General features: G+C 41.2%; 2 protein-coding genes across 5 annotated transcripts; both read left to right on the forward strand.

Annotated features, from left to right (window-relative positions):
• The first annotated feature begins 7,986 nt into the window (after window positions 1-7,986).
• LOC122771365 (FERM and PDZ domain-containing protein 1) lies at window positions 7,987-43,343 on the forward strand. 4 transcript variants are annotated; one of them, XM_044028901.1, is made up of 16 exons: window positions 7,987-8,018; window positions 16,261-16,374; window positions 23,555-23,677; window positions 24,915-25,075; window positions 28,814-28,916; window positions 29,014-29,059; window positions 30,780-30,884; window positions 32,878-32,973; window positions 33,334-33,459; window positions 34,045-34,164; window positions 34,456-34,592; window positions 35,223-35,442; window positions 35,514-35,696; window positions 35,827-35,971; window positions 36,141-37,448; window positions 38,279-43,343. In XM_044028901.1, the coding sequence occupies exons 3-16, from the start codon at window positions 23,559-23,561 to the stop codon at window positions 41,587-41,589; spliced, it is 6,180 nt and encodes a 2,059-aa protein (XP_043884836.1). In that variant the 5' UTR covers window positions 7,987-8,018; window positions 16,261-16,374; window positions 23,555-23,558; the 3' UTR covers window positions 41,590-43,343. The 4 variants fall into 4 exon arrangements, with proteins under 4 accessions (XP_043884836.1, XP_043884838.1, XP_043884837.1 ...); XM_044028903.1 differs by having other exon boundaries at window positions 7,988-8,013; XM_044028902.1 differs by lacking the exon at window positions 7,987-8,018 and having other exon boundaries at window positions 15,946-16,374.
• Window positions 43,344-45,419: 2,076 nt separating this feature from the next.
• On the forward strand, window positions 45,420-56,012 carry LOC122771712 (multidrug and toxin extrusion protein 1-like). The gene is made up of 16 exons (XM_044029425.1): window positions 45,420-45,659; window positions 46,896-46,997; window positions 47,075-47,143; window positions 47,303-47,451; window positions 48,237-48,279; window positions 49,652-49,696; window positions 49,772-49,869; window positions 50,004-50,101; window positions 51,684-51,865; window positions 51,944-52,052; window positions 52,877-52,952; window positions 53,909-53,978; window positions 54,072-54,204; window positions 54,455-54,549; window positions 54,627-54,687; window positions 54,776-56,012. The coding sequence occupies exons 1-16, from the start codon at window positions 45,480-45,482 to the stop codon at window positions 55,009-55,011; spliced, it is 1,746 nt and encodes a 581-aa protein (XP_043885360.1). The 5' UTR covers window positions 45,420-45,479; the 3' UTR covers window positions 55,012-56,012.
• The last annotated feature ends 16,077 nt before the right edge of the window (window positions 56,013-72,089 follow it).

Raw genomic sequence — 72,089 nt, forward strand, 5'->3', positions numbered from 1 at the left:
CAGCAGTGGGAGGTCCAAAGTAAACCTTGGATGCAGGAATATGTTTCCATCCTTTGTTAAGAAGTTTGGTTTGATGTGTGTTATTGTGACTGAATCACGCTCGGTCCCATGAGACTAATCAGTCTCATACACTGAAGTGTTTTTGAACAGAAAGGAGGTGTTCACAAAACACTGACCACAAAGTGACCCGTCGTGTCCATCGCAGCACTTTGTGACTCGAGACCGTCCCTTTCATGTGGGTGACGTGTCCCGCAGTGTCTGCTGGAGACGTCAGTGCGGCACCATGGTCCGATTAGGAAGCTGCTGGCAAACAATACCAGGGCCCAGTGCCATCTCCAGCTGCTTCCTCTCAACAAAGGCCCTCACTGAAGTGGGTTGTACTTATTTATTCCTCTTTTATAAGACTGACATGAGAGACATGGCTGTTTATGTGTGTTTATTTTGACTTGGGTTTGCAGTAGGAACCTTAAGGAAGAGAATCAAAGTGCTGGTGCATGTCTGAAGCCAGATCGAAGTGGTCTGAAATGCTGGGATCAGCTGGTTACTGTGGGTTCATTATTTCTGCTGACATTTAGGCATGATGCAGCATGACCAGAGAAGAGAGAGTGGCAGAGAACGCTCCGAGACGGAAAGGTTGCATGTACGGTTATCCAAACTTTAAAGTGACAATTAGTGTTTTTGGACCAAACTGTTATAGGAACAGGGGTCAGAGGGACTCGCAACTGGGAAGCTCCACATAAGAACTACCAACCCTCTATTGCACTTTTTTACTTACTTTGCCACGTGAATTTGTCAAATGTTTATATATCATTTGTATATTTTTAGACCTCAGATTTGTTTTACAAAACATTTCAGTGCTAGTAATTCATTCATTCATTCATTCATTCATTCATTCATCGTCAACCGCTTTATCCTCCACATGAGGGTCGTGGGGGCTGCTGGTTCTAATCCCAGCTGATATAGGGCGAGAGGCTGGACAGGTCACAGCCAAAGCTGCAAAATGTTGTCCTATAAAAATGTTCATAGGACAAAGGTTCTCGTGCGGTACAGACGCACCAAAGACCGCAAGAGTTCTACTGATCCACGTGGAAGTACATTTTGGAAGGAAATCACCTAGTTCTTCTGCCATCGTTGCACTTTAATACCTCTGCTCACACTCACAGAAAACTTGGCCACATCCCATGTGCAGCCCTGTGGGGAATGGCAGAGTCTCACGTCTGCATCCGATTAGGGAGGGAGATTAAGGCCTGCCAGGAGAAACCGGGCCATGGTGGAGGTGTGGGTACAGGGAGGGATGTACTGAATAAAAGACGAGTTCAAACCAAAATCAGGCCTGCTGGGCTTATCCACCATCAACTGCAGAGTGGGTGGAGCCACCTGATAAAGATGCAAGAAAGCATGTTGAGAAGAAGTAGGCGGGTGGGGGGATGTTGAACCATTTATAAAAGTTTGTAGAAGTTTCAGTGCCCACTCCCCAGTGTTCACGTGCTGCCTGCTCGCCTTTTTATTCCTGTGCATTTAACTCATCTCACTGCTGATGTGATGGAACATGAGCTTCATGTGTTTAATACTCAGCCTCCGAGAATGTGTCAAGGCCATGGACGTCGTTTTAAATAATCCTACGCATCTAAAATCTTAGAATAAATAGATCTGTGATGTGAGCATTGGCAAGTTTAACCTCTAATACAGAGTCTATAAAAATGTAGGAATGAATGTGCAAACAGGAAATCTGATGGTGAATGGATACTGTATTACTTTCTTTGTAAAAGAAAACAAATGCAAGATCCAATCTACTTTAACAACATGCTTTTTAAAAAACGTCAGAATTAAAATCTGTACAAAACGTTTTCCTTCACTTTCAAAAATGTAAAAAATCTCACTTTTGTATGGCGTTAACAAGCCAGTGGAGATCTTACGACTGATCCTGTCGTTTTGTGTCGTACAACACAAAACTGTTTCATTCATTTCATCACACATCATACTCACACACTGCAGTACAACCAGCATAGACCAGAGATCAAACCTCCACCCTTCCAGTTAGAAGACAACTCGCTCTACCACTGATATAAGTCAAACAACAATAATGTATATTTCTGCAGCTGCTCCGTAATCAGGGGTCACGAGGTACCAAAGGTGAGTCACAAGAATACAATTTGGGAAAAACAACTGGAAAGCCATATTTTAACTATCAATGTTACATAAGATAAAAAAAAAGAAGAGTAAATTTAAAACACAAGGATGGAAATATAAAAAACATGTCTTCAGCGCTCGTCCACACACGAACCCTGGAGCGATTACAACAAAGCAGAGACAGCAGGTCAATTTAAAGCACCAATGGAAACATTATGGTGATTTTTTTTTTTAGAAATTCAAACCAATCATCCTCTAACTGAGACACATGAAAAGTGACGTTTATATTGTGTTTAGGGCTGAAACAATTAACTGATTAATCGATTGTTAACTATTTTGATAATCGATTAATCGCTTGTTTGTTTTTTTTCTATTATAATAAGAAGTTTCTTAAATAAAGGTAATATTTGCTGGTTCCTATGCTCCACGTCACAAATTAACCAATAAAACTGAATCCTTTTGCTTTGTGGACAAAACAAGACATTTGAGAGCGTCATCATTTCCAGGTCTGAGAAACGCTGATCAACATTTCGTGGACCAAACAAGTACGAGAGAAAGAATCAAGAAACAATTCAGATTAACAGATTAATCAAATATGAAAATAATCACTCTAATTGTGTTTGTTCAAGTCATTCCAGGCCTTTGACAAATAACTACAACAGCAGATCTGCCCGACATTCACTATGATGCTGAGCAATGTTTGTTTGTTTGAATGAACTGTAAGCATTAGTAAATACAGGTTAATACAATGCATTTACAATGTGTTCAGCTTGGAAATGTCAATACTGCAGCAAAAAGGTTTTTTTTCTTTCTTTTAATATTTTCCAATAGTTCTGAAGCTCTTCCTCTCTGCGCCTCAATCACTTCAAATCAGGAGTAGCGCCGCCATCTAGTGGCTGCATCTGGAAGATACAGGCTTAAATCACATTGATTGTACATGCCTTGTTGGACCATCACTGGTCTCCAACACAGAACATAATAATAGTTCTTATGTTGTTTGCATGGTAACACAAATAACTTCAAGCCAGTCATTTGAAGTTCATCCATGCTGTGCTAATGATGCTAATAAGGCTAATGACAGAGGGGACTGTGGTCTCTTTCATTCCGGCATCAAAAACACAACATCTCCCTTCCTCAGGACAGTATGGAATGGATCCTGGCTTCAGAAGGTTACTGGGGTATATAATAGATATAATATATCTATATTATATATAATATATCTATTTTTTTTAATCATGACAGACAAAGCAACTGAAGCAAGTGAAAGAAAGTGGGAAAATGATTGTTTGGAGTTGGAAACACATTTCAAAGGCTTCTACCCAAAATTTCACAGCTCGCTCAATCTGAGATGAAACCAGCTAATAAAACACCACATGGCAATAAATAATGCAGCAAGAGGAAACAACATGAAAGATCTTTTCATCTCCATATAGAGAGGAACGGGGGAAGGAAGCAATAACAGTGTGTGTGTGTGTGTGTGTGCTCACTCAGCTCTGTAGTATATAAAACATACAATAGTTTTTTGGACTTTCCTTTGAAACTTTAAAGCACTTGATCAATTAAGAAATACCTTTGTGGTTGTTGGTGGTTTAAAGCTGCAGTGTGTAGGTTATTATTCTGCCTTTGGTTGGTCTTTGTGAACAGAAAGAGTTTCTTTGTGTGCTGTGCTCGTGTTTTGCAGTATGTACTATATACAGTATGTGGTGTTTGGGTTATCACAGTCTCTATTGTAAATTGATACAAACAAAGTCACAACCTCGACCTTTGACAGCAAAGATGGAATCGTGGATTTAACCACGCCCCCCAGTGTGACGTCCTGCAGGCGTGCCAGAGACGAAAAACACAGTGTTGTGTTTGTAGTCATTGTAGTATGACTACACGCTAGCTACTCCCGCTAACTAATAGTAACCATGGCGACTGCTGATTTGGGCGACACATGGACCGAAATCAAACCCCCTCCTGCTTCTCTGAATTCACTGGTGTGGAAATATTTTGCGTTCCCCGTGAACTGAATGTTTAAGAACTCTGTTACGAGCGAGTAGCACAGGACGTCTCCACATGCATCATAACGACGTAGACGTAACTATGACGACAACTCTTCTGTTCTCATTTGGAGCAAAACTTGAACTTGTGCTAAAGTAATAACTAGAGCTATAGACGAGTGCGTAGCATCAGACATGCGACCTTGTGGAAAACTACATTGCTTTTTCAGCTGAGTCATGTTGTGGGCTGTTAATTTCTGCTTGAAGAGAGAAGAATATTTGTTACACAGTTTGAAATGGCACAAATGTGTCGTTGACAGCTTCATAGTTTGAAAGAGCTAAACTGTCAGGCCTGATTGAGGGAGTGTTAATGTGTATACAGCAGCAGTGCAGGGCATCACACTACTGAACAACCATTTTCAGTAACTGGCCAAATAATAACAATAACAATAATAACAACAACAATAATCCCCTCACACCCACGCAAAATAATTCTGTGCACCAGCTGACGTCCAATGATGGAGATAAAACAATAACAAATGTTTCCACTCTTAATCTCTGTTAAATTAGAGCAGACGTGTGTTCCATTGTTATTTCCCTGCAGAAGATGATGAGGCTCAGTTAGTGACTGAAACACAACTGTGTGGTTATGTTATTGTTAATAAAGGCAACACCAGGGTAGACGTGTGTATGTGCGTGCGCGTGCGCGTGCGTGTGCGTGGCGAACCTGAGCAGAAAATAAATGATCGCGGAAAAAAAGCAACAGTATGATGAATTACAACTGCAATTCTATAATTAACGACAACAAGGATGTAAACAAATAGACCATAACATCAATAACATTCTCAACATTAACTTCATAAAACTGGAGACCATTATGGCTACATAGTTGAATTAAATAAACATACTAAGTGCCAACATATATAAAATGATGTCACCCCGTGACACCGAGGCTCATTTCATCACCATGGACAGCGCTATGAAATCACGGCGCACAACAAACCAGACATAAACAAATAAATTCATGATCATCCTCAAACTACAAGACAATTTCAAATGCACAATAACATACAATGAAGTGCGGTGCGCCCCGCCCCGCCCCTCCGGGATCCCACCTCGGCCGGCGCGTGTCGGCCCTCACGTTCGCCGCGAGGCACAGTCCACCGGCGGCCGGGGAGGGGACCCGCGAGGGGATCCTTCCACACATTGTCAGTTTTTAGTATGAGTATGTGTGTTTTTTGGACCTTTTCCCTAATAGGAGTGTCAGAGCCACTCAATACACTGTGATGCAGAGCATATTGTAATGAAAAGCCAGCACTTTTCAAAGCACACTTAAGAAACACAGTGACGCCCTTGATGCGGATTACAACATAGACCTACCTTACATGAAAACCAAATCCATTCTCGGTCTTTCCAGCGTCGTCAAGTGTGTCCTTTGACTTGAGCTCCAAAAGAAGTCCTTTCTCTATGGACATCAGTACCAAAGCTCCCAGGCGATCCTGTCCAGTACTGGTTCTGGCGTTCAGAGCCGAGTACGAGGTGGACACGGGGCTGGTCAGCAGCAGGTGCGGCATGCTCTCAGTCACAAAGTGCAGCAGGTCTGATGGCTCCTGGACTCAAAGTTTGCCAAAGTTTGTCCATGACTGTCACTTCAATGTTCAGCCGGCGGAAGTCAAAGTGCAGCCCGTAGTTTTCACTGTGCAGCTTCCGGTCAACAACTAATAAGAATGTTTTTCCACTTTCAGAAGCTTTTCTTTTAATTCCACTTCTGGAGTTGGACTTCCATTTTTTATGACTTGAAGTTTGTCTGTGAAAGGCCGCCTTGACAAAGCTATCAATGCTATCAAGCTAGCCACAACACCGCGCTCTCGACCTCGCGCAGCACTCATGGGGGGCGTGGTCTGCAGTTAGACGTGCGCTGTTAAAACTTCACGAAGGCCGAGGAGCTTTGTTTTTGTCCCGCCCACTCCAAATCAAACCGTGATTGGTCAATTTGCCCATCACTCTCCAAACTAAAACACGAGAAGTCCTAACCAATGAATGAGTCAGCTCACCGGGCCTAACAGAGACGGACGATTCTGATTGGATAACATGTTTCTAGACAGTAACCCTTTCATTGCTGATGGGAACTTGACAGTAAACTTAACTTTAGAACATAGATGACAGAAAATTTATTAAATGTATTGTGTTAAATTAAATGACATAGAATTTTTTAAATATATATACTGTATGTATATCTATATCTATATATATATAGATATATATATAGATATAGATATATATACATATTTAATAGACGTAGAAGGCCCTGAAGGTTCCCCACTGGTGTGTCTGATTCTCTTTCTGTTATAGTGACAGTGATTCAGTTGTGAAACACTGACATCTTGTGGAAAACGTGGAAACTCATCTACTCATTGAAAGCAACAGAAAAGCAGTAAACTGTCGTTCATTTCCCAGATGAGTCGTTTGTGATGAGAGCAGAGCTGCAACAGTTCATCAATAAAACACAATCTTTATCTTATTTTATTGTTTTGGTTTTTTTTACAGCCCGGGCTCCAGTTTCTAATGTGAATATGTCTAATGTGCTTTCTTTATGACAGAAAACTGAATATCTTTGGTTTGTGGTTGATTTTTTTTTAAAGATCAACATAATTCACCATATTTTGCATTTTTAATCAAGTTACTTTCATATACACAAAAAACACCACGATGGATCAATTTACATCATGTAATAATAATAATCCAACAGTTAGAAGATACAAAAGATACATGTATAACGTGAATTACATTAATAAGGGATAAGTCATCTGTGTTGCAACATTATAAATGTATGTAGTGGTGGCAATAAAACAATGATGCCAGTAGGAGGCAGCAGAGGTCTATCTATCTATCTATCTATCTATCTATCTATCTATCTATCTATCTATCTATCTATCTATCTATCTATCTATCTATCTATCTTTATGTCTGTAACACAATGTTGTTGTTGTATCTTTGGGACAATGCACTGAGATAAACACTGACAAGACAAGTCGTTCTCATGGGGATTAAAACCTGGTTCTAATGAGGCACAACTCATTTATGAAGCTCAGGCCAAAGCTTAGCTTTGTTAACCATAACCTGACCTGGTTATGGTTAAGGTTGGAGAGTCAGTCAAGTGTCTCCATGTTGTCTTTGTGTGTGTTCTTGTATGTATTCCCTCTTTAGGGTCATTTCAATTATAAAGAGTCCTCGTGGAGACCAAAACCTGGTCCTAATGAGGTAGAAAGAACTGGTTAAGGTTTGGGCTAAGACTGTGGTTTGGTTTCGGTTAAGGATAAAGCTTTGGTTTAGAGCTTTAAATGAATGGGAGAGTCTGCGTGTGTGTGTGTGTGTGGTGTAGGTAGAGAGAGAGAGAGAGAGAGAGAGAGAGAGAGAGAGGAGAGAGAGAGAGAGAGCGAGAGAGAGAGAGCGAGAGAGCGAGAGAGAGAGAGAGAGAGAGAGAGAGAGGGAGAGGAGAGAGAGAGAGAGAGAGAGAGCGAGAGAGAGAGAGAGAGAGAGAGAGAGAGAGACGATTACTGTCTTTGACTAAGCCGCGTGCGTCTCGCTCGTTCGCATCCTCGCGCGCGCTCACCTGCTCTGGGACTTTATAAAAAACAAAAAGCCACGCGCACATGTGATTTCTAACAAGGATTTCTTCTGTAAACAACAGCTGATGTGGATTTACTGACTTCCTCTCAGTCTGAGGAGAGTTCGGTTTCGGGGTTTTCGGCGCTTTTCGGAACTGTTCCTCATCCAAGAGGATCGGGACAGACTGACGGACTGACGACCCGCCCTGCGCTCAGGAGGAGATTACAGAGAGAGAGAGAGAGAGAGAGAGAGAGGGGAGAGAGAGAGAGAGAGGGGGGAGAGCCAACACTGAGTAAGGTCTTTACACCTGATTAATATATGTATACACACACACACACACACACACACAGAGTCAGAGTCGTGACTTGTCTTTAAAGTCTAGTTTTATGTTGTATTTGTGTGCATCAGTGTTTGTGTTATTCTTTTATTTCTGTTTCCATTTATGTTATGTTTTTGTTGTAGTTTTGAGAAGTGCAATATTGATTATGACGATGATGATGATTGTTATTGTTTAATCATCAACTATTTTGATAATTAATAATCAATGTTTTTTTTTTCAATACTTAAAACAAGCTTTCTGATATTTCAGCTCTGGTGTCTTTGCTCTGTATAACAACAAAGAAATCACTGTTGACCTCACAGATGTTAACATGTGTTTCAAATCATGTGTCAAACAAGAACATTTGCATCATTTATAAATCAACAGACTATGATTATTTAATTATATTCATTATGTAATTAATGAATAGCTCTTATTGTACGTTTCCACACTTTCGTTTTAAAAACTTTATAAATGCTGCACCACCAGAGTTTCAGCCCCATTTCATGCAGCTAATATTTAGTTTTCCCACTATTTTTATGTCAAATGACCTGCAGCGAAGGCAGGAAATGCAGATTGGAGAAACAGAACAGAAATGTGCTTCAGTAAATCGGCTGGTTTCTATAGATGGACGTGAAACTAAAAGGTGTTTCCACGTCACATTTTTTAATGAATTATTTAAGCTGTTGCTTTGATGTAGCTCATGTTTCTAATGTATAGTATTTGTCATTTATTTTGCTCTTACTGAATCAGAAACAGACGGTCTTTGTTGTCACTGTACAACGACAAACATTTGAATCTTAAATAGAATTCAGTTTCCTGCAGCATGAGTTTGTACAGCAGTATCAGTACAAACTGCATAAAAGCTGACAGTTTTCTCATCTAATCCAGTGGACCTTCCACTGTGAATGAGGCTTTTTGTTTTATTTAGATTAATAATGCAAATAACCATTAATCTGTCAATCATTTAATCACTTGATTAATAGAGTATTTGTTTGGTCCTTAAAATGTCAGAAAGTGTTGAAAAATGTTGACCCAAAAAAAATTAAAATAAAAATATAATACAAATCATAATAATAATAACAATATAATACAAATCATAATAATGATAATAATAATATGAATAACATATAAACCTCATGATTTCTTTGTTGTATGGAGCAACAAAGAGAAATTCTTTAGTTGTTCACAAGAATATCATAACAAACACAAGTCTGTGTGCATCGTAAATCGTAAATAACTACCAGATATTGAAAGAAGCACTTACTCACAAGACATTTGGCCCTTTTATAGTTAAAATAAGCAAAAAAGTCAAGATGAACATTTTGAGGCTTGTTCGATCCACACTTTAATCACATATTGATTGTTTCATTTCAAATTCATTGTGGGTGTGTACAGAGACAAAAGAACAAAATGTGTGTATTTGTCTATTTAGACAAATACACACATTTCGTTTAATGTATGCACTGTACCTAACTGCACATTTATGACTTGATTTCTAACATCAGTTAACACGGAGGAGTTAATGGTCTGGATCTCTAGTTTCAGCTCCTCTCAATCTTGTAAATCATGTTCCCATTTAGAGGGAAATAGAGGAGGAAGCACAGCAGATATGAGTGGACACCACTGTCCTCGTGTTTCATAAACTGACCTGACGCCGGTCCAATCACAAATCTCAAGCTTTCCAAACAACTGGAAGCTTATGTGCATTTGTATATACTGTAGTCACACAGACTAACACATGATTTACTAATGTGTGTGTGTGTGTGTGTGTGTGTGTGCAGACACACACTGCTACATGCATATTACAGTAAGGTGCTCCAGACATTCTGCTGAGTCATGCTTCAGTCTCCTGAAACACAGCAGTAACACTGTTGGGGATGTGGCTGCTGTGTCGTGCTCTACTATGAACTCTATCTATCTGCATGTGAACTGTGTGTGTGTGTGTGTGTGTGTGTGTGTGTGTGTGTGTGTGTGTAGTGCTGGTGTAATTGTGTTTAATGATTGTGAGACTTGACACACAGAGCTGAACAGAAACAGAGGCTGAAGAATATGAAGTCTTCTGACTGCTCTCTATTTACTCATTTATGATGTTATATTTAGGCCTGGCTACATTTTTGATGCTTCATATTTGTCAAGTTTAATACAGAGAGGAAACTGTGTGTGTGTGTGTGTGCACAGACACACACACAAAACAGCACATACTATAAATACTGTGTGTTTCAGGTCCAGCATGTAAAAAAAAACAATAGCAGAAATGAAATATAGAATAATTATACTGATGTTTTTGTAAGAGTGTAGATTTTCATGAGCCTGTCATATTGTTGGTCCAACATGTGTTTAATGGACTAAGTTTTACTGATAACTGAAGCCTATCATAGAGTTTCCTATATGGTTTTAAAGGAAGGGAGACGTGAGGTGAGTGATATTCAGCTGCAACATGACACTTTTCCATCGTACAGTTCTAGCATGGCTCGGCTCGGCTCGGCTCAGCTCAGTACCTGGTACCTGGTGTTTTTGGGTACCTGCTCTGGCGAGGTTAGAAGTGAGCTGAGCCGATACTAAAATGTGACGTCAACAGTGCGACACCAGAATCAAACCAAAGCTGTTTTAGTGTTACAGTGAGCGTACACACACCGCGGTCCATCGACAAGCTGCAGCCGTTCCTGTGTCTGTGATCGTATGAAACCATGTCTGTGCTATGATGACCCCGCCCACATTGATGAGGTACTATGAGGTCATGAAAAACAACGTGACTGATACCAAATAGTGGCGTAATGCTAGAACTGATGGAAAAGAAAGATGTTGCTAAAAGCCAACCTTTATAAAAATGCTTTTGGCACTGGTTATTATTTATCTTGATACAATTGTTTAGCTTCTTAAAATAACATCATTAAAGAATCATAAGTGCAATGGTCTGCTTTAGTCTCTGATGTAACCAAATCTCCCTCAGCTCCTTCTTCACAGTCAGAGCTTCAAATAAGAAGCCGAGTCATATCCGACCCTTGACCTCAAAGTTCAACATCAAACAATGGAAACCTAAATATTATCATAGGTAAATCCCAGGTTTTCTGCTTTTCCATCAGTGATAGTACAATGTGTGACTTCATCAGACGGAGTCATGAGCAAGACGTCAAATCTGAACAATGCCGAACTGTAGATAAGATTTCAGGATGTTTAAGTCTGTAAAAAGACTTATAGTGAACTAATCGATTTCATTAAGTGATTCTAATGATTCAGGACATCGAAAACAACTGCTTTACAAGTCAATAGTCACTCGTGTGTGTGTGTCGCGTATGAAACAAAGTCACAGCGGTTTCATGCAGCCATGCTGTGATGGCCCCGCCCACATTGAGGAGGTACTATAGTAATGGAAAACGAGGCGAGGCGAGGCGTGCCGGGTCCATGTAGTGGAAAAGTGGCATATGGTGGCCTTTATATTGCAGACTGCATGTTGTTCTTCATGTGCTCATTGAGCCTCTGCTTCATACAACACACACAACACATGCTCTGGCTGCTTTGTCCAGTCAAGCGACTGTAGACACGTGGCATCACAGACAGACAGACAGACAGACAGACAGACAGACAGATATGTACAGTGTGCAGTTTGTGCAAAGTGATGAAGGTGCAAGAGCACAAGATTAAGAGTATGGAACTGCTCTAACAAGGCGTAAAAGGTTTTTGGTCAAATCTAATCTCTGCTGCCGTAGACGCAGCACTTTTCATCCAAGTTTGACTTCCAGCTCAGAGTCTTGATTAAAGGCGTTTCAGGCAAGAGCATGAATGTTTCTTAAAGCGCGTTCATCCACAGTAAACACATGCCTGCTGATTCAGTTGGACCTACAGTGAGATAATGACACACGTCATGACTCCTGCTTTATTGAGGCCGTGTCTCTGGTAAACAGTTGCAGCCGTTGACCGTCTTCCATCTCAGTGATGCGTTGCCACGTGTGGAGCACTGAGCTTCTCAACTTTAACTTTAACAACTTTAACTGTCGGACACGTTTCTTATGTGTCTTATGTGACAACATGAACTACAACTGTTGAAATTTCAATGATTACAAAAAAAAATGACTGTAATATTAATTACAGGAAAAAGAAAAAGTAAATGTAAGCAAAGCAACTCACTGTCACATGTTACAGATAACACTTTTACTACAATGGATGAATATTAAATCATCAATACTATTTACTTTTGCAGAAATGAACTGACACTAAATCATTCGTCTTCTGTTTGATACAGAACTGTGTTTTAGACCAGTAGTCCTCATGGAGACCAAAATCTGGTCCTAATGAAGCAGAACTGGTGATGTTTATGTTAGGGATAATGTTTCAAAGATGAATGGAAATGTCTTTTAAAGGATAGCTGCTGTTTAGTTGTTGATACGATACCGGTATCAGAACCTCGAGTATCTACTGTTACTGATATTGATCCAATTCTCTTTTTCCTCCTTTTAAACAACAACAACTTGTGAATGATGAATCAAAAACACAACGCTCCAAACGGTGTGACAAATGTGCTTCATTAGGATACACTGTAAATAAATCACCACAACGTGACAACACAGCAAGTTTTTCTTCAACAAATTTACACTCACTCCTTCTTTGCTTTTCTTTTCTTTTAGCTCTCACTCATGTTCTCGTCACATCAGTGAAGATGTGACCAGATATTTCTGATCACTGTCATTTATTTTTCCAGTAAATCCAGTGAATTTGACCAGTTTCAGTCCAATACGGACACTGAATATCGTGCAGCTCATCCCTCGTGTGCACACACCTTTGTACTGAGCATGCTAATCAACCAAAAGGCAGAGGAAACATCAAGTAAACAGCATCAACCTCACTTAATGGCCTTAAGTCACCAGACTCACATGTCACTGGATTGATCAGTCTCTGAAAGTAGAGGCTGCATGTCAGTGCAACACTGAGCAAACGTGTAGACGAGAATGGCAGCTGAAGCCTCACCCCTCAGTAGTAACAGACAGATGAATGAATGAATGAATAAATAAATAGGAAGAGACTTTGCCTCATTAAACGGACAAAAATACACAAGGAGGAATACGATAGCGCCACAAATCCTATTTTCATATTTACCGTAAACAACAATCTACTTTATTGATGGAGTAGAGTCAAAGTAAAGTGTTTTCTGAATGGAAGCCAAACCCTCTGCTCCCTGACACTCATTGATATATGAACCAGCTCATGTTTGAACATCAGCTTAACTTTCATTCTGTTTGTGCACAAAACACTCAAACATGGTCATATACGTCACATGTGCAACATCAGTGTGTTTGCATTACAGAAAATAATAATGATCCAGTTAGTCACTCAGTATCACTATCGGTCCGATACTGGTCAAAATCACTGGATCAGATATCAGACGGAAACAGATGTAAAATTGGATGCAATCCAATAAAATGATGTGCAGATTGTAATGTTTATTATGGATCCTTTTTTTTGTTAAAATGGAAATATATGGAAAAGTCATGGAGAATTCAGAGCTTTCATTTTGAACTCAAGTCAAAGAGCAACGTCTATTTACTTTTTTGTTTTTTAAAAAAAACACATTTTTGCTTAAATTTGCCATTTTTGTAAAATAGAAGAAGAATATTATATAAATAACACGGACAAAAACATGGCAACATTCAGAATGTTTTCTACTCTCTCAGCTTAAAAGACGTCGGTGTAACAACAATCTAAAGGTTATTTGTCCCAAAGTCAGAGTGAGGGAGTTTTTTTCAAATCAAATCAAATCACTTGACTTTGGCTGGAAGATTTCAATGTTTCATGTCGCACAGTTGTGAGAGTGTGTTGTGGTCTAATGACGTCGCCCACGCTGGACCTTCACTTGGTTTTTTTTTGTTTTTTTTGAATTGCTGATGCATTTTATGAGCACTTTGTTGCAATGGGACTGTATTCACTGTAAACAACAGCTGTTAGTGTCTTTGCATGGAGGCATGAGATGTGTGTAAGAATCAGCTTAAGTGTTCTGATCCTCTGACTATGTGGCAAATGAAATGATGCCACCGATCTGTATGAATCCATGAAAATGATAGAAGTCAAAGTGTCGTAATGGTTACAGCAAAGTCAATCAAGCACTTTTAATGTCTGCGGTGTTGTTAAGCGACGGTTGCATGGAGGACTCTCGTCCGTGTCCCGATACACAAGCACAAGTGGGGAACTGACTCATGTGGTTTCTGGTTTAGCATGGAGCTAGGTGTTAGCATGTTGGGCATCTTCCTCCCGTCCATGAACTTTAAAATGAATTCCTTAAGTTAATATTCACAATGAATATTTGTGGCAGGTGGATTTTGAAATCCTCTTCTTTTAAGTTTTTTTGTTTTGATTACAGATGGATTTGACTTTGCTTTTTCTGAGCCGTACAACAGTACTTTTCTTCTGTGTTATTGTCATAAACCAGAAGTCAGTTGACCTGACTTTGTGTTAAAATGTCTGCTTTTACTTTTCTTTAATTCATCCTCGTCGTCCTTTGCTGGTCTGTTGTTACGACCATGTGGCCAGAATGTGGCTCCATTTTAAAGGGAAATGAATAGACTTTCCAATGGTATAAGATTTATAAGAAATAATCAACCAAACACAAACTTCCTGACTTTTTGTGCAAACTTTAGATGGATGTGAGTTGCCTTTAATGGAAACTCAGAGACAATAAGAATAAGAACACAGTTTATTGCTCACAGTCCAGTTTCTCGTCGTTGATCTCTTCGTCACCTCGTGTCCCTCCCTCTCTCTCTCTCCCTCTCTCTCTCTCTCTCTCCCTCCTCTTTCTACGTCGTCCTTTGTGTGTCGGTACGCCTGTTAGTTGTTGGTAGAGTGAAGCGGCTGCATTATCTACATCCATTATTGATGCACGCAGCACTCTGACTAACACACAGATACAAACACACACCAGTGACATCCACTCGCTCACATAACAGAAGCATATACACACACACACACTCACAAAATCCAACACATGCAGACTCACTTGCAAAGAGCATGTGTCTCAGAAGAAGACAAGAAGACGACAAGAAGAAGACAAGAAGAAGACAAGAAGAAGACAAGTAGAAGACAAGAAGAAGACAAGAAGAAGACAAGAAGAAGACAAGGAGAAGACAAGAAGAAGACAAGAAGAAGACAAGGAGAAGACAAGTAGAAGACAAGTAGAAGACAAATGGCAGCACATGTTCCTGGTGTTTCTTTGTGGCTGAGAGAATACGACTCTGTTTTTAACCCTAGACTGACACAGTCATGCTGTTTGAAATGCACAGGCTGAAATTAAGCACCACGCTGAGCGAACAGTTTAGTGCTGTGTGCTTGTTTCACTGTGGGAGGAGCAAAACAATCAGTCTTTAAAAATAACTGAAGAATGATGAAAAGAGGCTCATTCACTGAAGCAGAGAAGCAGGGATGACAGGAAACAGAGGGAGTATTATGAAAGAGGAAAGTATGGAGGGGTGAGAGAGAGAGAGAGAGAGAGAGAGGATGTGAGTGGTCTGAAGTCAGATGTGGGAGGAAGAGAGACAGGAAAGTTCCCAGCATCTCTTTTCCCAGGTCTTTTGTAAGGACCTCATTAAATATAGATGGTGTTTGGAGCAGTGCAGGGGCAAGTGGGACTCCACAAACAGCACAAGCAGCCAGGCAAGGCCCATCCTGCCTCCGCACGAGCCCTGCTGTCTTTTTCACCTCACCCGTCTCCCCCCGTCTTCCTCCTCTCAGATCACCCACTCCTCTTTTTGCCCCTCCCTCCCTGTACATCTTCCCCTGCCCTTTATTTCTTGTCATCCATGTCAAACTCTCTGATGGGAAAGTGGTTATTTTTGTTGCTCCTTTGCTCGTCTGTGCTCGTCTTTGCCCTTCACACATCTTCTCTCTCCTCCTCTTCCATCCCTGCTCCTTGCCCTCCCTCTCAGCTCTGTGTCTCTCTGTATGTTACTTATGGTGTTCAGTTCACATCAGTAAGGTTGCATTACTGCCGTCTGAAGAGGAAGAGGAGGAAGAGGAGTTTTTACCCTCGGGCCATCACATGTCAAATATAAATCCTTGAATTTTCCTGGATTCCATCATCTAATAATCACTCTCTCCATCTTCATTTCTCTCTCAGTCTGATACTTCAAAATAAAAGCTCTCCCATCGACAGCAGTTTGTGCGACAGCTTTGTTTTCCAGGCTTTGTGAGACGATGTCCTAACACTCGATGACGATGTTGTGTCCCCGTTCTTAGGAGATGAAGACAAGTCACCGAGGTCTTCGTCACCACAGCGATGGGCAGACAGTGGGCGGAGCTGGACTGTAAGCGGCACCTTCATGGAGCCCTGACACACGGGGCAGAGAGCAGGTGTGTGTGTGTGTGTTTGTGTGTGTCTTCCTGTGCATCAGTAAATACACACATGTGAAAAGGCTTTTGTTGGACTGTGTACACAAAAATAAAGATGACAAGCTTAGAGGATAATGGAGCGTCTGAGTTACAGACCTGTAAGGTTGAGGTGAAGCTCAGTTTAATCTGGCTCAGCAGGAGTGACGCACTAACTCCCCGTCACAGCCTGCAGACACACACTCCAATCTAATCCAATTTGCTTGTACTGTGTTTGTGTGCGTCTGAGTGTGTCTGAGTGTGTGTGTGTGTGTGTGTGCATTCTGAGCATGATGTTGTGCATCAGCCTGTGAGTAATTCATGTTTAAATCACAATATGTACAACACACAGTGTGTCCACCTGTGACACAGGCTTTTCAAACATTTGAAATGATGTGATTGACAGTTGGCAAACTCATACATGTGTATTTGATGCTCAAGCATGTCTGAGATAAACCTGGTTTAAAGGACCTTTTTCACAGCAGATCTTTGTCGACATGAAATAGGAGGACACACACACACACACACACACACACACACGGTTTACCAATATCATTAACTAGGGTTCCACTCCAGGGTTGTGCTAGTGTAGCTCACACTAACACTTTAACACTTTAACCTGGAGAAGTGAAATATTTGTCATTTTAAAACTGCATACATGTTTCCATATGGATTTGTTTCCATAAGGTGAAATAATTGCAATCAAATTCAAGGATTTTTCAAGGATTTTCAGCACCAATTCCCTCAACTTCAAGGACCAAATGTGTGCCCATGGCGTCCACTGTTATCTCTGCATCTGGACTTTGTCTTTGGGATCTTGGTCAAAGTCCGTCTTTGTCGTCTTCTCTGGTGAGACAGAGAAGTTAGAAGTTTCCTTTCCCGACATCACGTCGTCATCGGCTCTCTCGCTGAATGTTACTCGCTCATTGTTCTGCATGGAGACGGAGACAGTGGACGGTGTCCACAACACTGTTAGTAATGATGTCTCCACGTGTGTCGTACATCCAGCGACACAGGCCATGAAACGGTAGCAAGGGAGACATTTACCTAAATATCAACTAAACTTCACAAAGTTTCCTGGCGCCTTGAACAACGCCTTGTTTTTTTATCATATTTACAAACTTTCAAGGATTTCAAGGATCCATGCTTGAGCATGCTAACCATGCTAACATGTCCTGCAGCTTTGACCTCAGACTTGATTGTCGGCGTGAATGTGAGAGTGACTCACTGTGACTGTGTATTGGCAGAGTTAAATGCTGGTGACCGGTCCAGGACGTGTCAGGACGTGTCAGGACGTGGGATTACGACCCTCGAAGGATAAGTTATTGGTAAACGGTTGGTTAGAATAAGAGATGGGACATCACCAACTCTGCTTTTCTGACCCATCACGGCGTGTTATGGTGGCCTGGTCATCCCTGACCTTCCTGCTCATGAAATATAGATGGTTTACACTCTTACGAGGCAGTCATAATTCAAGTCTCACACCCGGATTCAGTTAAAAGAGAAAGAGCCAAATGAAGCCTAGAATAAAGGAAAAAGACACTTTGCTTCAACTAAGTGATAAATGAAAAACAAATGTGTTGTTTTCTGATGTTATTTCTTGTTAGTTATTCAGCTGCATTTCACCTGTAAGAGAAACTTTAATCTCAATGTGACTAAAATAAAGGTTTGAATAGATAAATAGAAATAGGGTAAGTCTTGTCCTAATCTAAACTGTCTCAGTGTGTTTGACACCTAATATTATTTTCAATAGATAAACCAGTTGTATTTTACTCTGCTTTTTAAAACATATACAAATCACAAGTAAACAAATTCATTTATCTGCATAAAAACTGATGCTTGCTTATGTCAAAGTGAGGGTTGTGTAATCAGATAAATAGAGTGTGTATTGATCACCTGGAGGCTGATCTCAGTAGCAAAGTAAAATTATACATCCCAATTAAAATTCCATTAAACTGTGATGATATGCATCCAATCGATGGCTAATGTGACCGCTAATGGAAGCATAAAGTGCATGAATAGTCGTTTTATTTAGCCTTTTCGTCTCAGTCTCTTACAACTAAAACATACAAAAACAGGAAGTGAGAGGACATACTCGACCGAACTGGTGCAGTCAGCAAAAGAAGGATATGGACACAAGGAGAACAGATGACTGAGTGAATGAATGAAGACATAAGCACAAGTGTGGGAGGTTTGTGTCTCTGGCCAGCATCAGTGCACTCAGACACTTCTGGCAAATGACATCAAAGTTTCCTGCAGCAATTTAATAAACGTTGTGTGCCAACAGATTTGAAGCCCAACCACACAGCTCACCACAGCATTATTATTTATTTAGGTGCGATTTGGAGCTATAAGCTAAACAGTGTTGGAAGTTATAAACTATACCGGGAGAAGCAGCTCAGTCAGTGACAGTCAGGAGAGAGTGTGGCAGGTGACTCACTATCAGCACCACTGTGTGCAAAGATGAGATATTCCATTTATTTTGTGGAGGGAATCTGTCAATCCAAAGGTTTACAGGTTAGCTGTGGCTGCTCTCGCGACTCGGTGCTTTGCATTGACGTGGTAAGATAAACTTGAGCTGCAAACGTCACCTTTATTAATGGTGCCATCGGGGCTGAATATCACTGTGATTAATTTATCGCAATCAGCGCCATCATTTGACACCCCTAGTCCTATTCCCTGCAACCAGACTTGTATCATCAACCAATGGTGAGGTCAGATACTGCAGGACCCTGATGTGATGTGTGTCTGCGATGTGTGTCAGCGATGTGTGTCTGCGATGTGTGTCAGTGATGTGCCGCGCGTTATGCAACGTGACATGCGACGCACATAACCCCTTAAATTTAAGTGTAAACGACTCTCATGGTTAGTTATTGATAGAGAAACTGCCACGCCCAGACATTCCATTTAAACTCTGTTGGTGCAGTTTGCTCAGTTCTTTCTCCAGAGACTTGCCGTATATATTTACATATCTATATATATATATATATATATATATATATATATATATAGATATGTATATATACATATATATGTATATATATATATATATATATACATATATATGTATATCACTAAAACAATCACATATTGAGCGGTTAATGCATTAGTCATAATGATTTGGATCAAGCTGAAATAAAAATAATGATTTGAAGAAGTTGAAGATGTCACTTGTGTGTCTGTTAGAGTTGCATTTATTATTTATCAGAGATTTGAACAATAATCAATTAAAGCAGAGCACAAAACCTTTCAGTGACTGGATGGAAACGCCTCTATTAAAGGTCCAATCTGTGCGCTTCAGTGGCATCTAGTGGTGAGGTTGCAGAATGCATCCAGCTGAATACAACTCACCTCCCTCTCCTTTTCTCAGCATTCAGGAGAACCCTTTATTCTTTAGTCAAATCCTTGTTGTTTTGTCCGACGACATTAGAAGAGGAAACACGTGCAGGACTCATTCCATTTCACTGCAGCATACTTTGATTTTTATTATTCAATGTTGTACTATGGGATGGACATTTCAAACAAAAGTGCTTGACGAATATTCAGCAGGATTATTCAGCAGTTCTTCACTGACGAGTCAGCAGGAAAACACAAAGCAGCGTTCCACTGTAACGAAATGAGCCTTTTTGAATTCAATAGAAAGTCTGTTTTAAATAAATAACACTGACAACAAGAAAAAACATGTAACGTTATAAGGAAACAAGTGTTCATGTGAGGAGGAAGTGCAGTGTGATGTTCCCTCCTTCATCTAATGTTACACACTTTTGTTGCTAAACAAGAAGAATGGCTGCAGTAGATCTCATCAGAGCTCATCACGTTTGTCAATTAGAGCTACTTAGCAGGAAGAACACTGAAATGGTTTAGAGAGGATTCTGTCCCTGATGTTCCACTTTCATATTTAAGTGATGTCAGTGTGCAGTTGTATGTATCCATTTCACTTGTGACATCATTGTGCTGCTACAAGCTATAGGTGGATTCTTAAAAAAAACCTGAGTAACCTGAGAGCAACGCAAACAGGAAGAGTGAGATCTAAAAACGCAAGGAGTGAGAGGCAGAGAGGATGAAGGAAAAGAGAGAGAGACACAGGGAGGGAGAGAGAGAGAGAGAGACAGGAGAGGTGTGCTCACAGACAGATGGATGGATAATGTGCTTATGACTCAAGATCCCTGAGGAAACATTGGTGTCTGGCTGTGTGACACACCACTTTCATCACTAAGCCCTTTTCCACACTTGTTTCCTTTCTGTCATTTTCTCATTCAGATTCTTGTGCTCGTCACATTGTACTCGATGGTCTCTGTTCCCTCCTCTCCTCTCCTCTCCTCTCCTCTCCTCTCCTCTCCTCTCTTGCTCTAATGGATGATATAATGCTCATCATCACTAACATCCTTCTGGGGGAGATTCCTTCCTGCAGCTGCTCACTGAGGGACACAGCAGGCCCCAATGACATCATTCATTCACTCATTCACTTCACTCATCGATCCATAAATGTGTTCTCAAATGATTTCATTGTTCAAATAAAGACGCCATTACAGTGTCCAGGAATGGTTTGATACCGTGATTCAGGCTCGAGTCGTCTGTTAAAACTGTTCACACAGTGCAGACAGTAAAGCAGTGTAACAATAATAATAATAACAATAATAACAATAACAATAATAATAATAATAACAATAATAATAATAATAACAATAATAATAATAATAATAACAATAATAATAGTAATAGTTATAATATATTGTAGATGGTGTGTAACAGTGATTGTTCATGTACTGTATGTTCAGAGGTTTGTGTATGAATAAGAACGACGCTGTTGCTCTATTTGATTGACATGAGAAAATGCTCCAGCTGTTCAATATTCAGGCGAGGCAGCGTGTGCTCGTGCCACTCACCGTGTTTTACACACACAATCTGAAACACACACAAGTATAATGAAAATAAAACACAGCACAGAAAAATAGAAATAAAGAAAACAAAGACTAAACTATGATCAAATCCATCATGGGCGTATGAGAATAGAAATGTTTTTAACTGGATTTAAAACAAAGATTCAGCTCTTTCTGTCAATAGGTGTCCAAGAACAGATTTAATGATACTAAACCAGTACTGGACCAATACTGAGACGGAATATTGTTCCGGCTTGTTTTGACATAAAGAGGAGGAAACAGAGCATCGTCTTCCTCACCTCCCAAACCCCAACAAACAAGGGAATCGTTTTAAAAGAGAGAGAGAGAGAAAGAAAAACAGTTGCAACAATATGAAAGCAAACAGTGTAATATTAAAGTACAATATTCAGTATTCACTCTCTTAGTTAGTTGACTGTCAGTGATGTGCTCGTCCTCCAATCCCTCATTATTTCCTGATCTTATCCTTCCAACAGTTCACTGTATAATTAATTATTCTCTAAAATAAATGAATAATTCATCCTCCATTGGTTCACTCACTCATTCACCCTCGCTCGACACATCTATCATTCATTGTGAAGGGATTGTACATGAATGCTCAGCATCAGTATCTGTTTCCCAGTTACAGTGAAGTAGATTCAGCCTTTGACGACGTGAAGAGGGTGTTCGGTGTCAGCTAATGACCCGGTCTTTGTCTGACGGCCTCAGTCACATGGGAGTGTGTGTGTGTGTGTGTGTGTGTGTGTGTGTGTGTGTGTGTGTGTGTGTGTGTGTGTGTGTGTGTGCGTGTGTGTGTGTGTGTGTGCGTGTGCGTGTGTGTGCTAGTCTGTCATGTTTTATGTTAGCATGTACATCAGGTTAAAAGCTTCCATTTCCATTATCAAGTTAGAGAAACCATGACATTTTCTCCTGTTTCCAGTGATGAAAAACAAAACCATGGTGCAAGTAGAGACTGTTGTTAACGTTCAGCTTTATCTGTGTGTCATATATATATATATATATATATATATATATATATAAAAACATGGTCATGAAGAACGTGAACTCAGAAGAAGACCAGAAGTCTCTATGAACCAGGCTCCCATTAGACAATACCAGCTGTCAATCACACTAATATTGTGTAGGGAAGACATACCACCACTTTGTCGTGTCCCAGTATCCCAGTATCTGCCAATACTGATATTAGTCCAGTACATTATTGGAGCTTCAGAACCATGAAGCTGTTGTTTCAAATACATGATTTTCACGATCCTCACGATACGATACGTGATACCAATAATATCACATCACAACAAGTCTGTGATAATCAATATAGTGCAAGACAATCGTGTTGTGATATTTGTCTAATTGAAGAAAACAAAACGTCTGTGAGAAGTTTTATTACTTATTCACAACACAGAGAACAAAGTGCATTAAGTCGATTTATCACCAAATGACTAACTTTGCGATCTATACGATTTTTGGATTGTATCAGATTTGACATGTTTATACTGATATGGAGGATCATCCCTAATATTGTCCACTATATTTTCCTCTAAATGGGAAAATCATTTGTAAAACTGACATCACAGGCTATTAAATAACAACGGAAACTAGCAAGTGAGACCACTAACTAGTGAGGATAATGTTCTGTACTCATGTTATCACAGACTCACACTCAAACCCTGATGGTTGTTCAGTATAATCTGACTTTTTCTAACCAGTGCTCTATAGTTCTCTCTCGTCTGAAGTCTGTAATCCTTGTTCAGTCACATTTGTTTGTAACCTGACACAACCTCAAATATTCTAAGTTTGTTTTGCAAGAACCCATTAACTCATTGTCGGCCCCGTGCATTAGTTCCCGAGTTGAAAACCCACAGAAACCAGAGGCAACCCTCGTCCATTAGGTCCCTCTCAGCAGCCTCCGCGGACGGTCGACAATCATTTACGACTCCCAGCGGTCGCATCGCGGAGCCACCATTTGTTTTGGAAATTAGGGACTGACGATATTGATGTTTCTTGAAATTTGAACACAAAATGGGAGCAGTTAGCTCATGACACGCGGCTGAGAGCCTGTTGAGAGGCTGCATGAGACGTCCAGTGATGTCACTGTTGATGTAATCCCATATCTAATACCCAGAAGTCTCATGTGTGAATGTGTGTGTGTGTGTGTGTGTGTGTGCGCGCGGCATTGCTGTTTTTAATACCTTAAAATTTGAAGTTGTGTTCACACGGTAAATATGTGATTACCCTTTCATGTACTGTATGAGTTCCTCTTTTCATGCCAGGTAAATGGAGGTGCAGGACAGGAGCCGCTCACCATCCCGGAGGACCAGTCGGGTGGAGCAGGTGGTGGGACGATGGCTGAGACGCTCCCGGGATTTAGGCAGCAGGTCTCACTCTCTCGGCAGGTAAAACCCTCTCCTGCTCTGTGATTGTCTTTGTTGTCTTTGGTGAGACAGAGATCTTGGAGTTTGTATTTCCCAGGCATCACGTCGTCATTGACTCTCTCTTGTCCTGCACAGTGTTGTTGTGTGTCTAGTCTAGTCTGTGGACATCGAGCAACGTGGGGCATGAAACACTAGGTGGCGTCATTACAAACCTAAATATCAACATAACTTGTCTCTTGCACTTTCAATGACCCATGTCTATTCAGGGGGCCATTCTCAAGCACTTTCAAGGGCCTTGATTTTTTTTTTCAAATTCACTTACTTTCAAGGATTTCAAGAACCTGTGGTAACTGTGTCTCTTTCAGAGGCGTCGTTGTTAACAGATGAAACACTTAATGGCTAAGATAGATAATGACCACAGTGCTTTATAGCGACAGTGTGTCGTGTGTTGTCTGTTGTTGTGTGTTGTCGTGGGTTGTCTGTTGTCGTGTGTCGTGTGTTGTCGCGTTGTCTGCTGTTCGTTAAGTCGTTGTGTTGTGTTTGTCGTCGGTCGTCGTCGTTGTTGTTGCCGTGTGGTGTTGCGTTGCGTTTGCGTTAACGTAATTGTGTTTTGCGTGTGTTGTGTGTTGTCTACATCATTGTTCATATATTTCGTGTTGGTGTTGAGTCGTTGTCGTCGTTGTCTGTCGCGCGTTTGTCTGTGGTTGTTGTGTCGTGGTGTGTTTTGTCATCGTATATGTTTCGTCATGTTTCGTTGTGTAGTGTGTGTTTGTGTTGTCGCAGGTTGTGCGGCGTTGTTGTGTGTTGTCGTGTGTTGTCGTGTGTTGTCGTGTGTTGTCTGTTGTCGTGTGTTGTCGTGCTTTGTCTGTTGTCGCGCGTTGTCGCGCGTTGTCGAGGTTCAGTATCAGCGGATTTGTGGCCGATGAAGAAACTTTGAACAAGAATGAAAGACAAGGATGAAAAACAGGTTCATGTGAATCTTCACTGTCATTTCCACACGAGTCTTTTCCATCCTTGCTGTTCTGCTGTATCTGTTCTCATTATGATTCTTATGCAGCACTATAGAGACAAATATGCTGATTAAGGAGGTGGATACACATCTTTTATTTTTGCTTTACTCATCATTTAATAACATGCTGGGCTCCAGAGAACTGATGTGTCGCCAGAACAGAATTGTTGAAAGATGTTATTCCGACGTTATTGCATCATTTGTGTGATTGTGTGTGTTATTATTTCTGCTGCACTTGTTCCTCTCCAGAGACCGGGCTGCAGTGGACGGGAAGACAGAGTCCAGTGGCTCCGATCAGAGGAATTACCCCTTCCGCTTTAATGTGCAGATTCAACGGGACGCAGCCTTTAACTCTCATGGCCTCACGCTCTCCTCCCAAACGCCGATCATCGTCCAGGAAGTCACCCCAGGTACGACGAGCTGTAGTAACGCCGTGCACCTCACTGTCTGTGTTCTGGTGCTGATGCTGCCAGTTAGACTGAGTCGTCAGTGGTTTCATGCCCAGCTCTGAAGTCGAAATACTGAAACATGTGTATGGTACCTGCTCACCAGCTTTGACTCCTCCTCCCCTCGACATCAGGGTCAGTTTCTATTGGTCTGCTTTGTCAGTATCTATTCACACAAGTGAAAGGAGAGAAGCCCAGAAAGAGAGAGGCGTTTTCATGGCTGCAGCACAAATGACTGTAACACGAGGCTCGCTTCATATCTGTGCTGAGACAACTCTGTGATCAGATCTCACTTCCTCGCTTTCCTTTCATGGAGAGCAAATGAAGACATTTCTTATTATCTCTGGCTGTGAGTGTGGATGTATTCTTGTACCACACAGAGACCATCACAAGACAGTGAGAGAGAACAGACGCACACAAACATGAGCAACTGGAAAAATACTTTAGGTTGGCCTATAATGAATATGAATATGTCAGGATATAAAGGTGCACACTAGCTGTATCCATACATATGGTCACATTTAATCAACTCTTTGATTCCATGTATTATATATATTATAATATTTATAATAATTAATTTAAAATGTTTTCCATATAATTAACAGGATGATTTTCAATGCAACATTCTGTAAAACCTGATGTCACAGTGACCGTATCCAAAATACCATAAAGACCATAAAATAAAATATGGATATCAGCTTTGATGATTCAATTAGAACCATTATTTACTGGACTAAAACAAAGTTTCCTTTTTATTTAATTAACTCAAATGAATGAAACATTTATTGTTCTACTACAATGTAAATAAAGAGCTCAGTGTGACAGGAGAACTGTCCTCTTACGCATTCAAACATTAGTTTTCTCTTATTCTCCCTTTGTCTGTGTTTGTGCAAAGAACACGACGCCTCAGCAAATGAAGTCGTGAAAGTGTGCCAGGCCAATGCAGGTGTTTGACCCGTGCACAGAGCAAACGTTAGGAGTCTGATACTCTCTCTGTGTGTGTGTGTGTGTGTGTGTGTGTGTGTGTGTGTGTGTGTGTGTGTGTGTGTGCTTGTGTGTGACACACACACACACACACACACACACACACACACACACACAAGTCATCAGTGGCTCCTAACCCACTCTATATAATGAATGAATGTAAATCACTGGTTCAGTTGTCACTCAACATAACATTCATTACATCTGAAGACTGATGTCAGTGTGTGTGCACTGAATTATTTATTTAAGTCCTAGAGCAAGGGTGTTCAAGCAGGGCCGGGTTTGATAATGTTAAGGTTCCCGGGGGCCAGTGGTCCCCTTAGACCCCTTTTTTTTGTTGCAGTATAAAGTTACATACAAATGTCCTGTTAATAATAATAACAATAATAATAATAATAGTTTTATTTTTCATTTTTAAATAGCAATGTAACAAATCTAAGCCACGCAGGAGTGAACAAATGAACAAAATCCACCTTTCTTTAACATCTGGAGTTGGATATGATAATAGTAGGTGAGTGCATGTGTCTGTGTGTCACAGCTGGGCTGCAAACCCTGCACTGCACTTTCAAAGAGCAACTCCTTCCCCGTTCGTCACAGGCCATGAACCGAAGCTGTGGGCCGCTCAAAATCTTACAGAGGGCCGTGATTGGCCCGCGGGCCGGACTTTGGACATGTCTGCTGTCGACCAGTATTCACCAAGTCAAACATCAAACTCTGCCCAAAACAACTGAATCACAGCTGCTGATCATTGCACCTTGCAGCTCCAAGTTTCCTGGATGTCTCACTTTTAGACAGCACATACATAAATGACCAAAGGACATCAGAAACAACACATCTCACATCTTACATAACAAAAGCCAAAGAGCCCTCTGTATGTATGTGTGTGTATGAGGAGGGGGAGAGAGGGAGGGAGGGAGGGAGAGAGGGAGAGAGAGAGCAAGGCTGTCGCTGGCAGTGCTTTGATATTAACTCCTCAGGGGGTGATAGAAGTTCCGCACTGCAGCTTTAAGAATCAACTTGTGTTGAACCAAATACATCTGCCGCTTTACATGATCAGCTGCTTTGTCCTAATATGTCAAATGTTTATTTAAGGTCACCTTTCTTTTGAGTAAAGATAGTCACTGTAGAAAACAAAGAAATACAAAGATGAGTTAAATATAACACGTTTCTAAATCCTAGTGTATCTCAGTTCTGTAACAAGTCAATAACATTGATTTGCTTGCTCTGGTCCTCACTACATATCAATACTTAAATCACTAAGTACATTTGAATTGATGGAGCTCTTATTTTGGAACACATACACACGTATACACGTGTGTGTGTGTATGTGTGCATATATATATATATATATATATATATATATATATATATATATATATATCTCTGTGTACTTATTTATTACGCTGCTAATGGTTGTTGCCGCCGCCTCAGATTGTCTAGTGTGTTACTGAGCTGCAGAGCCACGAGCACCTGAATCTCCCTGAGGTCTGGAGGATACATGACCTCACTTTACCCTGTATATGTGGCCAAAGTCTGCTCTGTCACCATCTGCTTGTGTCTGTCTCTCTCTCTGTCTCTCTCTCTGTCTCTCACACACACACACACTGAGTCTTGGCTCAGTTGTGTGTGTGTGTGCTGCGGGCAGTAACTTGACAGTGAAATATGGACGCTGTGTTTCTAAAAGCATTTGCAGAAGTGTCAGCACTCGCCTCTCATAGATTATCTTTCCATGTTCACGCAGAAATATCTAGCAAAGAACCTTGTTTCAGAGCCGGGAAGGAGGTGTGAGGAGGTAAATGTTCTAAACCAGCCAACGCCACAGCTGCCCCAAATTAACAGTATTGCTAATGATCCACATCATTTTGAATGTTTCTGTAATGGTTCATACATCAGTGTGTAGAAGCTCGTTAACCCCAAATAATAATAATAATTATTGTTATCCATGAATTTTCAAATTCAAACACTGAAAAAAATAGTAAAGCACATTATTATTTCCTGATTTAGACGTCAAAGTACAGTTCTTTACTGTTAAGCTTTTAGACACGAGACTGGAGGACTCAAAGTCAATGTCGAACAAAAAACAAAAACACTCACAGGGAGGATGAAACAAATCTCTACACGAGTAAACTAAACCAGGGAGACATGAATAAGTTGCTACAGGACCAAACAATACCAACTGGCGACATGACGGGGAAGACCAGGGCTATTTATACAGGAAGTCAGTGGTCACAGGTGAAGGCAATCAGGGGCGGGGCAGACAATCACACAAGGGGAGGAAGTCAGGGTCTGAAATGAGAGGTGAATACAAAATAAAACAGGAAGTGCATATGAAAACAGGACATGAGCGACTAAAGTTAACAAACTTGACGTTTTACTTTACAATTCCTGAACAGAGAAATGTGGGTATGAAAGGGTGAATTCACTTTGTTATTTACCAAATAACAAAAATATATAAAATGTTTTAATTCTGTATAGTATATGTGTTTACATTACAGTTAATCCAATCACACACTTTATATAAATAACAGCTTCTGTGCTGACGGGAAATGGAAAGAGTAAATGAAGGCATGGAGATTTCTACAGTAGTTGCAGGAGGACAAAACAACACACGCCTCAGTGTGACATGAAAGCAGATGACAAGCTACTGTCTCTCATCAACCCCGGTCGCCAATTTAAAACCCTCGGGCTTGACAACACAAGGACATTCTGTGTGCGCAGGTGGTCCCGCAGATGGTCGGCTGGTCCCCGGCGACCAGCTCGTGAAGATCAATAACGTCGCTGTCGATGACCTGACCCCGGAGCAAGCTGCTGAAATAATCAGGTTGGTGCTGACGGCTGCGTTCAAAACAACGTGATTGTAAATGAAAGAAATGTTTTCTCCTGTGTGACGTTCCCATCCTGCCTGCCTTGTGTTTCAGGGAGTGTCAAGATATGGTGACAATGACAGTCCTCAGAACAATGCTGGTGAGTGTGATGTATCCATTACACACACACACACACACACACACACACACAATGTTACAATGGTCATGGTTAAAGTGTACACTTCAGCTTATTTAGTGTAATTAGTATAGAAAGGAAGACAACTTTAGTTTTATGATATCATATATGATAAACTATGATATCATATATGATAAACTATGATATCATGAGTATAGAAAGGAAGACAACTTTACTTTTATGATATCATAAAAGTAAAGTGATCCCGGCAGCAGATGAACAATATATGACAGAACATTTCCTACATTTGTTAAAATAACTTTATTATTAACAAATGATATAAAAAATGTCTATTTAGGGTGATTTTCAAAAACCTTCAAGGGCCTTCATATTTTTTCCCCAAATTGACAAACTTTCAAGGATTTCAAGGACCCGGGGGAGCCCTACTTGCATGAATACTTGATAATCAGCAGATTTACTAACTAACCAATGCCTTTTTTTTTTTTTATGGTCAAAACCAGCCTGAATATTTGAGCGACCATATAAAATGTACCGTAAATGTAGCGGTACTACATAACCCAGAATGCACCGCTCCGCGGGGCATGTTGTTATCTTCCTGTTATGTGAATAAACGCGTACTACGTGAGTCCACCTTGTCCCGCAAGATCATTATACAGTAAAGTATATTATAAATACACTTTATTGACAATTGCATTACACAAGCATAAGCCAGTGCATTGTATCTACACATGGACACACACATGCACAGTACATACAGTAGAGTGTGTGTATAGCGTGTGCTTGAGAATAAACTGGAGAATAAAATGCTGTTGTCAGTTGTCACTTACTCAGCATTTCAATGAGGCCTGGGGTCAAATGTCACGGCTGACAACGATCCTGTCACCAAGGTCCTGCCACTACATCACTGTCACCATAACAACGTACACACACACACACACACGCAGATTTCAGATCCCTCAACCTTCCTCGTGCATGTGTGTGTGTGTGTGTGTGTGTGTCTGTATCGGTGATGTTGATGTACTGTATGTGTTTGTAGATTGGTAATTAAATGTCTGCTCCTCTGAGATTCTCATCAGCAGCTCTGCTGATGGAGGCATCTTCACCATGTGATTCATAGCTCACGCCTCCTCCTCCTCCTCCTCCTCGTCCTATTCCAAAAAAATAATAATAAATAAGAAAATCACTACTGAGCTGCAAGGATTTATTTACATTTCCCAGATGGTGACAAAACATTTACAGGAGTTGATGATTTTATTAAAGTCATGTGACGACATACGAGCACAGTTAGACAGTTTCACCCTCGACGTCTGTAAACAAGCTCATGTTTACATACGTTTACTTTCACTTATGTTCTCTCCTTATTTTATGATATTATGACCAAAATAATCTGATTTATGATATTATTGAGGTGAGTGAAAAAAAGCCTGATGGCAGATAGGACACATATTTTTTGGTGATGAATGACTGAATAAATGAATGAATGAATGAGTGATAAGTCATGAGGGAAGAGTTAGAAATACTGATGTTTTTCTTCATTCATGTAAGTGCTTTTAATAATAATAATATCGTTATATGGTCCCATCACGAGACCACGAGACCAATAATGTTGCGATACAACGATTCCGTCATAATCGATATGCTGCAGGTCGTCTCACTGTGCTTCACTGAAACCAACGCTCACACAGTCACAGTGTTGATTTATTGATGTGATGTTTCCTTCCAGGGCCCGAAGTCTTCGTTCATCACACCAGAGAAGAGAGCCAAGCTCAGGTCAAACCCTGTCAAAGTCCACTTTGCTGAAGAGGTGGAAGTCAACGGACACAGTCAGGTGACTTTTGTTTGTGAAACATTGTTTTGTTAAATCATTTTTACCTGCATTATGACCACACCTCAATATGTAAATTAGACGGAGTCGGAGTGAAAAAAAAACCCTTCACAAATTAAGAGCAGCAACTCAGCAGGTCAGGTTATGAGCTCTGCTTAATTTCCTTTGCTAATCTTTTCTGTAGTTAATCCCTAATGGGATTTTCACCTTATATAAATAATCTTAGTTTAATTATCATTTTTAATCACTCCTCCTCAGGCCATGGGACATTGTCAGACGTTGTACATTTCATATTTCCGCATGAAAAAGTATTTATATCCAGCCCAGAATAATAATGTGGTATATTATTTAGTACTTCACTGTTTCATGCAAGCATTCATTCATTCATTCATTCATTCATTCAAGCATGAACCAGTTTACAGAAACCAAACATTTACAGTCAGAACTTCATTGCTCCAAAACTCATAAATCACCAGTAAAAACATAATTAAATGCTTCATATAATCAAACATCTGTGAACTACACATCTCCACATTGAGATACTGATGTCACTGGCCTAAGTGAACTAAGTGATATATATCCCATCATGCACTGTGCTCAAGCTGAATAAGAGAGAGCATCAGGAGCAGCATATGTACTGTATGTGATGAGAAAGTCTCTCCAGGAGGGGGCGTATTCTGACAAAATTCTGTTCCAAGCATCACTGTACACCCTCCACACAAATGTCTCTGCCCACTAAACCCTGACAAATATTATTTATATCACGTGTTTAATGCAAAGAAAGTGCAGCGATCGTCTGTGTCCTCGTTCAACGTTTGACAGTAGAAAGTGCCTTGAAGTGGGATTCACTGTCACTTTGTCCACGAGCGCTGTTTGTGCACTTTTTCGTTCTCATCGTGTCAGTGGATGTGGAATCAGGTGGATGAGGAAAACCTTACTAATCACAGGGAGAACACAGATCAATATCCTCCTCATCATGCACTCATCACGTCAGTGATTACAGGACAGAAAATCAGCCAGAGACAAGAATGTTAAAATATAATAGTTCCACTGTTTAACAGTAAATCCAGTGATGAAAATGTGCGATTATTTTCATCATCGATTCATCTGTGGCTTAAACAGAAAATCAAACCTAGAATTGATTGAGTTTTTATGATTTCTTTGTCAAATGGATTAAAAAATATTCACATTTAAGAAGCTGGAGAATCTGAAAACTTGTTTGCGTCAAGGAAAGACGTTAGCATCATTCAATGTAGTAATGCTTCATTAGAGTCTTACTGTAACAGTTATGGCACAGAATTAAACATGTTTTCAGTATGAAGAGACAGACATAAGCCTTTTATTTCTGTCTGTTGTGACTCATCTCTCCTCGGCTTAATCCTTTGTTCTCTTATTATTTTTGAACGTTTCCTGTTTTGACACTGATGAAATGCAACAGTGATGCTGAAAGTGGAGAGCTTCCAAATTTAAGGCAAACTCTTCCCTTGTCACGCTCCCGTCTTGTTTTCCCTTCCTTTTAACACGATGGAGTTATCTGTAATTCATAAAGGTCGAGTTCTTTAGTTTCTTCAGGGAGACAAGTTTCATTAAGAGCTATTACAGAAAACATAAAGGGCTCATAAAGGATAAATAATTAAACAGCGACTGTGAATGTTCAAAAATCACATGGAGATGATTTGATACAGCAGTGAAATTGAAATTCATTGCAATGATCACAAGTAGCATTAGCAGTTAGCGTCATGACAAAGAGTCGAGCGATTCTCTGAGGCCGATTAGCAACGTTTTCTTTTCCTCCGTCTCGTTTAATTAATTATGTAAATTCAGTTATGCTGCACTAAAGGTCCAATCTAGATTTAATCTGCTCCAATCTAGATTTAATCTGCTCCTCTCGTAATCTAAATATTAAGAAGCTTAAAGACAATAGTTTTGAATGAAATATTGTTTTAGTGACTTTGAAACTAAAGATTATTGAACTGACTCTTCCTGTGGTGTGCAGGGTAACTCGCTGCTCTTCCTGCCCAACGTTCTGAAGGTCTATCTGGAGAACGGGCAGACCAAGGCCTTCAAGTTTGAACCCAGCACCACGGTCAAGGTGAGACAGAATGGCAGGGTGTCTGTGAGGACTGTGCAAACATCTCCAGTGCAGGTCAAATACTAATGCCATCTTTTATATTTTTAGTACTTTTCACATCAATGTGCAATATAAAAATACAATGTCATTTAGAATTTAGAATATTTAGAATGTCTGTATGACAGTGCTGCTGCAGGGTTTTGTGTAAAAGGAAAAAAACATACCCAAAATGAAACATATGACAATATTGGATTGAAATTATTGAAATTATCGTCCAATTCACTGAGTGTGAACATACATCAGTGTCCTGGTTCAGCTCAGCTCAGTTTCCTGATGATGTGAAATATTGCCTGTGAAGATGTGATGTTCTGTGTCCATCAGGACATTGTGATGACGCTCAAGGAAAAGCTTTCTCTGAGCCGTATTGAGCATTTCTCCCTGGTGCTGGAGCAGCAGTACAGCATCAGCAAACTCCTGCTGCTGCACGACGTGGAGAGGATACAGCAGGTACACGCGTCCACACCAAGAGCTTCACTGCACTGTTTTCAGATCCCGTGTCACATGCAGCATGGTAACATGGTAACTTTAGCAACATGTGGTGCAGTAGCCCGGCTAAGTTCTAGTCTAGAAAGAGTGTGGTCACTTTCCACTTTCAAGTCACGTGATCCACTGACATAGACGAAGAAAATGCCTCTGTACACAATTAATAGACCTACAACAGACCTATGATCCAAAATGACAGCTGCTCTTTACTGGGCGCCAAGTTACTTCTCTGTCATGAAGCCTCGAGCACAACAGGCGTTTGTGATAGGTTCACTTTTTTTTATGAGATTTCTGAAGGTAAAATCCAGTCGCACATGCAGTCTTTTAAAAAGTGTATAATCATTTTAAAATAAATATCATAAACCTGATGCATAAGAAAAAAGGAATAAAGGCAGTGATCATGGTAGAGTGGACCAGTGGAGCGAGAAGGTCACTGAGTCCTAGTCTCACCATCACATGTCACCAATTCTCTCCCACTGGACCTTCAAACTTCCACCTGAAAGGTTTGTGTGTGTGTGTGTGTGTGTGTGTGTATGTGTGTGTCCTCAGGTGGTCCAGAAGAAGGAGGCTCATGACTACAGGTGTCTGTTTCGTGTTTGTTTCATGCCCAAAAGCCTCCATACTCTGCTGCTGGAGGATCCGGCAGCCTTTGAATACCTTTACCTGCAGGTAACTTGATGATCCAAGCAAATCAAAGCACGTATCTCTCTTTTAATGCAAGGGAACTCTGATACTGAGCTGAAAGTGGCAAACATTTGTAAATCTTCCAAAAACCTGAGTCTCTTTGCCACAAAGTTGAATTCTCATTTTATTCCTCTGCTGTCGTTTATTGTCGGACAGAAAATGTGATCATTATCATAAACCGCTCCTCCTTCAGTGTGTTATCTGTTGTTGGTATGCATTAATCAGGTGAATGGAACCATGGAAATAAAACCTTTACACTTGTTGTGTTTCCATCAGGGGGTGAATGATGTTCTGCAGGAGCGTTTCGCAGTCGAGATGAGGTGCAACACCGCGCTGCGACTCGCTGCCCTGCACATCCAGGAGAGACTGGCGAGCTGCGGCCAGTCGCCAAAGACCAACCTCAAGATCGTCACGTGGGTTAATACATTTTAAATTATGTTTACAGTCTAGTAATGAATGAATGAATGAATGAATGAATGAAAGGTTTCAAAGAGTTACAATGCAATCGTTGTTACAAATGCAAATGTTTGCAAATGTTGGTTAAATTTGCCGCGCAAGTCACAGAGAATAAAAGTTTTTTTGGTCTCATTTCCAAAACCATTTTGGAAATGACTTTATTTTGTAGAAAAACAACAAAGAGAAAATACCTTGTAGCAGATATTCATTTGTTACTGTGCTGCTGCAGTAACAACATGATACATCAGGGCTGAAACAATGACTCTGTTATTAATCAATTACTAAATGAATCGTTAACTATTGTAATCGATCATCTACATCGTCCTTTCCAGGTTTGATAAACACTGATCAACATTTTCTTTGACATTTTATGGACCAAACAAGTGCTCGATTAAAGAAGAAAATAATCGACACATTATTCTTTTGTGAAAATAATAGTTAGTTACAGCCCTATAACACATAATGAGTATTTTGAAGCCCTGAAATACAAATGAACCTTTCAACTGACAAAATATGGGAATTTAAGATTAAAGATGTAAACATTCATATCATGTTTTATGGAAATATGGGTTCTGTGTTTACTCCAGGAAGACGTGGGGCATAGACAACTTTGTGTCGTCCACGTTGTTGAGGAACATGCGAGAGAAGGATCTGAGGAAGGCCATCAGCTTCCACATGAAGAAGAGCCAATCACAGCACGACCCCAAGCAGAAAGGCCTGTCAGTCAGTCAGGCACGAATCAACTACCTGGAAGAGCTGGGCGACCTCAAGTCGTTTGGAGGCAAATCCTTCAGTGCCACAATGATGGTAGGCTCCAGGAAAACATTAGTCTCTAAAATGACTCGTCTCTATTAAACAAACACTCCTCCTCTGTACAGCTCCAGGACCGGGAGTCGATGGTGACCCTGCTGGTGGGGGCGCGGTACGGGGTGAGTCAGGTGGTCAACCACAAGCTCAGCATCCTGTCCACCCTCACAGAGTTCACCTGCATCACACGCATTGAGCTGCTGCCTGAATCAGACAAGGTCAGCCTGGTCAAGATCTACCTGCAGGACATTAAGGTAAGAACAGGGATGGATTTACGCTTCCGTTGTTGCATTTTTTTTTGCCCACATCAAAAAGAGTTGATGGTAGTTGTTTTTCTGTTCCCTCTTTTCCAACCGTTTCATCTCATACCATCTGGTCTTCAAGCCCATCACTTTACTGTTGGAGTCAACAGCAGCCAAAGATCTGTCCTGCCTGATAGCAGGGTACTGTCGAGTTTTTGTCGACTCCAACCTCAACATCTTCCTCTGGACAGACGAGCCCAAGAAGCACAGAGTGTCTGCTGAGGAAGGTACAGGAAAACACTTAAATGAATTTTGGAGAATGCTGTCCAAAACAACGCAATGTCTCACTCAGTTAGATTTTTTGGGAAATGAAGAAACACTACCAATTAAACGGAGGTGTTTCAGAGTGGCGAGTCTTAGGAAACCTGACTGTTGTCTCATTTTTCATGTTCACAGGTTACGTGTCCAGGTGTGGCAGCGACTCAGACGACACCTCAGACCTGGACATGGAGCCGCTCGTCACCCTGGTGTCTGTCAGTGAGAAACCTCGCACTCGTTTCAGGTCCTCATCTGATTCTGATGGGAGAAAAAGAAAAGACAAAGACAGAAGAAGAAGCAGAAATGGCAAAGAAGACGAAGATAAAGCTTTGGAGAGTAAAAAACAAGAGGAGGAAAAGGATGCTGACACCGAAAAGGGAAAGACATCGGAAGATAAGAATACACAGGGTAAAAATGAGGACACTGGGCACAAGGGGGAGATGGAAAAAACACAGAATGAGGTAACGGACAACGAATCACAAGAACAGCAGAAAAAGGTGGGAGAACAAGAGAAGATTGCTCAGGAGGTGAAAGTAGCAGAGGAGCAGCCGTCTGTATCAGAAGCTTCCGACTCTTGTCAAACAGACTCTCGTGTCCTCACCAGCCCCTCCAGCGACTCCCTTGATGCTTTAGAGGAAGACGACTTACTGCTGTGTTCCTCTTCCTCCATCCACGTCCATGCTGCCTCACACACGCATCCCCACGTCCACTCGCTCCTTCATTCTTATCCTCATCAGCAGGCCCATCCTCACCTCTTCACCCATCCACTAACTGATTCCCACCCCGGCCTACACTTGACAAGTCACGACAATAGAGGTAGGCGCCGAAGGAGGTCAGGAGATGGAGCAGATCCCCAACTCGTGAAACCCGTGTGCACCTCTGAGATCCTTCTCCACACCCAGAAATGTTCTGATGAGAACTCCCTGTGCTTCGCCGAGCTCTCTCGCCTAGTGGACTTCCTGCCAAGCCCGCCAGAGGCCAGTGAGGATGACGACGATGAGGAAGAGGAGTTGAGGAGGAGAAGGAACATTTTTAAAGAAATGGACCAGTCTGTGAGAAGAGTGGGTGAGGGAGGCAGCCTCAGTGGGGAGGGTGGGTTTAATGAGAATCTGCTGTCCATTTCCCCGTCCTCTCTCTCCTCCCACATGGAGTCTGTCTTCAACTTTGACCAGAGTGATGCTCGATGCTACTACAAACTCTGCTCCAACATCACCCCCGACAGTGCCCGGAGTCTCCCACAGCATCAAGACAAGGATGAAGACTGGGAGGAAGTGGACAGAGAGGACAGAGAGGACAGGGAGGAGGAAAAGGCTGACGGCCTGGAGCCAGTCCCAATCCTCCACCCCCCACCAGGCTTTGGAGACAGCAGCTCTGATGAGGAGTTTTTTGATGCCAGAGATCGTTTCACTTCACCTGAAGACCTAACCGCAGGATCTGTGCCAAGAGGTGATTTAGTTTTCTACTTTTTCAAATGTTCACAGATGTGTGATAAAAAAAGGCGGAGCCAATTCTGTTTTGCTACCATCTAGTGGCTGAAGCTTTTACTAACATAACTGACAGGGAAGCAGTGGTGTACACACCTAACAGAGATTCTTCAGTCTGATATTAAGCTTTTTTATATATGAATATATATATATATATATATATGTATATATATATATATATATATATATGTAAATAATTTCTTTCTTACTTGTATATTGTTTATTTGTTTGTTTATCATCTATGGTTGAGCTGCAGTAACGCCGTTTTCTCTCCACTGTGAGATAAATAAAGTTATCTTATCTTATCGTATCTTATCTTAGTGCAAACATGCTCTCATGTTGGTAGAATCTCATCTTTAAACGGATACGTTTTTAAGTGAAGCTGAATGTAGTGTTGACCCACTCTGAAGTCGTCCCCTCCATGGATTCATGTGGAACCAGGACACTCACAAACAAAAGCATTGCCCTGCTAGAAACTGAAGTTTGTAAAACATTCTCTCACCCTCATTTGAAGTCCATACAGAAAATCAGCAATTGTATATCAGTAATAACAATAGACCAGCAGCTCGTGCTCTTGCAAGCATTTGGATTTTGGTTCACGAGAGTGAGCATTTTAGACGCCAAAGTTTCTGGATGGAAGGTAAGATAGAATGCTACAGTTTTGGGTTTGGGTCCCTTAAAATGTGAACGATCTGGGTCTGTCTTTATGCTCAAAACACAGAAGAAGCTACATATAACATACTTTTTAAAGTTTAATGTACCGTACATAAGTCTTTTCTTTATGTCCTGCAGATATCTGCACAGAGCTGGACGCCCTCAGCACACTCAGCCTCAGTGACATCAGAGTCTGTCTCATAGATGGAGACACAGATGAAAAAGAAGACAAAGTCCATGAGGAAGGCGGGGGCAGAGAAACGTTATTTCAGCTCAGAAAACGATCTCGCAAGCGACGTTCCTTCATGGAAACTAATTATACCTCCACAGTATCATATCCAGAACAAAATCCAGAATTAAAGACGGACCCTGGTATCAAAAAGCTTCACAAACACATTGTGGCAGACATCAGTGATGCTCAGATGCTTAGTTCAGACCCAGAACCTTCAGTGCAAACCCAGAATCCCAGCCCCACCGTCTCCTCCCTGACGCACTCTGAGGGGGAACCTGCTCAACTAGAGTCAAAACCCATTCAGTCAAATTCTCGTTCTAAAGGACCCAGCCCTCCTTCTGGTTCTGGGTCCCATGAGCAGACTAGAAACATACAACCACCGTCCAGGACCAGGAAACAAGACATGGAAATGGAACCTGACACAATGGAATCCAAGTCAGTCACAGATCTGGTGAAGGCATCATCTCCCACCATCACTGTTGTTCGCTGCCGGGTGGATCCAGACGGGAAGGAGAGTGCTGATCGGAGGGGTGACGGAAAGGAGGAAGGGGAGGAACAGGAGGAGATTGCAGAGGGAATAGGGGAGGAAGAGACGGAGGACACCACGGATGTGTCAGGAAAGGGGCCATTCACAAGTCATATGTTTCTCCCAGAAATTGTTCAGGAGGTACTGAAGTGTCCTGAAACCCAGTTAGAAGCTGACACACTGCCAACATTTTTGACGGATATGAATAAAGTTAGCCGTGGATTGTTGGATTCAACTGTAGAGGAGCATATGCTTGAGGGTGTGCATGACAAATCTAACTCAGCATCATACTCACCACCGCCTCCTCCACCATGTTCTCCCCTACCTCCAGGACCAGATCTTCATGAGTTCCAAAGTGACACTTTAGTTAAAGAAGAGGGAAGCAAAACAACAGACACCTCAGCTGATGAGATGCCACTCTGCAAGCTAAATCCCACTCACAAAGCACAATTACAAGTCACAGCCAGTGCTAATGAAGATAAAGCTATTGGCTTTGTTGGTTCTGCTGTGACTACAAGCGACGAGGTTAGTGATGGCACTAGTTCTGACAACGTTTTTGATGATGAGGACGTGAGCATGTCCTTAAATTCTACAAGTGACAAGAGAGATGACTTGAGCAGCATCAGGTCCAATTCAGCCGCAGCAGGTAAATGTGAGTCTCAAGTCAGTGTTAAGTCTCCAACAAGCACTGAAGCCCATACAAACAGTCATGCACTTAGTTCTGATTACACTCGAGCTATAAACTCTATCAAATCAAAGCTTGGAGCTGCAACTAGCATGGCATCACCCACATTTCATTCAGGTTCTACACCAAAGAGTGCAGTGGCACATGAAGATGCTTTGTGCTTGAATGAAGCTTTAGACAAACCCAGAGATGATTCCACCATGCCAGTTGTTGAGTCAAAGGACCGTTTACCTTGTCCTAGCGTAGTGAAAATGAACACAGCCATTATCCACGAAGACTCCAAAAAGCCTTCTTCTCCAACCCACTTCCTTTTCCAGACCTGCTCCCCTAGCATCATGGGTAGATTATCTGCCTCAACACTGAGAGGGAAAATTCAGAATTTGCCCTTTTATTTATCACACTCCCAGGAAACCCTTCACCAGACTGGTGTGTGTAGTGCAACCCTCAGTCCTGTTGAGATTGCCATCAAAGTTACAGAGGTTCATGATGTCACACAGTCTGTGAATACTGAAACAGTGGATTCAGATGATTCAGATACAACCGTTACAGGCTCAGAGGTTGATGGGGAGAATTCTGTTGAAATAACTCCAATAGAGACCTCCCATTCAGGTACAGAGGTAAAGGAATCAAACTCAACTTTGCCTGTCCAGACTGAGCCCAAACTCCAACAACAAACTCAGCATCTGTACCCGATTCAGAGCACACCAGGACCAATAACAGAGCCTCCCACATCTATAGTGAACAGCCTTCAAAGAGATACCTCAGGCATGAAGATAGACACTCCAGGGCCTATAAAACATGCTCCAGAGCCAAATAAAATCACAACCCCAGAGGAACCTTCCTTTCCTGCTCCAGTAGTGGTGACCACACAGAGTCAAAATAGGGCAGGGCTTCCTTTTCACAATCAGTCACCAAAGGTAAGACGGACCAGCAACGACAGGCCTTTGATGGGTCTCTGTAGACCTACAGAGCAGAATTCAGATTCACCAAAGACGCTTTCCTCAGGCTGTAGAGTGTTTACGATCTGTGAGGATCCATCTCAAGAAAAGACTCCGGCCGTGCTCGGGACCACCCTGCCGTTAAAGTCTGAGTTTGGCTGCACTTCTGCGCTAACAGCTGGATGTCAATCAGTTGTTGAGGGGGTGCAGGTACCACTGGACACTTGTGGTTGCCCACCTGTCTATACCAATTGCTTCGGCAGTGGGGACAGCTTTGATGACGAGCTGACAGTCTATGAGTTCTCCTGTCGCACAAGCAAAAGCAGTGGCGCTACTCAGACTTCAGGAGCTGTAGTTCCTCTCATTACCTCTCCACCTGTCCACTCCATTCTCACCACTTCCTCCACCAATTCTCCCTCCTTCCCACGCTCCATCCTCTTCTCCTCCTCTACCTCTGAGCTCAGTCCTCTCCTCTCACCACTGTCTGACACCTCTGACTGTTTTCTGTCTCAAACCCACAAGGACACCATCAGTCGGTTAGGTCAGCAACGGTATCCAGAACCTCCAGTGGGTTATCAAGAACTCCGTGTAGATGTGAACCAGCTCCTCTCAATTCTGGAGAGTAGCGGCACTGACCGATTTGTAGTAGGTCATGGAGGACGCCACCCAAAAGACACATGTCCTGCTCACTTTACAGAGAACAAGCGGGTGCTCCAGACAGAGGCGCGACGTCTGATGTCAAGCTGTCAGAAGGTGGTTGGAATTGGACAGAGCGCAGAGGAAATGCTGAACTCCCTGGCAGATAGCTTCCGGACCCTGGTTGACTTGGCCAGTATATGCTTGTGGTTCTCCGGTTGTGACAGGTGTGACCGGAGGAATGCAGAAGCTGTGGCAGGTCTGGCAGATGTGGCCCGCTCATTCAGGGACTTCTGTCTGGCCGCGGAGCGAGCCAGCAGCAAGCGCAGCTGCCAGGACCTGAGCACCAAGCTGCTCGCCAAACAGTGCACGGCACTCACCGCCTCGGTCTTCTGCCTCACTCAGCTGTTCCGCACCCTCACCGCACTATGAGCGGACTGCAACCTGTGAAGACTTTGAAATGACTTGTGTGTCATCTTAGATATGCACTGCGTGTTGGCAACATGTGACCCCGAATATTAAGATTTACACGAGGTGAGGTTACCAGGGAGCTCCATGACTGATCAATTCAAACAACCACAGAAACTCCCAACATTATTGGGCCAGTTTGCATAATTTGTGCAACTAACAAGGCAGAGGTTGTTGAGATGCATGTGGTGACTGACTGTACGCTATAACAATCAGGCAACAATTTGACTGTAGAATGGTGCGAGCTGCTAAAGCAGAACATGCTTGTGTTGCAACACTGAGGAAATGGTGTACTTGAATGTATTCTATGTTTTCTATTTATTATTTTATCTAACTGGTGAGTGTCTGAGCGAGCAAGGAATGTAAGGGGAAGGAAGACATTAAGTTTACATGCAGACCTTCAGACAGAGGACTAGTGGTGTTTGAGAGAAGTGGGTCTTTTACAAGCACATGCACCCGAAAGTGAATCTACAATTCCAGGATTCATTGGTTTATACACTGGCCGACTGACAGATGATGTTAGATATATGTCGTCTAATAGGAAGTATTGCAGTTTACCGAAGCTTATACAGTATAGTGTGTCTTTATATTCTCCAGACTGACACCAAGTACTTATTTGAATGTTGTTTACGAAACAAAAACCAACTAGAGTGAGATACAATGTGATGGAATCATGCAAATCAAGTTTAAAGTTTGCCATTTTATAACTATGGTAGCAGAATGATGATGTATGCGCATTATATGACTTTATGAGGTACTTTCCACATTCAGTTTGTTGTGATGACATGATTTCTCACAATGTCATGCATTTTGCTAGTTTTTCTCTCATTGGTTTGTCAGCACCGCAGTGAAAACACTGAACCCTTCAGTGCATGGTGACGTGGCTGTCTATCACTGCTCATACATTTGTTCATGTTCTTTTTATTTAGCACTAAACCAGAATCTGCATTCTCAGATTGCATAGTTGTATAGGTTTTTGAGAATTTACTTTTTGGTGGACAGTCAGGAAAGACACTAGACATACACTAAGTGCATTCTTACTACAGATTTCCAATTTTGGCTACAGCTAGTAGTAAACCTGTGACCTGTGGCTCTGATACTGTACATACCCTAAGCAGTGCGGGTATACAGTACTGTTTTTAACTGTTCATTGATGTATTGAGTGGGAGTGTCCAAAAAGTAGAAGTCAGATTAGTCCAGCCTCTCATTTGAAGTCAAAATAAGACACATTGATCATCACTGATTTAGCTGAAGCTGATTGTTGTGTATAAGCTGTGACATTGAGAAGGTGAAAGTGATGCACACTGGACCTGCATGTTCACTGGTAAGATTAAAGTTATCTGAAATCATTTCACCTCGACAACACTGGGAAGACAATATAGTCCCGTGTTCCTGTTTATGTTTCAAATGAGATTTAGAACATATTTAATGTGCAGCATTTTCTTCCCTTTGGTTGTAGGAGAGTGAACAAACACTTGACATTTTCCCCACGTTCTCAATATGGAAATTGCCCCAAACACATGATAGATGAGCAATCAACAGATTCATTTATTTTTATTTTTTTGTTAAATCCATCATCTATGCTCACGAAGCATGCTGTAATAAGCCATAAAATGCATTGCTGTTTAATCAGGGATTTTATCTGTGAATGACTGTATGACGATGTCTGCTCTCGCTTTGTAATGCTCAACTGTCACCATTAAAAACAACGTCATTTACTGCTCGTCAGTCCATTGGATGTGCAGTAGACAGAAGGTAAGACACAACTGCAGTCAAATTAAATATTATAAATAAACCAAAGATATTTCTCCCTTTGACATGACACAGGCAGTGTCCACGCATGTCATCATTAAGAACATGTTACATAATTAACGTGTCATTTAATGCTAAACTTGAACCATTACAACAAAGTACTTCTTACTTAAGGTAAACCCCACTGAGAGTGCTGCATATGTAATAACACATCACGTGTCTTTGGCGTTTCAGAGAGTGCATTTTTATAATTATTCACACTCCTGGCACTGAGGCAGAGAAAGAAAGCAGTTTTTAATCACTGTATTAAATTATTTTACCACTAGAGGGCAACAAAGAGGCCTATAATATGTCACACAGTAATGCAATGAACTGACAGACAGATTTTCAGAGTGGGACTTTTTACTTGGAAAAGGTTTGAGTTTTCTCACCAAATTACAGCATTATGGACAAATATTTGGTTTATAGTGGCATGTTTATGAACTTTTAACCAGAGCTCATGTGTCATGGTTTTATAATGCTGTTCAGATGGTTGAACGTTAACTAAGCTCATCATCCCCACACACACACACACACACACACACACAGGTCTATAATTGTTTCATCAGCCTCAGTTAAATATTGCACAGGTGTTTTTTTTTAACTGTCCACACCTGCTCATCCCAATATTTGTTTTCATTTTCATGACTTCAAATCCATTTCACCTGTTCAGTTTAACTTAAGATCTTCCTCGTACGTAAATAAAGGCAGTTCAGCGTTTGACATAGTGAGTAAAAATGACAATTATGAATAAACGGCGACAGAATGACTTTAACATTTAAATGAATGTCCATTACGTTCAAAGCAGATGTCGAGCCGATATAAAACTAGTATCGGATTATGTCTGACTGCCTCTAAAGTCTCTGATACAACAGTCCATTCTGCATGTGGGTGAAAATGTTGTATCCTACTGATTAAGCCTATCAGCTCCAGGTGACTCTCTCAGGATTTCTCAGTGTAGTAGGGATTTGTATTGTGTCTGTGGAGACACAGAGTGTTGCATTTTTACAAACATCTGCTATGAAAGAAAGTCTATAATGCCAGGTTTTTCATTAATATTTCAGTATTTAGATTAATATACATATCACAGTACAGAAACACAAACAATCAGGTATCAAACCAGTTGTTTCACAAACATGTAGAGCAGAGCTCTCAAACTCATGTGGAACCCAAATCAATTTCATGCTTCCTGCCACATCAGGGTTTCCCCCAGAAAACCTCTTAAAAGCCTCTAAAATAAAGTCTGTAATAATTATTAACAGTTATATCAATTTAACCCATTCCATCTCAAATGAATAACTCCACACAAACTCATCACATTGCCAATCCAAATCAAAACCATCATTTCAGGAGTTAATAATCCCGTCAATTCACAGACATAATAACAGGATGCCACCAAATGTAACAGCACAGACCTGCATCACAAATGTTATTAAACTAAAACATAATGTACATACCAATGACGTCTCAGTTATCACCCCAGCACTGACACACACATCTCTCCAGAGCTTCACCTGCCCCAGAGATCCTCCTAATCAACACTTCCTCAGGTGCTCTGACTCTCCTGATTAGCCTGTCTCTCTCTACCTGCAGGTCACACTGACTTGCCACACCTACCCCCTGATTCTGCCCTTCTGTGCGACATAAACTAGTCAAAATTCACCCAAAAAATAAAGTCTGTCAACTAATGACTTCACACTCACTGAGAGTTTTTATTTATGGAGGAGTTTATATCAGACATGCCAACAAGTCCTGGACAGAAGACACAGACTTTAATGGGCAGTTGTAATTCTACTGTATTTTCTGACATCATCATCATCGTCATCGTCATCATCGTCGTCATCATCATCATCATCATTAAAGCAGAGTGACTCCTCAAAGCAAAGCCATGATGATGATCTGCTTCAGTCTGTGAGTGAGTGAGTGGGTGGGTGAGTGGGTGAGTGGGAGTCTCTTCACCAGCTCCTCCTCTAACATGTGGTGTTATTTAACAACCACATGTAGCAGACTGGCAGTACACACACACACACACACACACACACACACACGTGTTAGTTTCAGCAATGGATGGCTCTGCTCAGACTCAGATGAAATACTCTAATGGGGTAAAGGAAGATGAAAAAGTAGATGAAGCAGCTGGAGCCAATCCAAGTCCAGGCTCCTGTTTGGAGAGAATCCGGAGCGGCATCCCCCCGGTTTATCGACATGAGCTGGTGCAACTTTGCAAACTGGCAGGACCAGTGGTAAGACTTTCACCTCCAGCTGTTTTCACTACGATTAACCGTTGTTTAATCTCTAAATTCTGTAAGAGATAATTCAGTTAATAAAGTTAGTTTTCTGCAAGGACAAAACAAGTTAATTTCTCCATTGTTGTGTATGGGATATGTTATAACAGAAAGCTTTAATTCATTTGTCATGAATTCACATTGGAATTATGTCCAGTCAGAATTAAATTGTAGATATCTCAAATGATGAATGCATACTTATAGATAGTCATATAGGTCTTGGTCTTGTCGTTGTATACCGTGATGGTTTTTCTTTGTCTTGGTCTTGGTTCAATCTCAGACCCTAAAAATCTTGGTCTTGTCCAGTGGCATGCACAGACATTTGGAAGGGCAGGGGCAAAAATGAAAAGGGAACCTACTGCAAAGGGAACGCAACTAGGGAACTTCATCAACGGCCTTTTTGATCGGAAGGGCACCCACAGAAAACTACGGCACTGCCTCTCCACAAGAAAGTCACTGCTTTAGAAACATTACATATTAATGTCTATGTGAATGTCCGACAGTAGGGCACTTCCTCGTGTTTTTACCCCCCGTGCACACCACTGACTCTTCCCTTATACTCTCAGTTTAGTCATCGCTACGACGCTGACGCCAGGTGAAAGTTCATCAAGTGTGCGACCCTCCATGTTTCTGCTCGCGTGTGGTTACCTCTGCAAAGGTAACTCAGTAAGAGAGAGAACACAGGCTGACGACACCAGTGTGTAACAGCTCTGCAAACAACACGAGTTAAAAAGCAGCAGCAGTGAGTAAATGAGTGTATTACACTGTTACTTATAATTGTGCTGAGTCATTGCTGGGTTTGACAGCAGCGCGTGACACTGGCCATGACACAGCACATCCTAGGGAAGTTCAGGTTTAGGTTCTCACTTGAAACATGAACACAAAGTATACATACAGTACAGCTAAGACTGTACTGGTCAGCTTTTTCCTGACCTGATCTTTTGTCAGAAAAGTAAATATTATTCCTTACAGAAGTTTGGAGAGAATCTTTTTTTGGAGAATCATCACCACGTGATTTCGTACAATACAACCACTGTTACGTTGAGACAGGAGCGTCTCCCAATGTCTCCAAACAAAACAGGATTAAACTTCCAGTCGAGCCTCTCATTCATTTGGAAAAACAGAGCCAAAGTGAATTCATTAGACTTCTGCACTTGAATGTATGATTTGTATAAAATTGTTTTTGTGCTCCAGATCATTTCCCAGACGATGGTGTTTATGATCAGCTTCATCAGCACAGTGTTCTGTGGTCACCTGGGGAAAACTGAACTTGCAGCAGTAGCATTATCCATCGCGGTGAGGACACTTCCTGTGAAAATTCCGTCTTTGCCAGCAAACAGTGTCAGTGCAGTGAATTATGGTCTCATTTGCAGGTGGTTAACGTCACTGGCATTTCCATTGGAACTGGTTTGTCATTAACATGCGATACCCTCATATCTCAGGTAGTATCCTCTTGTCTAACAAAGACAAACACTAGCAGTGCTGCTGGGTTCCCAGGTTATCCTGGGGTCCCATTAAAAACATCTCCACAGTGATCTCTTGTATCCTGTTATCTCACGACTCTGCTTACCGAAGCGCCGCTGTCTCCGTGTTTCATGTAGACATATGGGAGCGGTAACATGAAGCGTGTGGGTGTGATTCTCCAGAGGGGGATTCTGATTCTGCTCATGGCCTGTTTCCCCTGCTGGGCCGTTCTCATCAACACTGAACCTCTACTACTCGCTGTCAGACAGAGCCCAGAGGTCGCCAGGTCAGTCCTCATCTAATCCCCAAAACAACATGCAGCTTCAGCATCGCTCTCAGAAACGATGCAAGGTGTGGACCTTCAATAACACTTGTAGAAAGTGAATTAAAGGAACACCTTTTAACATTAATAATAAAATAATAAATAATATAACAAAAGCGGTCTAGTATTAATTTGCACTTCATATTCAGTGAATATATATACAAAAATACAAAAAAAAATGAGTGTTCAAGTGACACTCTCTGACACTTGAACTTTGATGCAGCGCTCAGGTGAAAAACCTTTAAACATCACATTCAAACATCCATTTACATCATGTAAGCACTTTCAACACACATTTAAAGTAAAGTCCAGTAACAACTTAACAAACTTAATTACACAATTACAATACGTCTTTCAAATCCATCCCATTGTGTTGAACTCAAATGTCTTTAAATGGATTATATTTAGTTTAACACACATTTGCATGAACGCTCCTTTCTCCACAAAGCTTAAGAAACCAGAACAATATATACATTTAAGAAGCTGATACAAGATAACTCGGTTATTATTTGGTGATTTATTTAGCAGTGTATTTCTAATAAATGAATTGTTTAATTGTTGCTGCCCTAAATGAAGTTATTCAATATCACAAACTAAAAAAAAAAGTTATAAACTAATAAGTCCACCTCTTTGGTTCAGAATGAAGTGTCCTGACATTTTCTGATGACTCTTACATGACTTTACAATCATAAATCTCACCATTTCACATTCCAACACATGAACTGTTGTGTTTATCTTTGTGTGCACAGTCTCTCGCAGCTGTATGTGAAGATCTTCATGCCTTCGCTGCCGGTGAGTTTATGCAACAGAGTCCAACTGGACTGGAAACTTTCTGACAACCTTTGAATGGTGTTTGATACAATTAGATTTAGATCTTTCTTAACATTTAGTGTGTGCCTTTATTTGATGGACGCAGTAAAGGAGACACACTTTGTGTTCCAAGCTAGGCGTGGGTCAAAATATCGACTTGGTGATATACAGTTGTCCTTCCTCGTGCGATACGATTATCAATATGTAATATGCAAATATCGATATTTTAATCAACAAATTAAGATGCTCTAAAGTAAACAGTCCCTGTCAGTTTCGCTACTTCATGTCTCCTCACGGTGGCGCTGCTCAAATGACTGAGGGAAAGTGACCTGGCCAAAGAAGAGGGAGTTTACATTGGGATAATGGTGGAGAAAGCTACGTTAACAGATGCTCCATCCACGTTCAACACATAGACTTTATCACCTTTATCACCTTTGTTCTGTGTTGTGAATAAATGGAGAAATCTTGCACGTTTCATTTTCTTCATGTAGACAGATATCGTGATGATTTCTATATGTCTTAAATACAGTATATTGATTCTCACACAATTGTTGTATTACGATGTTATAGAGGACCATGTATCATGTATCGTATCGTATCGTATAGTATCGTATTGTATCGTATCGTGTAACGTATCGCATCATGTAACGTATCGTATCGTGTCGTGTTATGTCGTATTGTATCGCATAGTATCGTATTGTATCGTATCGTATCGTGTAACGTATCGTATCATGTTATGTCGTATTGTATCGTATCGCATAGTATCGTGTTATGTCGTATTGTATCGCATAGTATCGTATTGTATCGTATCGTATCATGTAACGTATCGTGTATCATTGTATCGTATCGTATCGTGTAACGTATCGTGTAACGTATCGTATCATGTATCGTATCGTATCGTATCATGAGGTTCCCTGATTGAGCCCTATTCTGAGCTACTTAGAAATGTTAATTCAATTCAAAGTTTTTGTATTTCCATGTTTGTATTGTAGTTGTAGTTTTATTTAACTATGATGTGTGCTGCTGCCTTTCTTGGCCAGGTCACCCTTGTGAAAGAGATCTTGATCTCAATGGGTCTTTTATCCGGTTAAATAAAGGAGAAAGTATTTGTTTAGCACCAAATCTCATCAACATACACCCAGTCGTCACAATGTTAGCATGCTAAGAGTTGCTAACATGGCTGCGGACTCTCTCGCTTCAATGGGATTTTGTTCACAAGATGAAAACAGGCGCTTTCCTGGGAACATTGTTCTGATGTTTTTAGCATGTCGCATTAAGAACGTCTGTGACTGTGCGTGTTTGTATTTCAGCCCTTCACGCTCATGCTCTAATCTTTCATGTTCTCCTGCTGCAGGCAGCGTTCATGTACCAGCTGCAAGGAAGATATCTTCAGAATCAGGTGTGACACTTTCTTTCTCAGACACGATCCTGTCGCTGACACAATATTGATCCAGGGTTGTGCTGTTGTTCACAGGGAATTATATGGCCTCAGGTTATAACTGGAGCTGTGGTAAATGTCCTCAATGCTTTAATCAACTACGTCTTCCTCTTTCTTCTGGATCTGGGTGTTGCGTAAGTTTATTTGTGATCCTGTCACAGGAAACATTTCTGCTCGTAACAACCAAATGACTGTACTTTCATGTGTGTGTTTTCATTTTCTTAATTTTATCTTTGCTTTGAATTTGACTGTTTGATCTTTCTTGAAGTGGATCTGCAGCAGCCAATGCCATCTCTCAGTATTTCCTCGCTGGGATCTTGTTCATTTACATCAGTGTGAAGGGTCTACACAAGGCCACATGGGGAGGTATCATCTTTCTTTCTTTTTCCTTTTGACTGCGGTTGCTTGTGTTAATTGTCGTTTTCTGCCCGGTGACGTCATCCTCTTTCATCGCTTATGCCTGTGGTCTGTCACTGATTTAGTTGCCCATTGACAACTTACCAGTCTGTAATGTTTGACAAAATGATAACACTCTAACCATGTAATGTTGTGTAGAGGTCACTTTCTGGGTGGTTTCTTCCCTGTCTTAAGTCAAGTGTGCCGTCTTTATCTCTTTATTTCATTATGAGGAAAGTCTTTGTTAAAACCCTGCTGCTTGTATCGCACTAAAGCTCCAGACACCGAGCGGGACACCGTCCTGTCACTTAGGCCCTGTTTAGACTGCATTTGAAGCATATCCAGATTGTATACAGTTTGAGTTTCTGGCAGTCTTAGATCCAAACACATCTCCATCCATTTCACTCTGAACGTCTCGGTTGGTCAGACAGGATTTCAAAGTGTCACACATTGTTAAACGATCGATATCAGAAGAAATCTGACCAAACAGGCGGGTTAGTGACAGACACACCAGCACACTGATCCTGTCAGAGTCATGGTCATGTCATGGTTGTTATGGTAGTATTTCAAGGAATACCTTTTCACAACTTTATTCACCACTTCTATCAGGACATAAAGAGGGTTTTTAAAAGTGCACAATATGTGTTGACACAGAGCTTTGCACATTTAACATTTAATCTTTGTGCAAACAGTGAGCAAGTGTAGCATCGAGTCATCAAAGGTCTATGGGAGTGTTTTACAAAATGTGAACCTGAATTGAAAAAGAATGCACTCAAAATGAAAGTTTATACTGCACAATAAAAAACAAATTTACATTCCCTTGGTGACATAACTGCCTGGAATACAAATGCTTTATTAGTCATGCAGTAAATCTGATCTTTTGCTGACTTGAAGTGAACATTGACAGAGAGGTTATGTATTGAGTGAGCCCTCTCACAATGGGCCCTAGCTTGAAAACGTGTATGTGTCTGACATGAAATGAACACATGAGTGTGATTGTTGTGTACACCCTTGCTGAAAAGGACATTTCACGTCTGTGGTTAGATCAGGAATTGACACGTTAGCAACACTGAGTGTGGATTGGTGGAATCTTTTCAGGCTGGAAACTGAAAGTTGTAAACGATTATCGTCCATAGGGAAGGTAATAGTAAATCTGCATTTTTACATCGTGATCCACTGCCATCTCGATCACTAAGTATAAATAATTGATCTTGTGACTTTGGTGCTTAAAATTCTTTGTTTGGACTTAACTCAGAGACACAAAATGACTAAATGAGACAACAGTAGACCTGCAGATCCTGTGTCAACAAAGACTTTGGTAGGGTTTATAAACTTCAGTTTCCTGCTGGAAGGTGGTGCAGGTGGTGTAGTGGTTAGATAAAGCAGCAACATAGTTAATGTAAGTACTATGTGTGTCATCATGAAAGTCACATGTTCAGCGGCTAAAACCAGTCCCCGTCAGCAACCATGTTATCAGTGAGAGTGAGAGTGAGCGTCGAAAACTCCAGAACACCTGAACTATCCCTTTAACATCCAGACCCGTGATCCACAGGTTGGTCCCTGGACTGTCTGCAGGAGTGGGGACCTTTCATCAAGTTGGCCATTCCCAGTATGCTCATGCTGTGTCTGGAGTGGTGGATGTTTGAGATCGGAGGATTCTTGGCTGGAGTGATCAGTGAGACGGAGCTGGGAGCTCAGTCGGTCGGGTATGAGCTGGCTGTTGTCGCTTACATGGTAACTATGAATGCTGAGTTCTACCGACTGGTCTTCTAACACACTTATGGATACGACTGCTGATCTGTTTTTCCTCAGATTCCTCTGGGATTCTCCGCTGCTGCCAGTGTACGTGTTGGAAATGCTCTCGGTGCAGGAAACATAGAGCAAGCCAAGTTGTCATGTAAAGTTCCCATCGTCTGTGCATGTAAGAACCAACACCAGCAGCTCTGGAAGTCACAAAAGTGTTCAGTGTAATATTTAGGGGAGTAACAAATGTATTTAGTACTTACAAGTGAATAAGCGCTTTAACATAAAAGTCATTTGCTCTTTGTGGCCTTAGAATAAGATTTTAAAAGGTTCTTAAGGTAAGGGCCTTACATAATGGAGGCCGAGATGCGTTTTTTTCATTTTGAACAAGAACTTACTTTACCAATAATGGCGGGCCAACAAAGAAGGAGGAGGCAGACTGTGGCCAAGTGGAAAGGGAACTTGGCTTGTAACCGGAAGGTCGCCGTCTCACTGATCACCCCGGTTCAAGTCCCCACCAGGTCGAAACCCCCATAGCAACCCCCATTGCTCCCCGGGCGCTACTCAGTGTGGCAGCCCACTGCTCCTAATTCTAGGATGGGTCAAAATGCAGAGAATAATTTCCCTACTGGGATTAAATAAGTATCTAAAATTTAAAAAAAAGGGAGCCGTCCACCGACTGGTCAGAGTGTCGTCACAGGAAGAGGCGTGAGCAAGATGACCGACACGAGAGCCACACCAAACTCCTCCGTTTAGAAATGTCTTTGCTGAATGTTGGAGATTAACGCATGTTTTAGGATTGTTAAGTCTTTTTTACTGATCGACAGTTCAGCACTGAATCAGGGAAACATACAGGACGTGGTGTGTCCGCAGTTTAAACTCCATTTTACATGTTTTTATTTATTTACTCAGTTTTCAAGGTTTTTTTTTTCTTAATGTGCAGCACCACAGTTTTAACACAATGTTTTTTGCTTTTTCTTTCTTCTCTCTTTTGCGTGACAGTCATGATTGCATGCGTCGTGGCGCTTTGCCTCAGCATGGCCAAAGATGTTGTTGGATACGTTTTCACCACAGAACAGTGAGTAACACAAACCTTTCAGTGAACCTTTGTCTTTCTGATGTTAAAACTGATGTCAAGCCTTTCTAGACTTCCATACAAAAATGTGTTCATATCAACACCGTAAACACCACAAAGGGCCGTTTCGCTCCAGACTCTTGTAAACTTTCAGTGACTCTCTGGAGTAAGATGAACGGATGTTCATCAGGAAGTTGAAGGTGTCCAGAATGATTGTATCTCCACCATCAGCACACCGAGGCATTAGAAGGATCACATATATTCAATCTGTCAAGTTTTGTGATATATCGGTCGATCTTTGGGAGCTATTTGGTCCCCTTTAAATGGACCAGATGGATCGTTTCCTTGGATAGTCCGCTTATGTTGGGCAGGTGTGAAAACTCAACCGAACGCTGGCGCAAGGCCAAACAAGCAAACTCTGGTCCACCTCAGTTCACTTGCAAGTGAATCCTGGTGTGGTTCAGTGGGAAATGTCGGACGATCCAGTGAAGCTAACTCACTGCTTCGCCTGCTGCTCATGCTGGGCAGCTTCTTGGTTTGAATACCAAAGTAAAAACACAAAACCCAGAGACTACATCAATGTGTTTGTTTTTGTGGTGAATACGCCATTTCTGGTCCTCTCCAATCGAACGAGCAGCTGTTGTAGCTGCGTGACATTGTCCGTACGGTTTAGTCCGCTTACAAAGGGTTAGGGGGGTAACAGTATACTCACAAAGCACAATCAAAAACATTCCATGATTGAAAAGGAGCACGAAGAACACGGTCTGCATGTCCCCGCAGATACTGAATGACAAATATTTGCAGCTACAAGCAAAGAAAAATTATCAAGAGCAACAAAACAGGAACAAGGAGGAGAAAAAAATCCTTAGTTGCATTAGATATAATTGGTTGTTGATGTTGTTTGTTCATCATAGTTTTGATGACGTTCAGTTCATCTAACTGCATGTTCTGTTTTTTAGGGACATTCTACAGAGGGTTTCAAGTGTCATGTTTGTATTTGGTTTCGTGCACATTCCTGACGCCGTGGCGGTAAGACACAGTTTTGAAAAGTCATCTCCTCACATTTGAGTTCTAATACCGACCAACGTGAAGTTTTTGACCAGCAGTGTTTGGTGTAGACAGGGTGTCGCTGGGGGAGTTCTGAGAGGAGCAGGAAAGCAGTTGATTGGAGCGCTGTGTAACATGGTGGGATACTATGTCATTGGCTTCCCTATTGGCGTCGCCCTGATGTTTGCAGCAGACATGGGGATTGTAGGTAAGAGAAACAAAAGGGGTTCACCCTGGACAGTCCGTCAGTCCATCACAGGGACACACAGAGACGGTCAATTTAGAGTGTCCAATTTACCTAACCTGTTTTTTGACTAAACCCCCGCACACGCAAGGAGAACATGCAAACTACACGCAGAAAGGGCTTTGCTCTGAGCGTGTCACAAAGCCGGTTCTTCTTGCTGCAAAGACAAGATTCTGAACCACTGTGTAACAGGTTTTTTTTACTTCCATAACAGGGTTTTGGGCAGGAACTTGCATTTGTGTGGTAATGCAGTCAGTTTTCTTCATCACATATCTGTCCAAGCTTAATTGGGAGGAGGCTGCTGAACAGGTACCTGAGTCAATTGTCTTGAGCGATATTTGACCTGGATGTACATGCCTTTGACTGATCTCGTTGTCTATCATCAGGCTCTTGTGAGAGCAGGAGTCAACGTTACAGAAGAGAAAGGGATGGAATTAGAAAACACAGGTAAACATCAGCACCAAAAAAAAACAAAAAAACATCTGCTGTGTTTTCATTTTGTGTTAACCCTCAAAGTTCTCTCTCAAATTTCCAGAAGCGAACCACAACGAGATCAGTGCTGCTGCGTCCAAGTGTGAGAGCACTGACGAGGTTCACCTGTACGACGAGGTGCGCGGTCCAAACCAGAATAAAAGCACAACTACCACAGTGGGAGACGTCCTCTCAGTAAGACAACTGGTTTTACGGCGTGGATTTGCATGTCTGATTATGGTTGCCATCCTCGTTGTCGCAATTTTGGTCAACATCTTCCTCCTCAGGCTCCTGAAATGAATCCTGGGATGAGTTGTGTGCTTTGATAGGTTAACTGCAAATGACCTTGAACCTGGAAAGGGTTAATTGTGCTGCTACTTCCATGTGTGTGTGTCACTCTACCATAAATTCCACATCGCTGGAATGTTAAAGTGACAGTTGTCCCGTTATAAATTCGTCTCATCTCCACATAGAATCTTTGGAGCTCAGCCTGTGTGATCGTCATTTATCAAACTAAAGCTCCCCCCAGACTGCTCGGTTTAAAATGTCTTCCTTTAAGAAGGCTACGGTGAATACAGCATCATTGTCTTTGCAGCCTCTTCTCAGATCTGTTCCTCTGGCAAACAAGCAAACATCTAAGAGATGTCACACAAACCTGATTCATAAACCACTGAAGAAGGAGGAGCAAAGGACAGAGACAGACAAAAGATTGGGGAGGGTCTTGAGAGTGTTTGCATCAGTTTTGGTTTGTAAAGGCCACTGTAGTTCCCTGATGCACTTGGGAATGGGAGGAGTTAGTGCAGGAGTCCTCCATGTTACAGTTTGCACTCTCACCCTTAGATATCGTTACGTCTTAGTCTCTGAAACCTTCAAGCGTCATAGCAATACTTACGTCACTACCACTTTTCAGTATTTTTCTTTTTAGTGAATTTGCAAAACCTTTTTTTTCGTGTAGTGAATGAGGGGAAAAATACTTTCAAAATGCACTATAATATTCAATAATCACAAAACTGCACAACTGATACATAGATCACTTTTGAAAACATGCAATCTTGTTATGTCTTCAAAGAGTTTTTGCTGTTGTCAATATGTTGAGTCATGACTTTTGTATGAGTCAAGCATCATGTGTATTTAACACTAAATGCAATAATCTCTGTTATGACAATTATATAAAAGTGAAGAGAGAGTTCTTCCTGTGGATTATATGCTGTATGTATAAATGAGTATGCCAATGTGCAAGGCAGGACTTATGCCTTCATCTCAGTCTACCTTGAATTAAACCTTCTCTTTTGTTTCAATCATCTGCAGCTTTTCATTTCTTTGTTCAAGCCTCTGACAACCTTGTGGTCGTCCTGAAACGCTTTGGCTCTTTTTCACAGTTTTCATGGAGAATTTCAACAAGTTATATGAAAACTGGTTCCTCTTTCTGATGAGAATACTTACAGGTCAATTATTTTTACCCAAATAAGTTCTCTAATCCTCTTTAGTCTTTTTCACACATCTCAATGACTGGGTGTCAGGTCTTCTACTACAGTGGTTGTAACATAATGAGGTACCAAAATGAATGTTGTCAGAAAATGGAGAAATATGGATTGAGTGCTGAGTGTCTGTGAGGAGCTGTGAGAACGCAGCTTCTCCTTCATCCTCCTCTTCCTCACACCTGCTTCAGACTTCAGTTCATTCAGTTGCTGAATGAACATCCTCCAAGACTGGACACGAAACTAAAGACATTTCAAATGGCAACTTCCTGGTGTTAAGAAACACTAAAAGAAATCAAGAATAAAAAATGTGGTAGTCAGTAACTGTTACTTTTTTAGACCAAGCAGAGGAAACAAATGATGGAATCACTCTGTAAAATGTCTTTCCCAAAACTAACACCTGCATCAGATTAGATCTGCTCGTTAAAAGGATTGATCACACCTTGGAGAGGATTATCAAACTCCTTAAAGAGGGTAAATTGTCACGCAATGTTGCAAAATATGTTGGTTGTTCACAGTCAGCTGTGTCTAAAATCTGGACCAAGTACAAACAACATGGGAAGGTTGTTAAAGGCAAGCATACTGGTAGACCAAGGAAGACATCAACGCGTCATTTAAACAATTAAAGCAATATGTCTTGAAAACAGAAAATGCACAGCAAAACAAACGAGGAACAAATGGGAGGAACTGTAAGAAATCATCTAAAGGAAATTCAATTCAATTCAATTTTATTTGTATAGCGCCAAATCATAACATACATGATCTCAGGTCTGTACATAGACAACATCAAGGAGAGCAGAGAAACACAACAGTTCACACAATGAGCAAACACTAGGCATCAGTGGAGAGAAAAAACTCCCTCTTAACAGAAGAAGAAATCTCTGACAGAACCAGACTCAGAGATGTGCGGTCATCTGCCTCGACCGGTTGGGGTGAAAGGAAAAATGGGGGACAGCGGAGAGGTGGGGGACAGAAAGGACAAGATGGAGATGAGGTAGAGACAGAAGAGAGAGAGTGACCAGCAGTAGATACACAACAACTGTATCAGGTTACAAGTTTATACAGTCAATGATATCGACTTTTAATTATAGCACAATAATAATGGTGATGATATGTATGATATGGATAGCCTCGAAAACTGGATCTGGATCCTGCGACCTGCAAGATGAGAATACAGAGAGAGAGAGGGAAGGAAGGAAAGACACAAACTAGGGAGAGAAAGAGACAAGGTTAATGACATATAAAAAGTCATAATCAAATCCTGAGTGTGAGAGAGTGAATGTGCGTGTACCACAGGAAAATCCCCCAGCAGTTTAGTTCTATAGCAGCAGAACTAAGAGATGGTCCAGGTTTCCCTGAACCAACTCTAACTATAAGCTTTATCAAAAAAGGAAAGTTTTAAGTTTAACTTTAAATACAGAGAGAGGCTCCGCCTCCCAAACTATCATTGGGAGCTGGTTCCACAGGAGAGGAGGAGCCTGGTAACTAAAGGCTCTGCCTCCCATTCTACTCTTACAGACTCTGGGAACCACAAGTAAACCTGTATTTTGTGACCTAAGTGTCTGTTAGGGTGATAAGGTAAGACTAGGTCTTTCAGGTATGAAGGGGCGTGACCATTAAGTGCTTTGTACGTGAGGAGGAGGATTTTAAATTTAATTCTAAACTGTGGGTGGAGCCAGTGTAGAGAAGCTAACACTGGAGTTATATGGTCTCCATGCCTGGAAGAAGGCTGTTCTGGAAATGAGTTGAAATGTGTGAATCACATGACATTTCCTGGTCAAAAGTAACTCCAAGGTTCATCACAGTGGAACTGGAAGCCAGGGTGATGTCATCTAAAGTGACAATGTGATCGGAAAGTTGTCTCTGAGACATTCCTGGAGTTGAACAACCTGATTTGTGAGTAAATAATGATCAGTAAGGAGAGGGTTTTGAGGAACTATGTTTAAGTTATCAATATCAATACCATAAGTTAAAACAAGGTTGAGGGTGTGATTAAGGCAATGAGTTGGTTTATTAACGTGTTGAATAAAACCTATTGATTCCAACAGCGAGTTAAATGCGCAGCTAAGACTATCACGGTCAACATCTACATGGATGTTGAAATCCCCTACAATTATGATTTGATCTGTTTTAAGCACCAACTCAGATAAGAACTCAGAGAACTCTGATAGAAACTCTGAATAAGGTGCAGGTGGACGATAAACTGTGACTATCATAATTAGTTTCTGTGATTTACAACTAGGATGAGATAGATTAAGAATAAGGCTTTCAAACGATGAATATCCTGTGAAAAGTATTTGGCTGGTATGAAAACTTTGTGGGGTAGATAACCGCTGCTGTATGTCTGGCTAGAACCTAATATTGTCCATTTGAGCAATAACCAGTCCAACTTGTCTTTAACGTGTTTACTTCGAACATGTGTGGTTTCTGCAAATACAAATACAGACAGAAAATAAACTAAATATTACATGCAGGTGTCTCTTCTGTGCTATGCAAATTAGCTGAGGTTATAATATAAAGTAAGTTCAAAATACGACAATTAGCATCATTCGTAACACAAATAAACAACCTATGATCACAAACAATTATTTATATTAAGACATTTACTTGATAATGCACACATAGTGATAAGAGGCATGGGTCCTAGATTTAGGTGGCCATAAACATGCCTGATTAAAACTAAACAGTAGCTATGAACTGGTCACAAGGGGGCGCCAAAACTGCACAAACAGAAACAGCCTGGCCTTTTTAACATCCTGGTTTGGGCTTGGGATTGATTAATAATCTAGTATTAAAAATGGCTACTCCTCCTCCTCCTCCTCGGCCTGAGCTTCTGGGAATATGTTTATTAGCATGAGTGGGAGGAGTTGACTAATTTAGACTAACGTAATCTTCAGTTACACAGAATAAATCAATACAATTGTCAGAAATTAGATCATTTATGACCTTATATTTAATAGTCCACAAAAGTGGTATTATTTGACTCTATTTTATTGTTGGTATTAATCTTTATTAAGTTAGAATGTCTAACTTCTCTTCCGTTTGTTATTGGTTTATTTGCTTTATTTACTTTAGTTTTTACTTTAGTAGGTTGAGGGGCAGACACAGTCTCTATGGGGTTTTTAATAAAAGAAGCACAGAGAAGCATGAAAGACTGCAACTCTGTGTCCTGGTCTCAACTCTGGATTGTCATGGGTTTCTAATAAAACGCCCTAAGCTGCTAGATAAGAGAGCTGCTCCATCCAAAGTGGGATGGACGCCGTCTCTCCTCATGAGACCAGGTTTCCCCTAGAAGGTTGTTTTCTGGACACCACCTCGACAGCCAGCGATTGAATGACGACATGCGGCTATACATGTCATCACTGGTCACATTGGGCAAAGGACCAGATTACGTTGTCAGACATAAATTGTGCGTACCTACACACAGACTTAACATTATTGGCGTAATCTGGTGTCATTACTGCCGACGTGAATAATAACTTTACTGTATTTACGATTATCTGTAGCCAGCAGTTTCAGACAAGACTCTATGTCGCCCGCTCTGGCCCCGGGAAAACACCTGACTGTGGTCGCTGGCGTCGCTATTTTCACGTTCCTCAGGATGGAGTCACCAATTACCAGAGTTGGTTTCTCAGTCTGTGTGTGTGTGTGTGTGTGGTGCTGAGAGGGGAACACTTGTTTGACGTGTGAACAAGACTCTAACCCTAAACACTACAGTCTCCCGGCTGAGGGAGCTAATGCTATGTGGTCTGCACCGACGACAGGGGACTGGCTAACTGATTTAGCTTCTACGGTGCGGAGCCGAGTTTCTACTTCACTAAGCCTCGCCTCCACCCTAGCCGGTAAGCTACATTTTTTTACAAGTACTTTTATCGTTAAAGGAGGCAGAGGAGTAACTAAACATGTGGCACACAATACAGGACAGAGCAGGAGCAGGAGAAGGAGAGGGAGACAGAGACGCCATCGCTGCTAAGCTAACTGTACGCTAGCAAGAAGAAAGAAACACCGTACGTGATCTACGTAAACGATAGAGTTTAAGCAAAAGTAGCGGGTGAAAGTATTAGTCTTAGCACTAGTATTAGTATTAGTAATACAACGAGGAGTGTTTGTTCAGTTAATCGATCGTTCCAGTAGATAGAAAACCACAGAGAGCGCAGGAGACACACAGCGGAACGCCAGTGGAAGCACAGGAAGTGACACAATACTTCTTCTTCTTCTTCTTCTTCTTCTTCTTCTTCTTCTTCTTCTTTTCTGAGGTTTAATGGCGGTTGGCAAACCACGATTTGGTGCATTACCGCCACCATCTGGTATGGAGTGTGGTTCGAAATGTTAATCCAGCTGAACTATTTCTTGTTAAAAGAAATGAATAATAAGAATAATAAATAAATAATATATATATGCTACTAATGATTATATCCATATCTCTATATATAGATATATATATATACAGAGATACACACTACTAACCACCTATTTACATATAAATACACCTATTCATACACACACTCACACATTCTATATCCTCCCAATCAACCATGTAGTCTTAAGAAACTGCATTAATATTTTGTAGCCCTCACTCCGGTTCTTGCTCAATACCTCTATCAACTCCCATTCCTCATCAATGTCCCTCAGCTTTCTAATCATCACTTCTCTCTCCCCTTGATATTTCTGACATTGTGTAATAACATGATGAATGGATGATGAATGGATGATGAATGGATGATGAATGGATTCCCACAGTGATCACATCTGTCTGTATTGTGTTTATTGATAAGAAACAATGTGTTGTTTAATCCCGTATGGCCAAATCTGATCCTCGATATTATATTTTCCTCTTTCCTGCATCTTTCTGTGTGCCTAGCCAATCCCACGTTTCTTTGATACTGTAAAACCATCTTCCTTTCCTCTCCTCCTCCCATTGTTTTTGCCATCTTTCCTTTAGTTGTTGTTTAATGATGCTGTGTATTTCTGTTTTGCTTCATTTTATTGCTAGATCTATATATTTCGTTCCCTTTAACCCCTGTAATGTGTGCTGGTACCCATAAACATATTACTGTGAGTCCCATCATCTGAATTCTATATAATGTTTGTTGTATTTCTATAATGAGGTCTTGTCTGCTTTCAGAATGGCTGGATGAGTGATGAACATGAGTCTGAACAGATGATTGTTTTCAGTGGTTGTATTTCTGCTAATAGAATAGCAGTGAGTTCTCCTGTGTACACTGATACGTTATCGCTTAATCGTTTCTGTTGTTTGATTTGAAATTCTGGTATGAAGACTCCTATTCCTGTTTTTTGATGCATCTGTGTATACTTGGATGTATCCTGTCTATATAATCTTGTATTACCTGTGGGTTCTGGCTCTGCCTATCTTTGTTTTCCTTCTCTAACCATGTGAGATCTATGGTGGCATCTGGAAGAATCCATGGTGCTATTGTCGACAGTGGTACTGTTGGGCTAACGCTGTATTGGTCTACTGTCAGCTCTGCTTCCATCTGATTTATTGTCCATCCAAAGCTTTTTTTGTTTCCTTTCTCCTTTTGCCAACATGGTTTTAATGATGATTTTGATTATGACCCTGTAGTCTGGTCCAGTAATTACAATGAGTTCTGTATCCTTCTTAATTCTAGTGGCATTTGCCCCATTTCTACTTGGAGTGCTGATGTCGGGGTTGTTTTAAAAGCTCCTGTGCATAACCTTAGTGCCTGGTACTGTAGTGTATCCAGTTTTTTGAGATGTGTGCTTGCTGCGGATCCATACACCACACAGCCATAATCTAGCACTGATCTTAGTAACCCATTATATATAACCCTTAAAGCCTTCCTATCTGCTCCCCATTCCCTACCAACTAAACATCTCATTATATTCAATATTTTCTTACATTTGTCCATTCATTTTTGAATGTGTAACTTCCATGTCACCTTCTCATCAAACCATATCCCTAATAGTTTAAAGAATTTCACTCTCTCCAACTCCTTATTGTATAGTTTCAGTTTTACTCTGTCTTCTATTCTTTTATTTGTAAATATCATAGTCTTTGTTTTATAAACTGAGAATTCGAATCCCCATTTATATGCCCATTCTTCTATTTTCGTAATATCCCCTTGCACTTTTTTTTACAATGAAATCTATGTTTCTTCTCCTCTTCCAAATTGCCCCATCATCTGCAAATAAGGAACATCCAGAATCCTTTTCTATTTCATTATAGATGTCATTTATCATGATGGAGAACAATAACGGACTTATTATGCTTCCCTGAGGTGTTCCGTTTTCTACCACATACTACCTTGAAAGTTTTTCCCCTACTCTAACCTGTATTGTTCTTCCTCTCTATTTATACATTCTTCCCTTGACCCCTAACTTAGACAGTTTAATTAAACGTCCCTCCCCCACATCATATCATATCATAAAAACAGCCACTACACTCTCTTTGTTTATTTGTGCTTTTCTAATGTCATGTTCTAAGCAGATGACTGGGTCCATAGTACATCTTCCTTTCCTAAAGCTTGGTATTTAGTTCTATAACCTTTACTTTCTATATAATAAGTTAGTCTTTCATTTATCATTTTTTCCATTATTTTACAGATGTTGGATGTTAGGGCGATTGGCCTTTAGTTGTCAGGGTTAGTTTTATTCTTTCCTGGTTTAGGTATCGGTATTATAACAGCTTCCTTCCAGCTATGTGGCAATTTCCCACTCTCCCAGACTTTATTATATAGTTCTAATAATTTCCTTTTTGATGGCTCACTAAGATTATTGATCATTGATCTTTACCTGGTGCTGACTGGGTCTTGGTTTTCCTAAGAGATCTGTTTAATTCTGTCATTGTAAAAGCCTTGTTTAATAAATCATTTATGTTTTCTTCCTGTTGTAAAATTCTTTATTTTCTGCTGTTGTATTTTGTCTCCCTCTTTTTCCCTTCTTCACAAATATTGTCTGAGCTGTGTACTTTAACAAAGGTCTTTGCTAGCATTTCTGCTTTCTCTTCATTTGTAGTTGCTGTTTTTTCCCCTTCAGTTAAAACTGGATATCCGTATTCTGCCTTAATCCCATTCATTCTTTTTATCATTTTCCAGATGTGATCGATCCTTGTTTCCCTTCCAATTGAGTTACAAAATAATCTCCAATGTTCTTTCTTGGCATTTTTTATGGTTCTTGTCACAGTTGCTTGCGTCTTTTTATAATCAATAAGATTTTGAAAGTTATGGGTCAACTTTTTGAAAGCCTTATTTCTCTCTTTAATAACTTTAAAGTCTTTAAAATCACATTCCTCTGACCACCAAGGTACAATTCTCATTTTCTTCTTTCCTTCCTTCTTTTAATTGTATGATTTGCTGCCTCTACAATAGTTTTACACACAGACTCATTTAACTCATCCACACCCCTGTTAACATGTATTGCTTGCATTTCTTTATTAGTAATTTATTTCAATTTTTGCCAGTCTGCTTTTTTAAAAGACCATCTCTGACTCCAGTCCATATCTCCTTTCTCAAAGCCAATCCCTATTTTCCTCTCTATGGGGTAATGATCGCTTCCTATTGTTGTTTCTCTGATCACGTCCCATGAACACACACCTGCTAGAGAGTCTGACACCAGTGTAAGATCTAACGCTGACTCTGTGTCTGATCTGATATTAATTCTTGTGCTTCTTCCATCATTTAGACATACCAGGTTTTTCCCATCCATTATCTCTTCAATCACTATCCCATTGCTTCTACTGAAAGTTTCTTACATGGATTGTAAAAATGTACCACTCTTATGTTTCCTGTTCTTGTCCAAACTTCAATTGCTATATATTCCAACTCCCTTCCTTTACCTAATATGCTATATTGTATTCCTTGTTTTACAAATATTGCACTGCCTGCGCCTCTGTCTCTACGGATATCCTCATAACCTCTGATTACAAATTGGGGTTTTAACCATGTCTCTTGTATGCATATAATATCTGGCTTATCTGAATACTTGTCAATGAATCGTTTAAATTCCTGTCCATTAGCAATTAGACTTCTGGCTTTCCGTTGTATGATAATCAGTTTGTTGTTCTGTCCCCTAGGTTTCCGAGTTTCCCTTCCATTTCCAGTTTTTTATTGATGTCTTCCCAGCACATGTTTTTTATCCCCAAAAACTTATCTGCTCCCTTCACGATTATTTTTATTTTCTCCGTTTTGTGCTTGGCTTGATCAGTGCAATTAATGACATAGCTAATAAATAATATCAGTTTATCTGTATTAAGAGCTTCTTCTTTGTCTTTCTTCTCAGCTTGGCCCGTCCCTGATGCTTGGGATTGATTTATTTTGTCGTCTACTTTCCTTATTTTATGTCCCTGTACTCTTTTAGCTGCTTCTGCATAGCTTATGTTGTTTGCTGCTTTTACATTTCCGATTTCCACAGCCCTCTTCCTGATTTCACCCCATATGTCACCTTGTGGTTTCCACCACAGTTACAACATTTGCCTTCTATGTTCACCTCCACATTTGGGACACCTCTGCTTTCCTTTACACACCGCTGCAATGTGGCCATATCTCTGACATCTGTAACATCGAAGTGGGGGAAGAATATAGAGTCTGACAGGAAAACTCATGCATCCTGAAACTCTAATAGCACAGACATGCTGTTAATCCGCTCTCCATTGACGTTTCTAAGCAATCTTTTAATCCTGCCTATCTCAGCTCCATTAATGCTCCGTTTGAGTTTTTCCAAGTCTTCGTCTACAGGAATGCCCGTTATAACTCCCCGTCACACCCGGTTTTGCAAATATTTTCAATATATAACGCTTTATTTTTTTGCTCTTCTGTTTTACAGATTACTAACAAATTTCCATCTCTCAGGGTTTTGGCCATTTCTACTTCCCCTACCTTCCTTTTTAATTCCCTTGACAGCAAGATTGGGCTTAAACTGATGTGCTCATCTTCCTTTTTGAATTTTAGAATCAGTTTGAATTGTTCCCTTGCTACGTTTTTAAGGTTAAATCGTCGCTCTTCATCTGAACTGTCTTCTCTCCACCCTCTTTGATTTCCTTGATTTATTTCCTCCCGTTTGTTTTGACCCTGTCCTCGTTCTGGTGTCCAGCCACCACACTCCATTTCATCCTCATCGTCATCCCCATCTCGATCCAGTCTCGATCCACACCAGTTTATGCCAACTGCCAAAAAACACTCAGAAACACTCGGAAACAAACGAACAGACAAAATAAGAGAAAAACAAAACAAAACCGTGTAGCTCCTTCTATTTTCCCTCCAAGTCAGTCCATCTCATCCGCCGACTTCCGCTTCCGTCAAGGCATCGGCTACGGAATCCCCCAGGATAGTAAATGGGATTTACACAGAAAAGCTAAACGAAAGCTAAGGAAAAGCAATCGTGGACTGTGGGTGACAGGATGAAAGTCATATTCAGTGATGAATCGCATATCTGCATTGGGCAAGGTGATGATGCTGGAACTTGTTTGTTTGGTGCCGTTACAATGAGATTTATGAAGACGACTGCCTGAAGAAAACATGCACATTTCCACAGTCATTGATGATATGGGGCTGCATGTCAGGTCGTCAGGAGCACTGGGGAGATGGCTGTTATTACGTCTTCAATTAGTGCACAAGTTGACGTTGACATTTTGGACACTTTTCTTATCCCATCAGTTGAAAGGATGTTTGGGGATGATGAAATCATTTTTCAAGATGATAATGCATCTTGCCATATAGCAAAAACTGTGAAAACATTCCTTGAAGAAAGACACATAAGGTCAGTGTCATGGCCTGCAAATAGTCCGGACCTAGTTTTGTGTCATGTCTGTGATCTGCTTTTTTTCTACAAAATTAAACAACTGAATGAACATCCTCCAAGACTGGTGATTCCATCATTTTTGCCAGGGGTGTATTTCTGATGTTCCTTCAAGTACCTACAAGCTAACTGCAAATTAAATGAATCAAACAAAACAAAACAAAACAAGACATTTTATCACCACTAACAGATGATGATACTCATACTTTTTTAGTATGGTTTTAAATTGCCCTTCCTGAGTAGATGAATCCAAACTGTTTCTGTGAGACATTATGTTTGGCCTGTGAATGTCACGGTTAAAATCAGGGTTAACGTTTAAACAGGTTGAAATTATACTGGGATCTATACTGGGTCTTGTCAGGACATCTCCTTGTTCCAAATATCAAACAGCCATTCTTCTAACTACCACTCTCGCCTTGCAGCAAGAAGACCCGGGTTCGAGCCCCGGTTGGAACAAGGGCCTTTCTGCATGGATTTTGCATGTTCTCCCCGTGTGTGCGTGGGTTCTCTCCGGGTTCTCCGGCTTCCTCCCACAGTCCAAAAACATGCAATGTGGGGATTAGGTAAATTGGACACTCTAAATTGACCGTAGGAGTGAGTGTGAGAGCGAATGGTTGTTTGTCTCTATCTGTGTGGCCCTGCGATGGACTGGCGAACTGTCCAGGGTGTACCCCGCCTATCGCCCGATGTAGCTGAGATTGGCACAGCACCCCCCGCGACCCTCTGGTTGAGGATAAAGCGGTTAGATGATGACTGATGATGACATTCTTCTAACATTCAAACCTGGACTTAATGTGTGTCACTCATTAAGTCCATGCCTCAGAGTCAGGGTTAATGTTTAAACAGGTTGAAATTATACTGGGATCTATACTGGGTCTTGTCAGGACATCTCCTTGTTTCAAATATCAAACAGCCATTCTTCTAACATTCAAACCTGGACTTAATGTGTGTCACTCATTAAGTCCATGCCTCAGAGACTGCGAGCTGCTTTAAAAGCCAGAGGTGGTGCAACAAAGAACTAGTGTTCTTTTGTTTGTTTTTCATGATTCCATCATTTTTTTCCTCTGCTTGGTCTAAAAAAGTAACTGTTACTGACTACCACCATTTTTCTTGATTTCCTTTAGAGTTTCTTAACGCCAGAAAGTTGCCATTTGAAATGACTTTAGTTTAGTGTCATGTCTGTGATCTGCTTTTTTTCTACAAAATTAAACAACTGAATGAACATCCTCCAAGACTGGTGGTTCCATCATTTTTGCATCATTTTTTTTATCAAACAGCCATTCTTCTAACATTCAAACCCGTTCAACCATACACACACACACACACACACACACACACATACATAGATACTGTTTAGTTTAATCAGGCATGTTTATGGCCACCTAAATCTAGGACCCATGCCTCTAATCACTATGTGTGCGCGCATTACCAAGTAAGTGTCTTAATATAAATACTTATTTGTGATCATAGGTTGTTTATGTGTGTTACGAATGATGCTAATTGTCGTATTTTTAACTTACTTTATATTATAACCTCAGCTAATTTGCATAGCACAGAAGAGACACCTGCATGTAATATTTAGTTTATTTTCTGTCTGTATTTGTATTTGCAGAAACCACACGTTCGAAGTAAACACGTTAAAGACAAGCTGGACTGGTTATTGCTCAAATGGACAATATGTTCTATGTTCTAGCCGGACACACAGCAGCAGTTATCTACCTCACAAAGTTTTCATACCAGCCAAAATAGTTTTCATGGTCCTTCGAGCCGGATGATAATTACTGCAGACAAAGATGTCCACTCAAGAAGAAGAGCAAACCAGACCTAAACGCTCAATTCATCCTCCATCTTACTTAAAAGACTATGAGGTGAGACTTGAACATCACGAGAGAGAAATAGAACCATCTGAAGAAATTAAACTGTTGCTGCCAGAGGACATGCAGGTTCACGACTGAAACTCTGTTCACAGTTATTTGTGGATTCTCCCAGTTAACAGTCTCTCCACTGTTTCCTGTCAGTGGACCATTAACTGTCCAGCCCAGCAAGGTACGGATAGCATATGGTCCATCATTCACACTACACACCACTTCCAGTGGTTCCAGTGCTTTAGGAACATTGGTTCCTATAAGTAGCTCTATTCCTGCCTCGATCTGAGGTAAGTGAATGCGTTTCAGATATGACCATTGTTTAATATCCTTTTCAGTAGGGATATTTCCTCTGTGCACAGGCATGGACTCTTGTGTGTAAGCGCTTGGCAGCTCGAGAAAATGATCCCCCTCCAGTGCTGCAACCTCCAGTCCTGACACGATGTTACGATGAAGGAGAATGCGCCCCTTCCTCGCTGTGAGGTGGAGCTTTTGCATTAAACTATCAGTGCAAAACACTGCAGTACTCCCCTGATCCAAGAAAGCATAAGTGATGACAATTTTGGTTCCTTATGAAGTACAGTGGGATGTTTAAGGCTACACCTTGAGCAAGAAATCCTTTTCCGGCAATACTTTACTGATGTGTCCTGTACACAAGCAGCCAAAACAGATGCCATTTTCCTTTAAGAAGCCTATTTTCCTCTCATGAGGCATTCTTCCCATCTGTACACATACATCCAATGTGTGTTCTCCTCCACAGCAGATGCATGCTTTCCTTCCCGTTTTGTTTCATTTCCCTTTCTTTCCTTACAGACTGAGCAAAACCGCTTCCTTTGTTTCCAGGACAAAACTGTGGCTTGGGTTTGTTTGTTCCTCTATTTATGTTTATTGGTTGAGAGTCTTGTATGTTACCAAACACAGGATCCGTCATAATTTTCACTTGCCTTTCAATGAAGTCAGCAATATCTGTGAACTTAGCTCTCCGGTTGTCTGTGAACTTAGCTCTCCGGTTGTCTGTGAACTTAGCTCTCCGGTTGTGTTGTTCTTGCAGCTCACATGCACGGTTTCTCCATTTGTCTCTGAGTTTGTAGGGAAGTTTTTTAATGATGCTCAACATGTTGGAAGGCATATCCAAATCCCAAAGATAGTGTACATCCTCCATGGCATTACAGCAGGCTCTGAGGAAGAGGCTGTAGTCCTGCAAGACTTTTACGTCCTCTGCTTTAATTGGAGGCCATGAAAGGGCTTTGTCCATGTAAGCAGAGGCGATCTTTTGTTTGTTCCCGAACTGCTCCTTTAATAAGGCCTTTGCTTTTGCATATCCTCATTCTGGATTTATGTGTTGACAACTTCTCACAAGCTCTTTGGCATGACCTTTTGTGTGTTGTTCCAAAAAATATAAATGATCACAGCTGTTAACTGTGTTCCTCTCAACTCTATTCTTAAAGGCTTTAATGAAAGTATGATATTTCAATGGATCACCATCATAAATTGGAATCTCTCTCTTAGGTAGAGCTGAGAGGCATTGTTGTTGCATTAGCAATGTTGTTATTTCGTTTTGTTTCCTCACAATGCCAAGAATGTCATTTCTGGTTTCCAGATCCACTGTATGAAATCCTGGTTGTACATGCAAGTCTTGTGTATTGAGCGGATTCATATGAAATTGCATTTGGTTTTGTTCATATGAAGTTGTGTTTGTATTTATGTTTGCTTCAATTTGTTTCGAAATGTATTGCTGTAATTCATGATGCTTGAAAACCATTCCTTTTGTTTAATGAGTTCATCCTCAGGGAGTAGTGGCAACAATTCAGTGTGTGCACTTGTGGCCTTTTCACATAGTATGTTTAAATTCCCCAAACACTGTTCAACCTGAGAAATATTTTCCTTTTGTCTCATGAGCTCCTTCATTCTTGGTATCAAGCTTTTCATTTTATCAACAGCATGTTGGCGTCCATTTTGCAACTTTTCAATTTTATTCATCAGAGCCTTTTCAGTGAGTTTCCTGTTCCTTTTCCCAGACTCCATGTTAGAGCATGAGGCAGCGTCATTTGTTTGACTCATTTTAACCCCTTTTCATTCAGTTTTTTAGTATTTAAATCCATCCACAAAGCACAATCCACATATCAGAAGAATTCAACAAGGCAGCATCAGCATTCCTCCTTGAAACCTCACAAAGCTTCACATACAATCGGCAAAGTGCAGACGTCATTCAGAGCACGGAGCAAACATAGTGCACAGACAACGCATATCCGACCAGCTTTAACTTTATTCATGTTCCCAGCGGAGACAATTCAACATTGATGCAATCCGGATTCCTTCTCCACACACATACACGCACAGGTAAGCTTACCTGTCCTCCTTGACAGATGTATGACGTGGCGCTTTGTCTTACTTTGTTTGCCGTTGCGCTTAGTAGGCGTCTCACTGATTCCTTTGCGCTGCGAGCGATCGCTTTCGTTGATGCCTTTTTTGTTGACAAATGTTGCAACTTTCCAGCCCTTTAATGTCGCTTGAGAGGAGATAGGTCCTGTTTGTTTGTATGACGTGCTGCCACTACAGAGAAGCAAGTTTCAGGATGTTTAATGATAAACACAGCAGCTGCTACAGCAGCTATTTCAAAATACACATGCAGGTAAGATGTAATATGTGCACTGTTTGCGTATGTATATCATAGCTGAACATAAAGCGGTCAACAAAAATTACGGCTACCTGACTCTCCTCTCTCCTCCCAGTGCAGGTGATTTTGCCCCAAATTATAACCTACGACTGCCTTCTATGGTGGCAGTTCTGGGTGGAGTGGCTCAGTGGTTAAGACCGGTACCCTATGTGCGAAAAACATCATGGTCGCAATGGTCGCAAGTTCGATTCCACCCCTGACTCGCTGACTGTATTCAATTCCATTGTAAGTCGCTTTGGATAAAAGCGTCTGCTAAATGACATGTAATGTAATGTAATACACTAACTTAAACTCCAACCCTTCCACCTGCAACAGGATAATTCACATCTTCAGTGATGCTTCAGAGCAAGCATATGGGTCAGTGAGCTACCTCTGCACAAGTTCTGAAAAAGGTGGTACACAAGTATCCTTCCAAGCAGCTAGATCACGTGTGGCCCCGAAAAAACAGCTTTTAATGCCCAGGCTAGAGCTTTGTGCTGCTCTAACTGGAGCTCAACTGGCAGCAGTGCTGAAGGAGCTCACTCTCAAAATACACGACTACATCTATTGGACCGACTCCACAACAGTTCTTACTTGGCTGCAGTCAGAATCCTGTAAGTACAAAGTACAAAGTTTGTGGGAACCAGGATAGCGGAAATACAAGAGCTCACCAATCCCCAGTCATGGCGCTATGTGGACTCAGAAAACAACCCGGCATATGATATCACGTGTGGAAAGACTCTTGTTTAATCACTGGCGTCAAGGCCCAGAGTTCATGAGGCAACACCCATTAACGTGGCCAGTCAAACCAGATGCTGCAAGTAAGGACATTTCTGAGGAGATGAGAAGATCTGTATTCTGTGGACAGATTTCAGATGGCACAATTTCACCGGTGCCTGACCCACACCAGTTCAGTCACTTCCAAGAGTTGCTGGAGGCCATGGTGCATAATTTCCACGGGGCGGCCAAGGGAGATGACAGCCCTTCAGTGGAAGATTTCCGTCAGGCTGAACTAGCTGCTCTCAGAAGGGCACAAAGTGACAGCTTCCTCATAGAAGTGGAACACCTGTACGCTCTGATAGTGGTCTCCTGAAACTATCGCCTGAGTGGGATCAAGAAAGGGAGCTGATAAGAGCTGGTGGTCGTCTCCGCCACTGTAACCTGAATCCAGATACCCTTCATCCAGTCGTACTTGATCCAGCACATCACATCACTAAACTCATCATCAAGGCCTACGATGAGTAGTTACACCATCCAGGACCTGAGCGAGTCTTTGCGGATATACGCAGGCGCTATTGGATTCTGAGAGGCTGGCAAGCAGTGCACAAGCTTCAGCATGAATGTCCAGAATGTCAAAGATGGAGGGCTAAATCAGAGGTACCCAAAATGGCTGACCTGCCTCCAGCCCGCCTCAGACTCCACCATCCAGCATTCTTTTCCACTGGGATGGATTGTTTTGGCCCTCTAGAGGTCAAGGTGGGAAGAAGGACTGAGAAACACTGGGGCATCCTGTTTAAATGTCTAATGACTAGGGCTTTGTACATTGGTATCCTCAATAGTCTCGACAGCGATGCCTTCTTGATGTCTTTGAGCAGACTCATTGCC

The sequence above is a fragment of the Solea senegalensis genome, linkage group LG6 (assembly GCF_019176455.1).
Source record: "Solea senegalensis isolate Sse05_10M linkage group LG6, IFAPA_SoseM_1, whole genome shotgun sequence".
Lineage (NCBI taxonomy): Eukaryota > Metazoa > Chordata > Actinopteri > Pleuronectiformes > Soleidae > Solea > Solea senegalensis.

Bases quoted from the DNA above. Each gene is read 5' to 3' on its own strand.
- LOC122771365 (XM_044028901.1), top strand. From the start codon at position 23,559: ATGGAGGTGCAGGACAGGAGCCGCTCACCATCCCGGAGGACCAGTCGG. The intron at 29,060-30,779 runs GTGAGTGTGATG...GTTTCCTTCCAG, and splicing joins CAGTCCTCAGAACAATGCTG to GGCCCGAAGTCTTCGTTCAT. The intron at 35,697-35,826 runs GTAAGAACAGGG...CTGGTCTTCAAG, and splicing joins TCTACCTGCAGGACATTAAG to CCCATCACTTTACTGTTGGA.
- LOC122771712 (XM_044029425.1), top strand. From the start codon at position 45,480: ATGGATGGCTCTGCTCAGACTCAGATGAAATACTCTAATGGGGTAAAG. The intron at 49,697-49,771 runs GTGTGACACTTT...TGTTGTTCACAG, and splicing joins GAAGATATCTTCAGAATCAG to GGAATTATATGGCCTCAGGT. The intron at 54,550-54,626 runs GTACCTGAGTCA...GTCTATCATCAG, and splicing joins GGGAGGAGGCTGCTGAACAG to GCTCTTGTGAGAGCAGGAGT.